Source organism: Micropterus salmoides, unplaced genomic scaffold (genome assembly GCF_014851395.1).
Source record: "Micropterus salmoides isolate LMB-PRFRI ecotype aquatic unplaced genomic scaffold, ASM1485139v1 Ms_hic_scaffold_13, whole genome shotgun sequence".
Taxonomy (NCBI): domain Eukaryota; kingdom Metazoa; phylum Chordata; class Actinopteri; order Centrarchiformes; family Centrarchidae; genus Micropterus; species Micropterus salmoides.
The window spans coordinates 33,200,931-33,273,019 of record NW_024040374.1 but is presented as its reverse complement, the minus strand read 5'-3'; the positions used below and the strand labels follow the sequence as shown (position 1 = coordinate 33,273,019).

Below are 72,089 nucleotides of genomic sequence, written 5' to 3'. Positions count from 1 at the left end.
CAATGCAGAAGAGCTGAAGGCCGCTAAGCATCCTAGTCTTCCACAACACCTCAGCAGTGCCACAGGCTGATGGCATCCATGCCACGCCGCATTGAGGCAGTAATTCATGCAAAAGGGGTCCAAACCAAGTACTGAGTACATATGCATGATTATAATTTTCAGAAGGCTGACATTTCTGTATTTAAAATCCCCTTTTTAATTTTTTTTTTATTTCATGTAATCTAACTTTCTGAGATTTTGAATTTGGGGTTTTCATAAGCTGTTTGCAATAATCATCAAAATTATATCAAATAAAGGCTTGAAATCTCACTTTGCATGTAATGAGTCTATATAATATATTAGTTTCACCTTTTAAGTTGAATTACTGACAAACTTTTGCACGATATGCTAACTTTTCGAGTTTCACCTGTATGTTTTCTCTTATTTCCTGTCATGTATAATGTTACAATGTTCATATTAAACATGACCAAAGTTTCAAATAAGTAAACACACATTAAAGTAATCCCTGAGAGCAAAAAGCTCAGGCTTCAAACTGCTCTAATGTTTATTTCTACTTACTTTAAGTAATAGTAATCCAATTCAGTGAATATTTCCTCACGGTTTGCTAGCTCTTGGTTTTGTGTGTGCTCTGAAAAGAAATTCCTAAACAGCCGTGGTTCTGTAAATGGAGAACAAAGAAAGTGGTGTGGACCTTTCCATCCAATCAGCAGTAGGTAGCGTTACTGCTCATGCACAGGAGTGATGGGGAGGGCAGTGGGAGAGTGTGTTTCCGGAACATGCTGGACTCCAGGCACGGTGAAGGAGAGATGGCTGATAAACAGCCAAAGAGGAAATCGCTGGAGAAACCTCAGAGTTGAAATTTTTTTTTTGGGGGGGCATCTGCGTTTACACTAGATTTACGCTGGATATTCTACAGATGTCTAATATAAAACTAACTTCACCACGGTGCCATCCCCTTGTAAAGTGTTGAATTTGCGACAATGAAATAAACGACGATATATATCGTCATATTGCACAGCTCTACTTGCAGAATTTATAAATTATGTCTTCTTCTCCTCCTCCTAAATAAGTGGTACCAAAGTATCTTCATGAAAACTTCATCAATATTAACTTAGAACCTGTCAAAAAATACTCAACTACTGCATCAGGATAGCTTGGCAACAGCCAAAGTGCATCAATAGTCACGATTGGCCAGCTGTGTTGAGGTGAGACAGAAAGCAGGGTTTGAACTTCTTTCATAAGCTCTTTTTTGATGCATAAAATTTGTGCAACATTATCAATCCCTTAAGGGGATGTCATATTTAAACGATTATTATGTCTCCCCCCTCCATATGAAGCTCTCACACACACAAATGGACTTTAATGTCTTGCTCACGGGCACTTTGACACTAGTCAGGTGGAGACAAAGATCGAAACACAAACCATGAAATCAATGGGCTGTTCTTCCTCCTAAAACACAGCTGCAACCCATCAATTATTTTAAAATTGTTTTGCTTTTCCATTTTTTCTGTTGAATGATCTGTGTTGGATGAGCTTGTGCAGAAGGGTTGAATAATGAAAAGGCCTACGATGCATTAACTTGTGATTTTAAAAATCATACACCAGCAATGATGATAGTTAGGTTGAAGAATCTCCATGTGCTTCTTTTTTTACATTGGCACCACCAGCCGCCTCTATGGGGTACTTGAAAGTACAGGGATTTGTGCACATGTGCTATTAAAATGCACAAGATGTAATCTACATAATCTATCCAGCTGCTTTCAGATGGCTGTAGGGAAACTAAACCAGCTGTCACTGGCATTTCAGCTGTTCTTGTAGACACTTCTGCCTCCACACAGTGATGTGGGCACATGTGCAACTGCACTGCATATCAACATCAAGTTGTCTTGTCACATTACTAGTGATAACACATTTCCCCAATTCTGTAAGTACAGTTACGTATGTAAGGAAGTAACTGCAATCATGATGGATAGGTTACTAATCATTCTTTATTTTTTCTATTGTAATAAAAAAAAAAAACAATTCTCAATAAATAAATATCAGTATTTACATTACATGTGGTAGTATCAGTTAAATCTATTGTGTTCCCCCTGCTATACGACACCCTTCTGGTCCTTATGAGAGCACTGGTGGAAGACGAAAGAGACAGCAGCATCCCAGGAGGCTTTTAACACTTGGTCCCTCAGGCCCTTCTTGTCAAAGCAGTGGTTCCACTGGGAAAGGTCACTGGTACAGTCAGAGTCATCTGCAGGAGGCCGAACCTCCCTACCATTCACACAGCGGCGACAGTGAAACCTAACACCACAAGAGGGAGAAAAAGAGACTGATTTAATACACTACATTATGATTTTATGACATTTAGGGTTGGGCAAGGTCTATAAAATTTCCATCAGACGATGTCTACAGTGAAACATCGGTATGGACAATGTCACTGGGTGCGCGGGCATGCGCGCAGGGGGCATTAAAAGCTGATTTCACAGGGTGGTATAATGTGAAAATTTAAATTCACGATGCCGGCTCAACGTCGTGATGTCTGTCAGCCAGTGCTAATCGGCCCAACGCTATTGACATTATGATACATACACAGTAGATATCTGTATCTACAGGTGCTGGTCATATAATTAGAATATCATAAAAAAGTTGATTAATTTCAGTAATTCCATTCAAAAAGTGAAACTTGGATATTATATTCAGGCATTCCACACAGACTGATATATTTCAAATGTTTATTTCATTTAATTGTGATGATTAAAACTGACAACTAATGAAAATCCCAAATTCAGTATCTAAAATTAGAATATTACTTAAGACCAATACAAAAAAAGGATTTTTAGAAATGTTGGCCAACTGAAAAGTATGAACATGAAAAGTATGAGCATGTACAGCACTCAATACTTAGTTGGGGCTCCTTTTGCCTGAATTACCGCAGCAATGCGGCGTGGCATGGAGTCGATCAGTCTGTGGCACTGCTCAGGTGTTATGAGAGCCCAGGTTGCTCTGATAGTGGCCTTCAGCTCTTCTGCATTGTTGGGTCTGGCGTATCGCATCTTCCTCTTCACAATACCCCATAGATTTTCTATAGGGTTAAGGTCAGGCGGGTTTGATGGCCAATTAAGAACAGGAATACCATGGTCATTAAACCAGGTACTGGTAGCTTTGGCACTGTGTGCAGGTGCCAAGTCCTGTTGGAAAATGAAATCTGCATCTCCGTTGGTAAGCAGCAGGAAGCATGAAGTGCTCCAAAACTTCCTGGGAGACGGCTGCTTTGACCTTGGACCTCAGAAAACACAGTGGACCAACACCAGCAGATGACATGGCACCCCAAACCATCACTGACTATGGAAACTTTACACTGGACTTCAAGCAACGTGGATTCTGTGCCTCTCCTCTCTTCCTCCAGACTCTGGGACCTTGATTTCCAAAGGAAAATTTACTTTCATCAGAGAACATAACTTTGGACCACTCAGCAGCAGTCCAGTCCTTTTTGTCTTTAGCCCAGGCGAGACGCTTCTGACGCTGTGTCTTGTTCAAGAGTGGCTTGACACAAGGAATGCGACAGCTGAAACCCATGTCTTGCATACGTCTGTGCGTGGTGGTTCTTGAAGCACTGACTCCAGCTGCAGTCCACTCTTTGTGAATCTCCCCCACATTTTTGAATGGGCTTTGTTTCACAATCCTCTCCAGGGTGCGGTTATCCCTATTGCTTGTACACTTTTCTACCACATCTTTTCCTTCCCTTCGCCTCTATTAATGTGCTTGGACACAGAGCTCTGTGAACAGCCAGCCTCTTTTGCAATGACCTTTTGTGTCTTGCCCTCCTTGTGTAAGGTGTCAATGGTCGTCTTTTGGACAGCTGTCAAGTCAGCAGTCTTCCCCATGATTGTGTAGCCTACAGAACTAGACTGAGAGACCATTTAAAGGCCTTTGCAGGTGTTTGGAGTTAATTAGCTGATTAGAGTGTGGCACCAGGTGTCTTTTCACAATATTCTAATTTTCTGAGATACTGATTTTGGGGTTTTCATTAGTTGTCAGATATAATCATCAAAATTAAAAGGAATGAACACTTGAAATCTATCAGTCTGTGTGGAATGAATGTATACATTATACAAGTTTCACTTTCTGAATGGAATTACTGAAATAAATCAACTTTTTGATGATATTCTAATTATATGACCAGCACCTGTATATACAGATATCTAAGCACTGGGGGCCATATGTATAAAATATGGTTAGGAATGTGTGCCCCTAATGCACGGTGCATGGACTTCACACCTGCATACAGGGGACAAATTTACACTGTTCTACAAGCTATATAACATATATACAACAGTGTAAATTTGCTGTCCCCTCAATATAACACATTACACAGCCATTAATGTCAAAACCGTGGAACAAAACCGCAACAAAAGTGAGGACTCCCCTCAGTGAAAATGTCCAAAACCCACCTGTCCAAACTTGACCTGACACCCAGCCATCCTCCAAACCCTACTTTTCTGCCTGTTTCAGACAGCCTTCCCAATGGGTTTTCACTAACCTTAAGGCAATGCTGAAAAATAATGATGGCCTCAAAATATTTACACTTTGGGCCCAATTTGGACATTTTCACCTTTTCACGTGGACTCACTTTGGTTGCCAGCAGTTTAGACATTAATGGCTGTGTGATGTGTTATTTTGAGGGGACAGCAGATTTACACTGTTATACAAGCTGCACACTCACTACTTTACATTGTAGCAAAGTATCATTTCTTCAGTGTCGTCACATGAAAAGAGAGAATCAAATATTTACAGAAATGTGAGGCGTGGATTCACTTTTGAGAGATATTGTATATTTATGGAAAAAATTTTTTTTTGATTTTTCATAGCCTTATCCTGTCATCGACCAGCAGCTGACTGTTGTTGCTGTGCACAAGGAATTTCTAGTTTTAATGTACATATATTTATTATAATAAAATGTACATGACTGATGATGATGATTGTACATGACTCTGGACAACTTGTGAATTTCATTTGTACCTAAGAAACTTTGTAAAGTCTGCATCCATATGAACGCTATATTGATCATCCTTCTGAAGTTTAACAATGATGAGAGACATCTCTGCTGCTGAGGTTTTACAGGTACGTGTGATGAATTAATGGTACAGGCTCTATAAATGGCTACAGCCATGCATAATGGTGCTTAATCATGACCACAGACCACTCATTGAAAGGTCTAATGAGTGGCAGAGCGGGAACACGTATCGATATGCAAACGGTTGATGAAGGGCATTCTACATCAATTTATGACCAACTGTGGGATTGAGTTAGTTCCACAGTGACCTGTGGTTCAGGCCGATCCTCTCCCCCTCAGTACCGCTCTCCCTCTCTCCTCAAAAACTGACAGATATAATAAAAGGGAGTTGAATTGTGACCCGAACAACAAAAAACAAACAAATCAATGAGTATATTGTGAAAAAGGTGTTTCAAACTAGGATTTCTCACCATAAATTCAGTTGATTTTAAACAAAGAACTGCCCACATGATGTAGATATTTGCACGAACAAGAAAAACAATCATCCTGCTATGCTTTTCAGGTCTCAGGTAAATTGTTTTTTACTTGTCATGTGTGTCACTGGTGGTCTTCTCGTTGAGAGTGAAGAGTTCTCGGAGTTCGCCCAGAGAAAAGTGACGCTCCACATCCTGCTCCTCATCCACCACACAGCTGCTCAGGGCTTTCTTATGAGCCTGCCTCTGCAGGATCTTCTCCTCGATCGTTCCCGTCTGACAGCACACAAACACACAAGTCAAATGTGGACATTCTGCAGACAGTGAACTTGTTGAGTAATTATATCAGTAGGAGAAAATAAAATCTCTCTATATTACAATATTACCTTGGAGTATCACTTAAAATAGACAATTATTAAAACTTGAAATACACATTAGAAGTGGTTATCTGTTTTATGTCTGAGGGGTGTTGAACTGACAGAGAGCAGCCTGTAGATGTAGCAAGTCTTCTTCTGGCCGTCTCTCCACACGCGTGCCATCGCCTGCTCGTCATTGGCTGGGTTCCAGTCAGGGTCAAACATAACCAAGCGATTAGCACCAATCAGATTCAGGCCACATCCACCAGCCTTGCTGCTCAGCATGAAGATGAACTCTGGGTTCTGAGAAACAGATGGATTCAGATGCTGTTCAACCACTTTTCAAAGCTCTCAGTGTCGTTTAACGGTTTCCAACTCACAGATGGACTGTTGAATCTTTCCACAATCTTGGCCCGTTTCTTGATGGACATTGTGCCATCTAGCCGAACATAGAGGTATCTGTAAAATACCAAATGGAGGGTTGTTGCTCACTTTAACTGACAAATCATAATACATACACAATTAAATGGTGATTTCCCAAAAAGCACCTTCTAGATCTGCACAGCTTTTCAAAGAGGTCCAGCGTTTGAGTGTAGTTGGAGACCAGCACCACCTTGTCACTAGTTGTAGTCCTTGTCATTGCCAGGATGTAGTCAAGTACCAGCATTTTCCCTGGAACAAAGGAAACAACGTCTTAGCCATAAATAGAAAGATGAAACGCTTTATTCAGCTCATGTTAGAGATGCACTACAATTATAAAACCTGCAACAACAAAAACTTTGTCCACTTTAGGGCAGCAGAGACGAGCTGTGAACACAACACTGACATTTTAATCACCTTATAAGTTATTTACACATGCAGCAGACACAGAGAAATATTTCTTGTTTTTGGGTCCACTGGATGATTTTAAGTCCAATATTCAAACACATCTGTTGCACTCTGGTGTGGTCTCCACCAACTCACTAGAAAAATATCTGGCTGCTGAATGAGCTTGGTCACTGAAAACAGCTGCCTGCTGCTGCTGCTGCTGCTGGAAACAAGACTGATATAGTGCTTAGACTGAACCAAAACTGGGTAGTTTGAGAGCTGGAAGACACTACAAAGACTTGGGGATAATCCTCTCTGGGTTTGTCACTATGAGCAACACCGCTGACTTACAAATAGTCATGTGATCATTGTCATTATAACAATATTGATTACAGACACTTGAACAATCTTAATTGTAAGCATATTCAGACACATTCTTCAGAAGTTTAATTTGTTAATGAACAAAATACTTAACCAAACAAACAGAGGGCACATTTATTCATTTTAAATTTCATCAAGAAATGACTGAAGGAGCCTTGAGTTTTCATCACTTTACACTCTAGTGTCATCTCAGAGACAATACTACTGCAAAGCTGGAACTAAAGGAATAGTTCATCACTTTGGGAAATACTTTTCTGAGAGTGAGATTATTGAGGTCTCATGCCTGCGTGTTAAAGTCTAACTGAAATCACATTTAATCATCTTCTTTTACAGTCAAAAATAATGTCAGTGTGTGTTTGTGTTTGACTGACAGCAGCTGGCTGACGAAGCCCTGGGACTGGCAGGAGAACAAGAGACAAAGTGAATTTGTGCTGTAGCCAAGTCATGGGCTTACAAGAAGGACCACAGCAGCATCTAGCATTACATGCTGTTTAATGTGCTGCAGCTGAGCAGCTAAATAGCTATCCAGCCTGCAAATGAATCCTCGCTCAATATACGTAGAACAAGATGTGCGTTCATGTTTGGAAGTTAGATATGGAGAAGAACTTTGCCGGAAAGCTACTGGGTTGGTTTTTAAACTCTGTAGCTGTTGTGTAGCAGCCTGCTGTCAGTGTGCATCAGCTCCCCCACAACAACTCACTACAAAATTATCGATGACCTCTATGTCATACTCGCAGTACTACTTTTCCAAGCCATTAATGAGGTGAACACACATCTAAAGATTTGTTCAGATTACTTCCCAGGTGCCACCTGTCTTAGACAGAGCCAACCGTTGTAGCAGAATAGTCAGCAGGAGCCATCATGATGTGGGTGACATTTTTTTAACACCATCGGGGCCTTACTGAGCCCTGTTGTACATGTTCTTACCAGAGAGCTGAGGCTCCACAGCTTTAGTGCAGTAGCCAGCTGGAAACAGATCCAGCGCCCCCTCAAAGCCATCCTCACCATCCACACACTTCTCATAGATGAGAGCTGGGTCTAGGACACAGACCAGTGATTAGCATTTCCACAAAGCACTAGATGAAGCTAAATAAGCTTAAGCTTATGGATGCTTCATGGCTAATGTCTAAGAGACAACTACTTGGACAACTCAAACCTTGGTCTGTCCCTTGTCCTTAACTTTATATTTGAGCCTGTATTTGATTAAACTGCAACTTAACAAATGAGACATTCTTTTTGTCGATCACTATAATGTTCAAAAATGCAACATTTTACAGTGTGTTATATTTGGTTTGAGCTCTTACGGTTGCACAGTTTCTTGAGTGATGTGATGGAAGACAGGGAGGAGACACTTATTTTGCCCTCTTGTAGTGTCTCAATGGGTTTGGCCTGCCTCAGGAAACGCTTATACAGCTCTGTCTGCAGAGGAGTCAGCCTGCAAGGAAACAGCCACATTCAAGTTTCTACATATTTAAATTAAATATTTTTCTTATTATATTTATTATACAATATTACATTGAGAGCAAATAAGTATACTTTTATATCCTTATTGAAACTCGGGCATATGTACTGTATGAAATACTTCTGTGATATCCAAACCAAAAATATATTTTCAACAAGAGACAAATCTCTCTTCTATATTCCAGTTGTGCATCAAACCCTCTTCCCAGAAACAAAGTGAACCGACCTACCTGCAACACACAACCTGCTCAAGTTTCACAGGAAGATATTTAGACAAGATATCCGATGTTCTCCTTATCAAACACCTGTTGAGGCAAAACATGGCCAGTATTACAGAGGGATGTTAAACTTAAGACAGTAAAATACAAGCAAAGATTTTAAGGAAGGCACAAACAAGAATAAATTCATAAATGAGAAGAGATAAATCACCTGACACATTTTGTAACACACCAATGTATCAACCAATAATCTGTCCCAGTCTAAAGTAGAAGTTGATTATACCGTATATATGGAATCACTGTGTATGGGATTTTATACAAAACTGATCTACATTATGGGAGAATTTTCTGGAAAAGAGATTTAGACAAATAGGTCCCTTTTTGGGAAATCCTGCCAATTAAATACCTGACAAATAAAAGGTACATCATCATACTGATCAATAACTTTTAGGACTGCAGCTAAGAATGATTTTAGTAATCGAGTATTCTACAGATTATTTCATCCATTCATTGTTGAAGAAGTACTTTTGCTTGGTGGTGGCGGTGCAAAGAGCATAAGCACAGCACTTGGGCTAATTTCTTCCTCAACATACAGCCTCAGTGACTGTCACAGGACAACCCTTTCTAAACAGGTAAGTAGTGTCACGTGCACAAATCTAACACTGTCACAGAAAAAATGCTCATGGAACGCATCTAAAGCACAGGCTGAGGCAGTGCATTGTCATCACATGTCAAATAAAAACAATATTAAAAATAAAAAAAAGGAAAAATCTAATCAATAGACATAGTAAGAAAGTGATAAAATATTAAAAGAGACAAAGAAAAAAGGAAATCAACATTTAAAAAACTAAAAAAAAAGAAAATAAAGGTCCTGTGCATTGAGGTCACCTGTTGACAATGCTGATCAGCTCCTTGAGTTTCTCCTCTCCAGTCTGCCTGTCTTTATCACTGGCATCTGCATCTCGACCCTTCAGGATGGGAAGCTCAAATCGCTTTTTAAACTCCTGGGCTGTACCTGCCATCATGGTGAAGAAACACAAATGAAGGGGATCAGGACAAACAGCAGAAAGAGCTCCCATGTGTTTTAGCTGTTTTGTGTGGGGAGCTTCTTACCAAGGATCCCAGCATTAACAAAGTGGACCAAGCTAAAGTACTCCAGCAGGTCGTTCTGGATAGGAGTGCCTGATATCAGCACTCTCCTCTGGCCACTCATGGCATTCAGGGCCTGGTAGGTCTGGTTGTCAGAGTTCTTCAGACGGTGGCCCTATAGCACACACAACTATTATCACATCATTGCGTCAACAGTCCCCGACACCTCTTAGGTGTAATGGATGAGATGAGATACCTCGTCACAGATGACAAGTCCAACTTTGCCCTTGTGCAGAACCTCAGCATGCAGTCGAAATGTCTCGTATGAAATGATCAGGATTGGGGTCGGTACTCTCAAACCATGCTGAGAGATGAAGTTCACTGGAAAAGACAGAAATCAAACCAATTACTAAGCAGAAAATTAAAAACTAATTTAAACATTTTTACTTTTGAGGGAAAGTTCATCTGAAAACATATCAACACTATTAAAACTAGATATTCCTGTCCAAGTACCACACACTGGGTAAATTGTTTAGTGAACATGTTAGCAAACAGATACCCGTTTCCACATCTAGCAGCAGACACAGAGCAACATCACCAGAAAGAAAAATCAGTGGGTCTTAAGTTCCCTCAAAAACTCATCCCCATTCAATACAGACCTTGAATGTAAAGGGCCATATTACTTCTGCCCCCAGTGCAGTTGTTAACAAGCTAAAATGCCCATACAGCTTAACATGTGTGTATGTATACGTGTCTCAGAAAGGAAGGGCAACTATACAGTTAACACATGTGATAGGCTGATTACTAAATCATGCATATATCCTATAGGATGCCTTGTGTGATGCTGCTTTCAACACATTATTCCTGTTTGGCCCCTGGTAAAAAATGCTCCATCAATAAAGCAAGTCTATGAGAAAGGCAGGGTGTGGTCCTCCCTAAGCTGACCCCTGACAGTTACTGTAGTGCAAGAATGAGGTTAAAGTTTCCTCTCGAAAAACTTTGGTCCTTGACAAGGTATCAAAGGATTTCCATGAATTTTACTGTGGATATTCATGAGACAGAAGGGAGAGATAAAGTACCGAGCTGCCTATCGATCCCCTCCTTTGAGCCTCCGTCGATGGCCACTGGTGTGACGCGTCCTCCCAGCCACTTTTCGACTTCATTGTACCAGTTGCGAACCAGACTGGAAGGTGAAACCACAATGGCTTTGTCTATTTCTGGCTTAGAGTCAGGGCTTTGGCGTAGCAGTGTCCACATGAGGGTGATACACTGCAAAGTCTTCCCCAGGCCCATCTCATCAGCCATGATGCAGCCGTACGATCCTGAGATGCGTCTGCCCGTCACACACTCCCACAGGAACTTCACCCCCTCAAAAATTTAGAGACATATTTTTTTTTACTTAAAAGACAACTTATGGTCCACTGGTGAACTTTTTCTGTAGTTTCAAGTGCAACTCATGGTCCTCCTCACAACTCACAGATGAAAGCTCTAGTTTGTCTTGTCAATTCCAAAGTCAAGAATGTTTCTGAAGAGAAATTATTTAAGAAAGCTTCCATAATGTAAGATAATAAATCTCTGTTTAACTCTATTGTTATGATAAATACAACATGAAAATTGTATACTTTTTTAACTTTTCCCCCAGTCGGTAAAGTTCAGGAAAAAAACCTTGGGTTTACCTCTCTCTGATGGGGTCTGAGCACTTTTCCTAAAACTGGATCCACAACAACATGGACTGGTAGTTTTTCTCTGAACAGGACAAAGAATGGTATCAGACATTTATTTATTACAAAAACTCCAGGCACTGATCTAGCATCCATTAAAGGCTACAAAGTGTTTTCTCCAGTCTGCACAGGGCACGGTTTATGTCTACACATCCAAACACTTCATCAGCACTAAGCTTTGAAAGAGGCTGCACTTACTAACATTACAAGTCATTAATACAAACTGCCTCCTGACATGCAGAGGATGAGTGCTGAGTCTAGAGATAACTTTCCACTAAAGCACTAGTTTTCAATCATACACCTGCTCCTAGTTGGAGTACCTAATGTACAAACTCTGCTGGTGCAGCTTTAACTAGCAATCAAGCCTCTTCACTGGAGATCAAGTAAAATATGATTTAATGGAAGAAGGGCCATGCGGTTTGAACCTACTTGTCAGCTTTGATCAGCTCATGAGTGTTCAGAGTTGGAGGCTCATAAAGGACCAAAGCATCTTCTGCGAAGGGATCGTGAAGCGCTTTCCTTACTCCTACACGCTTTAGGCCAAGTGCCCTGATTCCCAGAGAGCCTGTGGGTAATCAGCAGCACAGTGGGAGTAATTCTTTCCCTGTAGCACTAGACATGAAAGAGAAGCCATAGTGACGAGAGAAATGTTACCTGTGTAATTTGGAATAGGAATTTTAAATGGCTTGGAGAGGATACTTCGAATAAATGCCTCCTGTAAAACGAATTTTAAACAAATCAATGAAATTGCAACAATCACTGTATTCAGATACAAAATGTATGCAAAGATTAAATTTGGTAGGAGTCAGCAACTCTTACATGTTTGTCACCATCCATACATGCAGGGCGGTCGTTCACTTGTGTCAGAGGCTTTCTGAAGGGAGAAATGTGGCTCTCTCTAATCTCATTATCACCTTTTCCTTTTTTCTCCTGTGAAGAACAATTACACACTATTCAGTTCCAACACTACCAAACACCGATAGGCTGGTTTTCACTAACTTTTTTCCAAGCAATTGTCATGGAGAGAGAGATTAAGATTTGTGACTAATGAAGAAAAACATTTAGTACTTTTCCGTTTCTGTTATTATGTAAACGTTTTCACTAAGTTGTGGAATCGAACGGCAAATAAAATGGCTTCACTGTTCTAAGAGCCTGTGGGCATTATAAATGTATAAACTCTTTTTTAGAAAGAAAAACTGCTAAATTTGCAAACGGTTCAGAGGAGGTCCAAAGACAGCCAAGGCCCGGGCTTCTCTCCCGTCTCCACTCGATATACCGGTCAGCTCAATTTAACAGCGCTGCATGAAGCTTTGGGTGTAATGGCGATGCTACTTTACTTACACTTCTACAGGTCCAGTCCTCATCCTCACAGGAATCTCCTGCTTGCTTCCGTTTGGCAACCTGACTGGGAGCAAGGCTCCTTCTCTGGGATTATGATTTTATACAAAGAGGATTAGCATTGGACTGGAGTCTGTAGCACCATGGAAACAACAGTAATTCGGCCAGCTTACCATTGTCCTTCTTTCCGCTGCGGGGCTGTTTGCTGAAGCTGCTCACCGGGCCGGGCTGCTAGCTGAAGCTGTTAGCTCTGGCTGCTTCCTCTCCACAGCCAAGGCGCTCATGTTGCTGCCGCAGTTTAGCGGTTAACTTCAGAAAACACTGACTGCATGCCGCTGACGTAACCAGCACGTGTCAGTATAGTCAACTAAAGCGGTGTTCGTCCCACGGAGTGGTTAAAATAGCATTAGTTTGACATGTAACTGCAGTCCCCCTCTCGGTTTAGGTTTCTTCCGCTTAGTATTAAAGTTCGCGCTAAATGTTGCACAACACTACGGCAAGCTTGAAAGGTCAAACAGACTGCTTTAGAGTGGCCTCCCGCTGGAATAGATCAATTCTTCTTCTTCTTCTTCTTCTTTAATGGCGGATTGCAAACTTTTAAGTGCATACCGCCACCTACTGTACTGGAGTGTGTAACATCATATCACTCGGCTATCAACCTCAATAAGGTGCTCTCATATTCTGTTCACCAACCCAGTGTCTTTAAGAAATTTAAATAATGCCTTCCTGGTAATTCTTATACCCTTTTCTTCTCCTTCTGTTCCCAGTACCCCCATCAGATTCCATTCCCGCCCTGCTTCCTGAACCCTATCTTGAAATATCTGTCTTTCCAACTCAAACAATATGCAGTGCAAAATGATATGTTCAACATTTTCTTTAACCCCACAGTTTTCACATTTTTCACTATTCCTTTTCCCCAATAAAAACAAGGTGCCATTCAGTCCTGTGTGATCTACTCTTAGTCTTGTCATAATAATTTCCTCCCGCCTGCTCCTTTCGCTATAATTTTTATTACTGACAGACTTTTGTATTTTATAGTAACTCCTTCCTTTCCTGTCTTCCTCCCACCATTTCTGCCATATTTCAGTACCTTTCTTCTTAATGGCTGTTTTTCCTTCTCCTTTTCCTAGAGGTATTTGAACTGTTATTTCCTTTTGTAATGCCTCTTTTGCTAGTTTGTCTGCAATCTCATTTCCATTTACTCCCTCATGAGCTGGCACCCAGCAAAACTGAACATCTATCCCTCCCCGATGTAATCTTAATAAGCTGTAAAACACATTTCTATCAGTAGGTCTTCTCTGACAGATGTCATTGACTGAATGCTTTTAATAACTGCTAAGGAGTCTGTGCATAATATCACCCTATCAGGTCTGACCTCTTCAACCCACTGTAATGCTATAAAGACTACCACTACCACTGCCACTATTTCTGCCGTATATACGGATAGCCTATCTGATAATCGTTTTGAGATATTTATTTTGAATTCTGGTATATGTATTCCAATTCCCACACATTCCTGTTTGTTTTTAGATCCATCTGCATAGATTTTTAGATAATTATGGAAACTGTTTCTCAGATAGCTGCTAGTCCGTATTCCCACTTCCTCTATTCCCCATCCTCTTTTCTTTTCCAGTATACTAAAATCTGTTTTTACGTCTGGATAGAGCCAAGGTGGAATGTTACTGACTGGATCGGGTGTGGTGAAATCTAATGCTTCCATTCCGTATTCCCTGACTCTCTTTTCCCCCGTCCATCCAAACCCATGCCCCCGAAACTTGAAATATTCCCAAAAATCCTTTGTTATCTCCTTTGCAGGGTTTTCTTTCCCACTTCCTTTCAATCTGACCCAATATGCTAGTGCTAGTTTCTCTCTTTTTAACTCCAGTGGTGTCTCTCCAGCTTCTATGAGTATTGTGTTAATGGGAGTTGTCTTAATGGCTCCAATGCATATCCGTAAGGCTCTGTATTGTAATTTATTATTTTTTCCAATGTTGTTTTTGCTGCTGCATCAGATACTATGCAACCATAATCTATTGATGACCTCATGCATGCTCTATATATGTCAATTAGTGACTGTTTATCTGCACCCCAGTCGCATCCCACCACCGCTCTCAGTAAATTAATAACTTGTTTGCATTTAGTTTCCAATTGCTTTATGTGTGTTTTCCATGTGTATTTACTATCAAACCACAATCCCAAATACTTAAATTCATTTACTTTTTCCATTGGCTGCTGATATAGAAAAAGCTTTTCTACATGACACTTTCGCTCGTTTGTGAACACCATATAACAGGATTTGCTTGTTGATATTTTAAATCCCCACTTGGATGACCACTTCTCTACTTTCCCTATTGCTTTCCTAATGTTTTCTAATACATATGTCTCATTTCTTCCTCTCATCCATATGGCCCCATCATCTGCATATAACGCTGATTTGATGTGTCCATCTAAATCTGAAAATATATCATTAATCATAATGTTGAATAATATAGGGCTAATTGCGCTCCCCTGGGGAATGCCATTATTTACCTTAAACTCTGTAGAAATTTCTGATCCAACCTTTACTCTAATTTTCCTATCTGTTAAAAAGTCTAGTATCCAGTTATAAATCCTTCCTTCAAACCCCATTCTATTTAGTTTAATAAGTAGTCCTTCCCTCCACATAGTATCATATGCCTTCTCAATGTCAAAATACACTATTATCATCAGCTCTTTCATTTTCAGTGCCTTTTCTACCTCATTACTTACTCTAACGAGAGCATCTGTTGTGGAGCGCCCTTTCCGAAATCCATTTTGTATATTACTCAGTAGTCCTCTCTGTTCCATTACATGTGATAACCTACGAACTATTATCCTCTCCATCCATTTGCATAAGTGTGATGTCAGAGCTATGGGTCTATAATTACCAGGATTGGTTGGGTCTTTACCAGGTTTGCTAAACGGTAGTATCACTGCACTATTCCAACTTCTCGGTATTATTCCATCCTTCCATATTTTATTGAACAGTCTTAACACTAGCTTATTTGACCCTACTGGCAGCTGTCGGAACATGGCATAACATAACTGGTCTTGTCCTGGGGCTGTATATAATAGATCAATTCTTGGGAATAAAAGCATTGTATAGAGGTCTTTCAATTCCATTGTTATCCCACTGACTCTGCCTGTGTCCTAAAGGATGTCTTAGCTTCAGCTTTCATATATGGAGTCTGGAGGTCTGCATGTTTCATTCTGTGTTTGTTTAGCCAGAATATTCACCTGATGATTTCCCTCCACACCAACATGAGCAGGAACCATAGACTGTATAAAAAAGGAACCCAAGGGAAGTTTTCTGCCTTTGGATCACCCAAAACCCATTAAATGCATCTCCTGGTGTTCCCAGCAGACTGTTAACAGACTCTTGGCAGGATGAGGATCATATTGCCCCTGGAGATGAACCCAGTTTGCCAGCATTAACTTCACACTCCTGATCCTCAAAGGCATTCTCCCCTGTCCACCTGCATCGCTGATGTTCTGAAGGAACCACTACAGATTCTCAGGGCCTGAGCTTGTAATACATCAAACATTTTCAGGTTTGAATCTGCTGCTGACATGTACGCTGCACACCCAGAGTCAAAGACAGGCCTCAGTATACACTGTATAGAGCTCTCTACTTGCTCCACACTCCTGTCCTGGCAGACAACGAAGAATATTGATGACATTTGTACATTAGCTCTTAACTTTATCCAAATGAACACTGCATGAGTTTCCTGTCAAACCAAACCGCAAGAAATCTAATAGCTTTTACTTGTTCAAAAGATTGTTCATATCATTTCAGGGAAATAGGAGCGATTTTATGCGTGAGGAACAAATTACTTGTGTTTTTGAATCAGATCCCTTGAATCCCCATTTATTTGCCCATTTTTCCACGTCAACTATTGCAGCTTGCATTTTTTTAATGATGGGAGACACATTGTGGCCTTTACCCACAGAACCCCTCATCCACATACAAAGATTTGTTTGACCTGAGAGATGATGTCACTGCTCATAATGTTCAATAACAGGGGGCAGCATACACTACCTTCTCTTATTATTCTGCACCTACTCTTACTTGTATTATTCTGTCAAATAAAAAGTTCATAACCCAATTATATGCTCTACCACCAATACCCAATGACCTCAGCTTAATAAGTAGCAGTTCGTACACTTTATTAAATTTTTCAGGGATAGGTTATTTAACAATAACAATATTAAAGCTGCAAGCAGCGTTGGGCGGGCCCTCACACTTGTAAGCGCGTCCGCGTGTGAGCCGGCCGAGTTGCATATTCTGGAGCTCTGCCGGTGCGGCTGTGAATTTGCTACGCGGTTATGACGCCGCATGAAGGTGTTATATGTCACTTCCTGTGTCCCCTATGTGGAGCTACATAGCACTTGCCGCTATGAATATAAATCGGTGTTGGTGTGTAGATGTCTGCGGGGTGGGACAGTTATCAAGCACGTAAAGTTTGTTTCAGATGTGAGCATGTACACTGAAGTTACAACAACTTCCTGTGTCATGGCGAAGAGTTGATCTTTGACGCCACAGACACGCCCATTGACGAAAACTCGCAAATAGCACAACTTTTTCATCTTTAATGCCTTTAGAAGGCACAGCAGAAATTTGAAGTCGGTCGGACTAAATCCCTAGGAGGAGTTTGTTAATGTACGGAGTGTGTAAATGATGCAAAAATGGCCGAAAAATTCAAAATGGCCGACTTCCTGTTGGGTTTAGGGTATGGCTCCAAGAGACTTTTTTGTGCATCTGGACAAGATACACGTACCACAGAAAATTCGTGCATGTAGGTGAAACGTGCGGCAGGGGCTGCTTCGTTAAAAGTCACTTCCTGTTGCCAGTAGGTGGCGCTATGACTGTGGGTGAATGTCAGCATGTACATGTGTTCAGGGCGGGACTCTCATCCTACAATGTACAGTTTGGTCCAGATGTGAGCATGTACACTGAAGTTACAACAACTTCCTGTGTCATGGCGAAGAGTTGATCTTTGACGCCACGCCACGGACACGCCCATTGACGAAAATTCACAGATAGCACAACTTTTCATCTTCAATGCCTTTAGAAGGCACAGCAGAAATTTGAGGTCGGTCGGACTAAATCCCTATGAGGAGTTCGTTAAAGTACGAAGTGTGTAAATCATCCAAAAATGGCCGTAAAATTCAAAATGGCCGACTTCCTGTTGACTTTAGGGTATGGGATCTTGAGGCTATTTTGTGCGTCTTGATATGATACATGTCCCCAGAATATTTCGTACATGTAGGTTGAACGTGAACGAGGGGCTAATCTTTTCCAATTTTCTAGGTGGCGCTAGCGAGTCATTTTGCCACGCCCATGTGCGAAACTTGTAGAATACAAAATTTTTCACCGGTTCTGACATGCAAATTTTGGTGAGTTTTCGGGTATGTTTAGGCCATGTCAGTTGAGCCTACTTTGCAGCACTTGTAGCGCGTTGCACATTCTGGAGCTCTGCCGGTGCGGCTGTGAATTTGCTACGCGGTTCCGACGCCGCATGAAGGTGTTATATGTCACTTCCTCGTTCCCTTATGTGGAGTTACATAGCACTTGCCGCTATGAATATAAATCGGTATTGGCGTGTAGATGTCTGCGGGGTGGGAGAGTTATCAAGCACGTAAAGTTTGTTTCAGATGTGAGCATGTACACTGAACAATAATGTACCCAAACTATAAAATAAATTCCTTTTATATTTCCCTGCCTTGTTGTTTATGTGTACATACAGAGGAAGAATGTGAGAACAGCACACATTTCATCGTTACTGTGTGTTAGAGCATGGGAGAACAGTGGATACTTTTAATACAGCCCACACCCCTAATACTGTGTAACTATAACAAGTAGAGAACAGAAGAAAAAGATGTTCTTTCTTTACAACTGTCTGCATAGCTTATTCATATTGTGTAATGAATGAAATTAAATAGGCCTACTAGGCTCCTCTCTACTTTGACATTTAAGATTAGCTTGTTTGATCCACCTTCATACACATGTGACATTACTGTACAACTTGAGAAAGGTTAGTTGTTTTCTGCTCCAGCTTGCCTAAAAGAAAAGTGTTTTTGGGATGTGAGGGACCAGGCAGTTAGGCATGAGGAGTCAAGAGGGAAATTTAAAGCAAAAGGGTTTTATTTACCAAAAAAATCATTACAATAAAAGATAAAGTTTTGGGCCCATAAAAGAGGTCAAATAAACAAACAAACTAAAGCTCTGAACATAAAAGACTGTACATTTACTTAACCTTAACTCAAAAATACTCAAATATAATATAAATCTAAACCCCAAAATATTTAAGGAGAGAATAAAGCCACCCCCCAGACATAGCAAGCAGTGGTAGTGTCCAATCAGGCCACCTCTCCTATAAAGCTGCTCCTGCTCCGAGCACCAACCCTTTAAGCCAGCAGACTTCCTGGATCTCTCCTGGGTGTGGCATCCAACACTGGTAAGCTCAGAAACAAGAATTATAACAAAATGAAAATCCAAAAGTAACTAATGGTGTGTGTTCCAAAAGATGCTTCTGTATAGTCAACTAAAATAAAGTATGTGAAATAAACTAAGTGTCCTGTAAGTTTATTTGTAACCAAATAAATATTTAATGTGTATGAATGTATATAAACCAATCTTAAAGAACACAACAAACTCAGTGCATGAGGTTACCGCTCTTCATCTGGTTGTGAGGCCCTGGCTGTGGCCATCACATGGGATTAAATGGACTTTATTAGCTGCTGCAGTGCAGGATGAACTCAGAACAGACCCATTTCTCACCTTATTATTCTAAATCATGCAACGAAGAAGAAGAAATGCATAATAAAATCCTGGGACAAAATCTGTCCACAAATACTGTACAGCATGTAGTCTGATGAACAAGACTTGTGTTATAGCTGACTTGGGCAGTGAAATGTTTTTTTAATTCATGTGGTCATAGTTGTCCACAACTCAAATCAGAATATAAGAAGAAATGTTTTATACCACCTCAAGAAGGCTTCCTATCAGAAAGGTAGGAAGGTATTTCAAATGTACAACTGCAGTACTTAAATCTAAGTAAAGTAATTTCCCTGACATTTTTGTGTTACTTTACTTTTAATAGACCTATGTAAGAGGTTTTATACTTCCTGTGAGTATAATCCAATCAATCTTATCTTCATACTGTATATCCGTTGTGTAATTTGATAAATTGTGTTGTATGTCGTGCTCGCATCTCAGAGAAGACTCTGACTGCAACATGCGTCTTTGTAAAGAGAGAAACAGACAGAAAGTCTCTAACTCTGCCTGTCAGCTCGCTCTGCTCCGTTAAAACTGAATTTACCATACAGAATTGAATACGAGTGCACTCCAGATTTAGCTGCAGCCAGCTGACCGTGTGCTCCTCCCTATACCGCAGTTCTGTGTCCATACATGCAGCAAACTGAAAGCACTGTCTGTCGGAGCGTCTACGTGAAAAGAGAAGGAAGACATTGCTGGTAGTATTGTCTTCAGAGTTGTTAAACACCTCAGTGCACTGAAGGAAGCCATCTGACTGTGTGAGGGGCAAGATCGTTGATGTCTGCAGGCAGAGTAGGAGCTCTCCTGTCTGACTGGTCCACCAATAGCAGAGAAGATGACCCCTTGAGACACAGCCCCTCCTCATTTGCATAATGAGGAAGAAATGCATACAGAAATTTAAAAAGGACAGGAAGAAATAAAGAGAGAGAAAATAAATAAGGTAAATAAATACAAAGGAAGAATAAAACAGACAAATATTAAAACACACATAAATAAATACATTAAAAAAATTAGTAATAAATAAAGTTGAAGATTATAACGGAGAATAAATAAATAAGGTAATTATAACAAAGGTGAATAAGTAAAGGCACTAATTAAAATATACATTTATGTCTCCTTGTATAATTTAATTACTACCAACATTTATTTATTTACTTTATTTTTTTGTCTATTTAATTGGATGCTTATTTATTTATTGAGCATTTATTTATTTCTGTATTTATTTCTGACTGTGTCACGATCGGTCCTCCATAGCGGGGTGGGACAGTTATCAAGCACGTAAAGTTTGGTTAAGATGTGAGCATGTACACTGAAGTTACAACAACTTCCTGTGTCATGGCGAAGAGTTGATCTTTGACGCCACAGACACGCCCATTGACGAAAACTCGCAAATAGCACAACTTTTCATCTTTAATGCCTTTAGAAGGCACAGCAGAAATTTGAAGTCGGTTGGACTAAATCCCTAGGAGGAGTTTGTTAATGTACGGAGTGTGTAAATGATGCAAAAATGGCCGAAAAATTCAAAATGGCCGACTTCCTGTTGGGTTTAGGCTATGGCTCCAAGAGACTTTTTTGTGCATCTGGACAAGATACACGTACCACAGAAAATTCGTGCATGTAGGTGAAACGTGCGGCGGGGGCTGCTTCGTTAAAAGTCACTTCCTGTTGCCAGCAGGTGGCGCTATGACTGTGGGTGAATGTCAGCATGTACATGTGTTCAGGGCGGGACTCTCATCCTACATGTACAGTTTGGTCCAGATGTGAGCATGTACACTGAAGTTACAACAACTTCCTGTGTCATGGCGAAGAGTTGATCTTTGACGCCACGCCACGGACACGCCCATTGACGAAAATTCACAGATAGCACAACTTTTCATCTTCAATGCCTTTAGAAGGCACAGCAGAAATTTGAGGTCGGTCGGACTAAATCCCTATGAGGAGTTCGTTAAAGTACGAAGTGTGTAAATCATCCTGAAATTTTTCACAGTTCAGATCAGTTAGTTAATAATCGCTCAATTATCTTAAATCAGTCAGTCACTCTCATATCTAAAGGGTCAATTCTCTTGGCAGGAACTAGAAATAGGCAACACACACAGCTCTTGATTATATTACAGTGAATTTATTCTCTAACTAAGGTGATAAAAAGAGGGAACATCAACATTTGCTGAACAATGAGCCTGGAGGTTCGATTGTGGGAAGCATTTGACTCATACGGCATAGAAGAGCTAATGAAAGTAAACTAATGCTATAATTTAGGAGTTAAAATGGACATCTGATCACAGAACGTGTGTTAAGTCTTACTGCTTGTCGACAGCCTGCTTTTGGCCTGTTACACGGGTCCCACGCTAGCTGCCCGATCCTGGCTTTTTGCTAGGGATTCTCCAGGGTTCTCCGTGTCTGATTGAAAACGCCTCCTCCGTCTGGCAATTCGGCTGTTTGCAGGTTTCCTTCGTTGTAGCTGGCGAGACCACGTGGCTTGGTCTGACCTCGGTACAGTTGGCTCGACGAAAAAGGCTTAAAATGGAACTTGGTCGTTCCTGAATTAGTCCAGTGTAACTTAACGGACTGATAACTTTAACAAACAAAAGAAATAATGAACATAAAACAAACTGAAGGCAGATCGATGTCGCGACACTTCAGGTGTGTAGCTTCAGGCGAAACAAAAGGGCCTGTTTGTTTCGCTGGCCGAGTCTGGGCGTTGCCTGGCGAGGCACGCCAAACGCGTGCCGAAGCGTCCAGAGGGCCGAGCAGGGTGAAAGAGCCAACAGCGAAGAGAAGAGAGCGCGAGAGGTCGCGTGTCGCTCTTTTGTTGCCTGGGGCGTGGTTCCCCAGGGGGCGTCTCAGGTTTCCCAAGGGACTGCCTTTCTAAACTTAATGTCTAAAGAAAAGAAATCTATTTGCACGTATTATAATCAAATATTTTCCACAATCGAACCTCAATGGTTGAACGGTTGTACTGTTCTAAGCATTTGGTAACAGGAAACAAAGATATTTATACATTTAACGGCATTGCCGATGAGGGCATGTAATACTTATTTCGTCCACTTGGGGGAGCTCAGGTTACATGAGGAAAGCTTGGATTAAATCAAAGATCGTCTCTCCTTAGGAACCGGGGAATTTGTTGATTCATCCTTAAATTCAAGCTGGCGATTAAGAGTATAGTAAAACATTTCTTTGTCATCATTTCTAAAGGGATTTTGTAGGAAAGTATTATGAACAAGCATTGATTACATTAGATGAAGGAGTGTCTTGCTGAAAATAAAAACATTGCACAAGTAACTTCTTTTCAGCACTAATATCAACAACAGATAGCAACAACAGTTAACATAACTACTCAAATAGAGGCAAACGTAATCAGGTAACTAAAGATTTAATTAAATGCTTTGAATCTTTGGAGACTGCAGTCTGCAGTCCAAGTTCAGTGTCTGGACTATGTCACACTTGGGTGAGACAGGGGTATCCCTTTTTGATGTGGTAATAAACAAAGAATAAGGTCAGTTGCCACGGAAACGTGTGTGGGGGGGCCAGTTTTGATAGGCTGTTCAGGGAGATGCCAAGGGCTGGTTCATATCCCTTTGTCAGTTTAACAGTCAGGCCCCGCGTTATCAGCTTCGGAATCAAAAAGGTGCCAGTTTTATGGTCGGGATAGCACTTAGAGAAAGCAACTTTGACCCCTCCCCTTCTTCTCTGGGGAGGAGAAAGGAATTTAGAGTAGCTCCAAATTTATTCAATATAAAATGCACAAATCCACACCGTTGTTCACTACACTAGCTACCCTCCAGGCAGTCAATGGACACAAAGTTGTTACTGTGATGTAGAGACAGAGCTCAGTTAAAACTTTATGGATGAAAGATATTTTGTTACAGATTAATAACTCACCACTCTGAAACTCTTGCTCCAGTCCATGGTCCTTGCCAAACTGGTCGGCAACATGAATGGAAGCTGTTTACAGGCTTCACACTGACCTGCCCTTCTCTGCTTCTGATTGGCTAGTAGTCCTTAACTAGGAACCGCGCATGTGCAACTCCCAACAAAGATCATTTAGAGACAAGAAAAGAGGAGTTACAGCAATGTGCAGTATGAAAAAAAAGTAGGTGTTTTTTAAAAATTAAACCATGTAAACCTGTTCTGGTACAACCCCTAAACAGGATTTTTGTCCTAAAAATGCCTATATGCATAATACCATCTCTTTAAAATTCAGTTTACAGTTATTATTCAGTCTTATGCAAGATGTTTGCTCCTTTTTCCGGTCCAGACTATGACTTAGGACCTTTTTAATTGTAAGATATATATTTCGTCTGTATTGTGCGTTTACCATGTTCATTGTGTAATCTCTATCATTTTGGCCAGGTCTGGAAAATATATTTTCAATCAGCAACCAACATTAATAGCTAATTTATCACTTACCTGTCTGCATCCTTTGGAAAAAGACAAGATAACTTGTTCTTGTTATTTCAGCCTATTGCTGCACAAAGCTTGGCCATTTTAACACGTCAAAACAATAAAACACTAAAAATGTAGGCTAATGTTTAGGCCTTATTTTACTGCTCATTTTTATTTGCTAGCTTAAAATCTGATATCCACCCAGTAATTTTATAAGATCATATCAGTCAATAATAATTTCTTTTTCCCCACTTCAAAAACAGTTAAATAATAACAATAACAGTATACTTAAGCAAAAAAACAAAACAAGTTTGATGAAAGACTTATTGTCAAACACTTGACTATAGTGACCCACTAGCGAGAGATGTCATAGTATGGCAACCCAAAAATTGCTAACTTGTAAACCATTCATAAAGGGTATCTTGTGAGAAAAGAAATACAGAAGTTAATGAGGAATGAAGATGGATAAATAGACCTCAAGCAAATGTGTTTACTGAAACAAATTTTACAAAATGCTTGAGTGATATCTGGAAGTTCAGTAATTTCAGGAGACAACAAGAACACACAGCTCATCTCCTGCATCAACAGGTAACATCTTAAAATAGACTACATGACATTTACATTTCACAGATTTCTGTGAAAATACACATAGAACATGTTTAACAAAACAAACGCAATAAAATAGAATAGAAAATCCCCCCCTCCCCATGTACAACTCTGTTGATACTTCATGAATAAAATGAATTCATTCTCCACTGGACTGATGAAAGCAGGGCATTTCAATTGGCAACAACTAACTAGAACACTAGCGTAGCGTTCCTCTGTCTGCACTCTCACACCACAACAAGAAGTTCACAGGCAAATGATGACATCTGAAGGCCACCATGTCCCAGTAGCAAGTGCAATGTGATCAATGAGCTTGGCCAAGAGGGAAGGGCGCACAATCCATAAAACATTTTATAAATGTACAATTAACATTATAAAACAGATTTAAACAAATTAGCAATGGCAGCACACACTATTCAAATGTCCTTGCAAACAGGACTTAAATAAAAGTGCAATGCACATCTTTCAGTAGAAGAGTGAGGAAAAAAACTGGGTAGACAAAGCGCAATAAAAAATCTGAATGGGTTCTTTAAAATGCATCTATATCCTGTAGAAAAAATAGAACATACCATCATCAACCTCAGCCTCTGCAGTATTACTGTAGACTCACGTGTAATGCAATGTTACTTTCTCAAAGCACCTTAAAAAATAGGTTTGTAAAAACAAGTCAACATGTAAAAGGTGTATTCACTTGCTCTACATTAAATGTAAAGGAATGCAATTCATAGTTACACTTAAAGAGAAAGCGTAATCAATGGTTTAAACGGCATTGCTCCCACTTAAAGAAATACTTCATCCTTATTATTTTTGTCTCCATATTTTACAACCATGTAGTCTGGAATGCTTAGAGGGCAAGCAGTTTCTTGACATACTAAAGTTGTCCGGAGATCCAAACATCACAACAATATGAAAAACTGCTCAGTAAAAACATCCAAAAATGAAAGAAATTGCACATTGTATCAAACCTAAATTTATTTTTACACTGTAAAATGTCAATGTCAGCTCAGTACATGCCTTGGTCACACTTTTTTAAAATATCAAATTTATGTCCAGCAGAATAATCTCAACTCAAAGACCACTTGCACGTCTTTATAGAGCTTCAAATTGCAGTTGAAAGCCCCAACAAAAGCTAGTAAGTGGACCTTTGAGACAAGACTATTCCATCAAACTACTTTTATAAGGTCACAAATGAATGCCCTGGCCTTATCAGAAATGTTTGTTTAAAAAAACCCTGAATTTTCTAAACTCTCAAATATTCGGACTGTAACCAAAATGTGTCTGTAGCATTGAGCTGTGAAAGATGCAAGGTACCAAAAAGCTGGTCAGATTTGTAATCTTGTTTACTTAACTCTATGATTAGATAGTTCCTGATTACAACTGAATATTTTGCCAATATTAGGTGATGTGAAGTTCATGTGCAGCTACTTGTGTTTAGACAAAATTTAAAAACTTCTATTGTTTCACCCAAAAAGTGCACAAATCTGCAAGTCTTCAAAATTATTACGGTATCAAAAAAGTACAGAAACTCAGGAACTGTACTTGCACTAGTATAGCAAAACGTCAAGCTATAGCCAGTACTTGAGGTGTTTTGTCTGTGTGTGTGTTTGCTGTAATCTATCTGTAACTTCATCGCTGCAAGAAATGGCTGCCACGTCTGTTTTTCATGAAGGACCCTAAGTTCAAACATTCTGTCATCATTCCAGGCTATTAGAGGCAAGTAGCTAACTGATACAAACTGTCTGGGTGAAGTATTCCTTTAATGAAAGGATATTACCAGTTCAATTTTAATTTCTGATTTAAGCCTGTAAATAGTCTAGCCAGGCCAATGGTTTTCTAACTCATGTTAGGAAAAACACTTTTTTCAGTGATGTGTGTTATTAAACGGTTCATAAAGCCAATTACATTACATACAGCAAGTAAATGGAGCTGATGAAGCCTAAAACTCTGCTACCTGACCCATTCCGCACCTTTCTGGTTGGATACAGGACGTTTTTCACTCTGTTGAGACAGGCCTCATGTTGATTTGATTATTTTCAAATGTAATTTAATAGGAAACGTCTTTCTTTGACTGCATAAATCATCTATGTCCATGTGTCGCAAGTAGATGCGCAAAGCCCAGGAGGAAGAGCAAAAGAAACCATGTAGCCAATTCAGCATGGCGAGCTAACATTAGATTGTGCTTCTTTTAATATTATTCTAAACTGAATAAAAACTAAATATGAGTATGTCAGTTTGAGCTCAGGGAAATTGTGATGAGCATTTTTCGCAAATTTCTGACACTGTATAGACAAACTGTTATATATTAGTGGCAGATTAATTATTAAAAAATTGCTTGTTGCAGCCCAAAACATTTAGGATAATTCCGGCACACAATATCCCACAAATGCATCATTTGGGAACACAACAGAATTATAAAATTAAATTTTGTTGAGAAGACAAGAACTAAATGAATAATTGCAAGAAGGCTGTTCGTTTGAAAGAATGAACTCAGCCATTTGAGGGCACAATGTTGTCGTTCACAAAGTTAAATATGAGGATGAACTTTTGAGCTAACTGATAGGTTCCGTATCATAGGCACTAATGGCAGCAAGAAAGAAATGAAATGACGCTAATGTTATCGTTTAAACTTAGGTAAACACTCAAAATTCATTTTACATTACTGTAGCTTAAAGTTGAACTCCGGTCTTCTTTATATACTGTCAAAATGCTACTTTATTGAACAAATGCCATTTTTATATTGCTACCTACAGGTATGTACTGCGAGGGCTGGACGTCAGCCTACTGTACGGTGTGGAGTCCTGTGGTAAAACTCTAATACAAAATACTGCTGTTTCCTTGATCAAAGTCAAACAAAGCAAATAGAACGATCTCTGACTTGACAAAGATGAATGAATGAGAAGTAAAAAATAGATAACAGTCCAAAGTGGTCCTGAAGAAGTCATCTGGAGCTCCACTCTCTCAGTGGCTAGCTGCTAATTTAAGGTACAGTGAGCACAGTTCAGTCTGTCAGTGCTGGTGGTGTGTGGGCGAGCAGACAGCAGTGAGGGTTACTCCATGATGGCTCTGTAAATCACAGGCTCTATGTAGTCCCCCCTGTAACGGGAGTTGATCACTCTCTGTCTCTTTGACTCCTTGATGATCTCCTTCTCTTCAAAGATCCCGTCAAATCTCATGTCTGATGCTTTAGACTGCAGAGACAAACACAAGTCTGCATGACAACACAGCCACATCTTCTCAATGCTTTTCATTGGTTTTACAAATTTCAACTCATGCTTTGTTAGATGAACTTGCAGGATTGACAAACATATAGGGTGGAATAAAAATTGTGTGGTTTAGGATGTACTTACCAGTCTGGATTTGACTCTCTTTGGAAGTTCCTCATCCAAAGCATAGACATCGTCTCTTTTGGCAGTTAGCTGCGACCCATCCTCAAATTCCACCTACATTCCAGGAATATAGTGAATAATCCGGTCAGGACACAAATGGAGCTAAACTACACTTGTGGTCATAATCATACAAATTTATATGTTTCAAACACAAAGCTTATCAAGTGCTTCATAATAAGAGCCAAAAATAGGGATAGGCAAAAAAAGAAGACAGTTGCCAGCATCACATAACAACTTAAGAACAGTAGCGGAAACAAACATGAAGTAGGGCGGAGCAATTTCTAAAAACAACTAAATATGCTATTTGACTGACTGTGATTTTTGGAAAAAACGAATCTGTACCAACATTCTCTTAAGTCTGTAGAATATGATGTGTAGGCCAGGACATCTCTGCAGCACAAGAGTATTTAATTTAAAACCAACTTTGCCTTCAGCAAATACTTCACCTCCTGCGATTTGAAAATTCAGTAGGCCATATTGCGATTTCAATAAGATTTGAATAATTATTAAGCCCTAATTATGAAGCACCGGGCAGACAGAGCACGCTATGCAGGTTGCGAAACACAAGGCGCACTGCACTACATTTTTTGTTTAAGTCCATACTAAAAAAAAAAAAAAAAAAAAGGCAGCTTGTTCCGAGCAGCTGAAACGCAGCAAACACGCTTACTGCCTATAGAAAACAAGTGGTAAAGACCCCTCTTACAGCATAAACTGCTGTCTGTCTGATCGAGCATCTTCTATGTCCTTTTAAAGATGCCAGTGATATAAAAAAGCTCCCAACTGACTGAGTTAGGAGGTGCTCCTATAGATGAGGGGTCACTAACTTTGTAGCAACATAATACCCATCCCATGATCAAAAGCAGCAGAGAGAAGAAAGATTTCATTTACCTGCCTCTACACATTTTGTTTAACATTTTCTGTGCTGGCAATTGTATTCTTTAAGATAGCCTATTGTGACATTAATAACAGCAGTAACTTTTTTAGGGGACACAAAACAAACACACAAACAAGATAAATCTTACCAGGTACATGTGGATGGCATGAGCTGCCACAAATTTGGCCCCATACACCAGGCCGTCTGTCCATCGCACCTGAACCACTTCACCCTGCGGCGGGGGTCCAAGCTGAGCACAGTCTCTGCTCTAACAGACAAGACACGTTGCAGAGTTCTGAACAAACAGACATAGTTTCACATGGATATAAAAACATTTCCTCCACTTGTGCTTGCAAAAATAAATGTCTTTTATGCTTGAGGCAAATTTGTTTCAAACATACAACAACAACTATCAAGATCCTCAGAGTTTATCATCCGTTTATGTCAAATTTAAAACTGTACTGTTTCATCTGTTGTACATCAGTGAAATAAATGGACAAATCAAATATATAACATCCAGTCATGGCAACTGTTTTGATATGAGAATTTACAGTCTCGCATGTAAAAAAAAAGTACAGGCCAGGTAAAAAACACATTGACTAAGGTGGATTACCTGAAGCCCACTGCAGTTCACATGGTAATTTCAGTTTAATGTACATGTCTACAGCACTGTTTTCAGTTTCTCTTTTTTAGGAATAATGTTTTCAACTCAACAATTTCATCACTCAACACTTCCATGTGGTTTATCACATTAAAATACCTATGAAGGGAAGGCTGCAATGATTTCCATGTGAAAATTATGGAGGAATGGAAATTAATTATTTAAAAATCATACAATGTGATTTTCTGGATTTTTGTTTTAGATTCTGTCTCTCACAGTTGAAGTGTACCTATGATAAAAATTACAGACCTCTACATGCTTTGGAAGTAGGAAAACCTGCAAAATCAGCAGTGTATCAAATACTTGTTCTCCCCACTGTAGTTTCCCTGTGCCTTTCTCTCCTCCTTACTAACTCCACATGAACACACCACGTGATCTTTGAAGCTAACCAGACCTGTGATCCACAGCAGGTTAGCATTAGAGTGAGTCTCCAATTTTTTTGTAGTTCAGGGGAGAGTGATTTTCCGCCATCTTGATCCTGAAATGAGATGGTCTGAACTGCCATCTTGAACCGGATCTGGGTGGTCGAATCCACCCCCTCTCTTAGTCTCTCCCCCTCCTTTGTCTCACACACACACACACACACACACACACGTTTGTTGTATGATTTGTTTATTGACTTTATTTCATTTTTGCTTAGAATAGTTAATAGTGATTTACTTGCTGAAGTTGTTTATCATTGATCTCTGCTTGAGTTAAATAAATCCTATTATAATTTTAAGAAGTTGTTGCCTGTGATTATTTGTGTATGATGTTGTAGTAAGAGTTGGTTACCACGGCCAGTGTACGGATTCACCCTTCTCTGTTTGCCATCTATAGGTGGACAAACCTTTAAGACTGATCATACTTGGCTCATATTTGGTTATTGGTCCCTGATTCCAGGGTGGTGCTTATTATAATTATTATAATTATAATTAATAATTTGGAATATTAATAATTTTTATTAATATTTCTAGAATATCTTTGATATTCAGCTAATAACCAAACTTGACTATATGTTAAAAACCACAATACGGCAGTGTTTCTTTCTTTCTTTTAATATTATGTGCATTTTTTCATCGTAAAGCTTTTTACTGGCTGTTACTCACTGTGTGCAAAGTATGCTGCACATGTCTTTTCCATTTTAGCATCAATAAATCTGTGATCGACCGTGTGGTCTCTTGAAGAAAGCAGTTGACGCGCATTTATCTGAATTACTTACACCTGGCTTGACATAGTCGCTCCTACTGAGCCTGGTCTGGCCTGGGATGGAGTCAAATTCCTAGCTAGAATTATTGTGTCAGTCCACCCCTGACTTTATATGACTTAGGTTTAGCACCAACACAATGAGCTGTATCTGCTACACTAGATGTGGTCCACAACATGCAGGGAAAACCAAGTTTGCTGAGGCAACTGGCACCGCACAGTTTAAACACGACACCTTAATGAAGCACAACAGCAGCAAAAACATAAAATATGCTGAGGCAGATACACAAATGAATCGGCATCACCACAACTTGAATTTCCCCTACAAAATAAAGGTATATGTTATGTGTGAAGTAAAATAAAACAGCACATTTTAGTTTCTCTAAATTACCAAAGCATTTAAAAGTAATTTAGTTAAAATGGGGCAGTTCGATTTAAGGGCTGCAACTAACTAATCGACTATTCGCATTATGAATTGCAAAATTACACAATGCGTCTTATTTAGCTATCCGCTTTTAAATTAAACTTGAGGTTGTTTTAGGCATGTGCTAATTAACAGTCACAACAATAAAATAAATACTGCTTTCAAAAATGCATCTTTTAATGAACGTTTCTGCTGCAGCAACAGAAAGTTTACACGCCAGTACTGCAACACACCGGGACAAACTGACACCATATACGAAGAAAGGAATAACGTCATGCATTAAATTTGCCAAATTTACAGGGGGGTCAATAATTATTATAATAATTACTAATTAATGATTTTATAGTAGACAGTGTTTCATGTTTATATATTTTTCCCTAACTCAACAACTCACAAAACTCTGATTTTTTAAGGGAGTTTGGGGCGGATTAGCAGCCACCTCATGCATTGACAGGAGAACTGTTTTCTCTTCTTTAGAAAGTATGAAATTCTTGTCTTGTGAAAGTCTTGTCTAATCTTGCGCACTCTGCAGCAACACGTTCTCCAGCTGGGAACACTGCCACGAGCGATGCATCGTTTGTGGTTGTAAAGTTGGGGCACATCTGGACTGTGAACGCGGCCGTTGTGTATCATAAATGTGCGACTCTCAGCGCCATTAACAATCAATCAAATTGTCCAAGGCAAACTGTATAGAAACCGTTACAGCTCACGGCTTTAACGGGAAGCTAGCTCACTATCTATCTTACCGAGACAAGTCTTCATCATCCACAGAGCAACAACTTTACGCGCCTCCTCTTCAGATGCTCCGGTGTTTCCAGGAAAGCTCAGCTTTGCAGACGCTGCAGTTAAACCTTTGAGTGAAGAGTGAAGTGCCACACTCTGGAGGTTTTAGGTGGTGAAGGTGTTACTGCAGCGCTGATGTTGTTTTAGTAACTTTACTGTTCACATCACTTTAGTCCGTTAAGCTGACGTCAAGAACGAATCCATTATTAAATTCACTGGCAATGAATTTAATAATCGATTTTTGACGACTACGTCGATTAGTTGTTGCACCCCTACTCAATAAGAGTATCAATATCAATAAAAATTAACGATGCCCAGTTTCTCAGTTGTTAAGCTGTGATCAATGGAAAAGTCTGCTAGACTTATGCAATGTAAAAGGACATAGGCCAAATCTAATGAACCATGACAGTTAACACCACAGCCTGGCTGACAGTGAGTTTGGGCTTTGAGGGAGGGGCAAAAGTTCACTTCTCTAATGGAGAGGGGTGCACTGGATTTATAACGCAAGAAAAACAAGAGCTTCACTACGAAACTGAATGATGCACAACAATCGCTTTATTGTGATTATCATTTTCAAAATCCTTGGAAGTCAAAATCGTAATTGAAAATATATTTTTTTATATGGCAGGCAACAAAACCCCGCTGTGGTGAACTGAAGAAAGCGTGTAGATTCAAGTCCAGCCGTACAATGCAGTGGAAACACTGCATTTGTTTACTGCCACTGGCAGTCATCAGGAATCCACAGGACCATAGTTAACCTCTGTCACTTCTGTACTTTAAAGGAAAATTCTGTGTGTAGGGGTGTGTGATACGTTTCGTCGATAATATCATAATTGTCGTTTTAACAATGTGTGAGTAGACATTATTGAGTAGGTCAAATTAATTCAGTCATTCACGCAGTACTCGTGTGCTGGAGTTAAACAAACAACAGCTGCCGAAATTATGACTTAAGTTAAAAATGAGTGAACAAACAGCGCCAAGAGATAAAACACAGAGACTAAGCCACACAGTCTAACTAGACGTGGATCAACCTCACTCGCATTGAACTTGTTGTTGCCGTTAAAGACCATGAACTAACTGCACAGAATATCAAGAATATTAAAAGCTTTGGGAGTCCACTGACTATAACAGACCTAAACCAGCCAAGGTACCAGCACAAACACACACTCCACTACCTTGATGATGACAGAATAAAAGCCAATAAGACAACAGCTATGACAGAAGTCGATGCTAACTCCAGGGCTAACCCCTTTTACTCTTTCTTCAATAGCAACATTCACAAGCTCTGCTTTTGATTGAGAAAAACTAGTGAAACCTACCACGATGTCTTCGGGGAAGAGATTGTCACTGAAGGAACCATCATCAAAGTTGACTTCGTAGAACGTTTCTTTAGACAGCTGCACCACGTCACACTGGTAGTAGCGACCATTCTTGTGCTTGCATATCACCTTCTGTCCCACAGTCAGCTCATGCATGGCTGCTTTATTGCGCTGCCAGAGAACACACAGAACACATTTTTGGAGTTACAAATGTTGACTGGAAACTGCTTCAGTATTCTCTGACATATATATATATATATATATATATAAAATATACATATATACACACATACGCACATACACACATACATACACACACAGAGAGTATCAACAGCTACTGAGTTACCAACAATGATAAATAAATAAATAGTAAATAGGTAGAAGCAGATGTTACAGTCACAAGGTTATTGCACAGGGATAGTACCTGACATTAACTGTTCATCAGAGTGATGGCCTGTGGGTAAAAACTGTGCAGTCCAGTACTAGACAATGCTTTCTGTGCTGTATAGGGCTGCACGATTAATCTAATCGCAATGTCATCATGTGCCATGACATAACCGCAAAAAAGTGTGCAATTTAAGCAGAAAAAGTGTGCTGTGTGTTAGACTCTCCTCTCAGTTTGCACTGCAGTCTGCTCATTATCTCCGCCCACACCGGGCTCACGCATATGCCCCTAAAACAGATAAGTACGAACCACAAAAAGTTATTTATGGCCGTGAGCAAGTAATATTAAAGACAACAACCGCAACAATAATCGCAATATGACCTTTTCTTCAAATCGTGCAGCCCTTTAAATAATGCATCTCTAGTTCAAAGTAAGTCCTTAAAGCAGAGGTTACCAGATCCTCAGCGGCTACTTACCTCAATCTGAGTGGGGCCTTTGTGACGACAGCACGTAACATGGACCACAAAGGGCCATTCATCCGGCTGCATGAGTACTCCAGCAGCTTGGGCACAGGTGGGGTGGTAGGCAGTGGGACAGCGACCATGAGAGCACTGCACACAGCAACCAGATGCCTTCTTCATTCGCTTCTTACAGTAGTAACATTTCTGTCAGATTTAAACACAGGAGCCAGGGCTCAGGAAACTGCAGTGGATGTGAAATGACTCAATGAAGCGGAAGCTAACATTCAAGGACTAGTATTAGCTTGAGGGCAGCTAGAACCTTTAACATTTAATAACTTCACATCCTGTTTTAGATTCAAGGGGGTACACCTTTGTTGAAAGGGTACACCTTGGATAGGTCGCCAGTCCATCGCAGGGTCAACACATATACAAACAAACACTCACATGCACAACTAAAGACATATTTGAGTCTCCAATTAGCCTAGCCCAACCTAGCTTGTCTTTGGAGGAAGCCGTAGCAACCAGAGAGAAGCCACGCTTCTCATTTTCAGCAGGCACTGACCATCACTTCCACTGGTTAAAATGGCAAACCTCAACGTGGCAGGTCATAATAGCTGTAATGACCGTCAATTTGTGTGGGTATCTTAATGACAAAAAAAGTTTGCCAACCAGCATCTCAGCCACTGCTTGTCCCTCCATTTCTAAGCTCACGGTGGCTGACACTCTGTTGTGTCGTCTAAATAATACGTGTGGTCCTCCATTTGTCCAAATTTCACGTCTGTTCTTACTTCTAATAAACCAGACTACTACTACGACGACTACTAGTACTACTACAACAACTTCTTGTTCTTGTACAACGTAGTGACAAAACGCGCCCTGAGCAGTTTGGGCTACTGTAGAAACATGTAAAAGGGGTGGTGATAGCACAGTGGATATAGGCATGCAGCCTTTGGTGTATGAGACCTGGGTTCAACTCCCCACTGTGACACATCCACCAATGTGTCCCTGAGCAAGACACTTAACCCCTAGTTGCTCCAGAGGTGTGCGACCTCTGACATAAATAGCAATTGTTGCTTTGGATAAAAGCTAAATGAAAAAATGTAAATGTAAGAGGTGTATGTAGTTCAAAATGGTTCATTATGAAAGGTATTTATACACTACTGAAAACACAATTATGTATATTTTATTGTATTTCTTTCAATAGACTTTAAGCATATACAGTGAGGAAAATAAGTATTTGAACACCCTGCTATTTTGCAAGTTCTCCCACTTAGAAATCATGGAGGGGTCTGAAATTGTCATCGTAGGTGCATGTCCACTGTGAGAGACATAATCTAAAAAAAATTATCCAGAAATCACAATGTATGATTTTTTAACTATTTATTTGTATGATACAGCTGCAAATAAGTATTTGAACACCTGTCTATCAGCTAGAATTCTGACTCTCAAAGACCTGTTAGTCTGCCTTCAAAATGTCCACCTCCACTCCATTTATTATCCTAAATTAGATGCACCTGTTTGAGGTCGTCAGCTGCATAAAGACACCTGTCCACCCCATACAATCAGTAAGAATCCAACTACTAACATGGCCAAGACCAAAGAGCTGTCCAAAGACACTAGAGACAAAATTGTACACCTCCACAAGGCTGGAAAGGGCTACGGGGAAATTGCCAAGCAGCTTGGTGAAAAAAGGTCCACTGTTGGAGCAATCATTAGAAAATGGAAGAAGCTAAACATGACTGTCAATCTCCCTCGGACCGGGGCTCCATGCAAGATCTCACCTCGTGGGGTCTCAATGATCCTAAGAAAGGTGAGAAATCAGCCCAGAACTACACGGGAGGAGCTGGTCAATGACCTGAAAAGAGCTGGGACCACCGTTTCCAAGGTTACTGTTGGTAATACACTAAGACGTCATGGTTTGAAATCATGCATGGCACGGAAGGTTCCCCTGCTTAAACCAGCACATGTCAAGGCCCGTCTTCAGTTTGCCAGTGACCATTTGGATGATCCAGAGGAGTCATGGGAGAAAGTCATGTGGTCAGATGAGACCAACATAGAACTTTTTGGTCATAATTCCACTAACCGTGTTTGGAGGAAGAAGAATGATGAGTACCATCCCAAGAACAGCATCCCTACTGTGAAGCATGGGGGTGGTAGCATCATGCTTTGGGGGTGTTTTTCTGCACATGGGACAGGGCGACTGCACTGTATTAAGGAGAGGATGACCGGGGCCATGTATTGCAAGATTTTGGGGAACAACCTCCTTCCCTCAGTTAGAGCATTGAAGATGGGTCGAGGCCGGGTCTTCCAACATGACAATGACCCGAAGCACACAGCCAGGATAACCAAGGAGTGGCTCTGTAAGAAGCATATCAAGGTTCTGGCGTGGCCTAGCCAGTCTCCAGACCTAAACCCAATAGAGAATCTTTGGAGGGAGCTCAAACTCCGTGTTTCTCAGCGACAGCCCAGAAACCTGACTGATCTAGAGAAGATCTGTGTGGAGGAGTGGGCCAAAATCCCTCCTGCAGTGCAAACCTGCTGAAAAACTATAGGAAACGTTTGACCTCTGTAATTGCAAACAAAGGCTACTGTACCAAATATTAACATTGATTTTCTCAGGTGTTCAAATACTTATTTGCAGCTGTATCATACAAATAGTTAAAAAATCATACATTGTGATTTCTGGATTATTTTTTTTAGATTATGTCTCTCACAGTGGACATGCACCTACGATGACAATTTCAGACCCCTCCATGATTTCTAAGTGGGAGAACTTGCAAAATAGCAGGGTGTTCAAATACTTATTTTCCTCACTGTAAACTAACAAGGACCCTCACAGTATTTGGGCCAAGAAAGAAGCTGGTGAAACACTTGCATCTTGTCTGAAATCTATTTAATCAAGATTTAGGTAACAATGAGTATTTGATCAGACTAGGTATCAGCAGACACCAATATCAAACAAGTTGGATCAGGATCTTTTTAACTCACCAGTTTAAATCTCTGCAAAGGGATTCCACTTAAATCCACAGGACTCCTTTCAGTGATGTTGACAAAGCGTGCTTCCAGCACAGCCACTGCACACAGCACATGTACCCACCTGTGACACACAGACACATGGACACGTAACAAATGATAAACTGGCATCATCAAGCAGAATGCTGCCTCAATTTTCGAAATCATTATAAAGCTAAATAGAATACTGTCACACAAATGTGATATGTGCTCAAGTGTCCTGAACTAGCGCAAGTATTATAACAGTGTCATTTGACAAGTTACATCCAAGACTCTTTGCTAGTCTGGTTGTAATTTTCACCTTTAGCGCATCAACATCAATGAGCAACTTAGCATTTTAAACCATTTTGATTTGAACGACAAATATTATCCTGTTCAAAGATAAAGTACCATCAATGTGCAGATGTTAACAGAGAGCAGAATAAATAGCTAGATGTACTTTCCAGGTCCTGGTCACTCTGGAACAACTTACTTGTTGTTGTTGGCTCTCTGCAAGGCTCCGCCCCTCAGCGAACACAAACAGCAATTCTGCAAAAAGAACTTGACATCAACTGTCCAGCAAAACAATAAAGAGTGAAATCATTATTATAGCTAGTGGTCAACTAAAAGTACAGCAGATAGTCCACTCAGGATTACAGGACTAACCCTAAACCTGGAGTTAACGTTCATTCCATGTATTGTTTTCAGCCTACCAAATGTTGTGTTTAAGACTGGATGTCTGGTACCAGCAACATCATGAGCAGCAGCTGTCTCACTGAGAACCTGTTGCAGATGTTGGTAATACAGTCAGTACTCCTGTTACAATGGCAGGCTCTGTCACAAAGTTGGGCTTGAGAAGGGGTTGAGGACTGAAATGATCTCTTACACTTCCAAGTCACTCTATCATGACCTCATGGATCCTCCAGTTTTAACTCATAAAAGATGCCAAATGTGGTGGTAAAGTCACAGTTTGATCAGTCAACTCCACAAATCTTTTGTCATAATAACTACATGTCAGCCTCTGCATTTAAGCAGAGATATCCCGCTTTCAAAGATATTCACATGTGCTCACTGCAGCATCACTGCGCTGATCATGTGACTCCCATTCAGGGCAAACCTTCAACACAGAAAGGCTCACAACGAGTAGGCCTACATCCCAAGTGGTGTTATCACAGTATAATCACATTAAAACTTCACTTTTAATCAGCTTTAGAATGGAAAAAACTGAGGACAAAATGCATGAGCATACAATGTGAACTAGTTATTATATAATTGCTTTTATACTGAATTTGTTAACGTCTTTTCTTTAATATATATTTGGGGATATCTGATTTGTCATTTTTTGTGGACCATTAGATTTGACCATCAAAAATAAATTGGATACTCCACTACAGAGAAGGCTCCAATTAAACAACAACGAGCCATGTGAGTCAATCTACCCTGGAAAGTTTACTGACCTCAGTCATGGCGTTGGCCTTGCAGCGCGCACATTTCCAGTCCTTGCTCACACTGGCTGGATCCACACCGTAACAGCCTGGAATAAACCGACACAGAGACACTGTCTGACACTGAAGTAGTGGCTGAAAGACCCGCTGTCATGAAGGTCTGTTTGTAAGTTTGTGCCGCCATCCACAGACAGCGTTTAGTCAGTGCAGGTTTAAGTGGTTGTTGCTGTGTTGCTGTCTAATTCTAAAATAACACATTTCTGTGCCGATGACTTATGAGAAAATTAGAGGAATGAAAATGAGACATTTTCACATAGGCTGTGTGACATATTTGCAATATTGTCAGTTCAAGTGTGTGTGTGTGTGTGTGTGTGCGTGTGTACTGACTGGTGTGAAAGCGGACGCTGCACTGAGAGCAGCTGATGAGGAGGCTGGTTCCATCTTCCTCTAGATGAGGTGTGACAGGCTGCTCCTCACACTCAGAGTCCTCCTCTGTGGTGGTGGTGAAACACATCTCTGGGATCAGAGGTTTGGTCCGCATCCGCCCACCAGCCACCATGACAGGACTGTCGACGCTGTTTGCACATTCAGTCTGACAGCAGGCACAGCACATAGAGACATGGAGCATGGAACACTCTGCAACAAGTAATTTCCTATTCTGAATATGGACTTTTCCTACAACTGCAACTGTTCTCCATTAACAACTACTGGTTCAAAGGACAGTTCTGTATAATGTGTCAACATGTTGCCTTACAGAGTTTATTTTGCTTGTACTGCACCCATCCAGAATATTATCATCCACAATCTCTGTTGGTACCTATGTACATAGTGCCTGAGGCAAAATCTGATACACTTAAATAATTATTAGCAGACTGGAAACCTGATATTACAACTCTACAATCATTATTCTAGATAAGATCCAATATCTGCAGCACCATACTCTAATGTATCTACTTTAATATGTACACACAATTAGGCTTTGTTATGGGAAATACCACAGAAATGTCAGCCTGAGTAATGCAAATACTCAAAGTTTTTAAACAAACAAGGAGACTGCAGCAAGTGTCATGGACAAAGACAATCATTTAGGTGCACAAATTGATAAATCATGCTTCTGTGTGCGAAATTCACACAATATAATGTAAAACAACATTAAAACTTGACAATTTTATCTTGATCTTGGAAACAGCAGATGGCAATCTCAGCTCAAGAACACCTTGCCCTTCTGCATTAGACCAAGTTTGCATAGAAATCATGGAAATGGAGACATATGAAGATGATGTTTAACATAATACTTTAAGGACATCACAGATAACACAACATTGTTTAACAGGCAAAATCTGTGGTAAATATGTGCATCTCTATCCACAATCAAAACAAAACTGCATTAAAGCCAAGTCCATTATTTAGATTAGAATGTCCAACTATCACTGTTTACTTTGCACTGTATTAACTCAAGCCTACAAATATGTGCAGCTAACTGGTACCTGCCAATTCTGGTTAGTATTACTGGAACAACATCAAATGTAGCATTGCAACTGTAGAAAGCGGGGACAAGGCCAAATGGAGTAAATGTCAACACAATCTAATATTAATATGATATGATGATGGAATTAATTCAACTAACAGTACTAACACTAACGCGTTTTCTCCTGAGGCCTTTTTCAATTCACTGCAATAGGAGCACCGCATTTTTACAACATGCTAAAAATGCCAACAGCGTGATGAGGAACTGAGCATCTACTCCACGCTGGGCGTTTTTTTCCGGTCACCGAGAGTCGAAAAATGTTCAACTTCAGGTGAAATGCAGTGCTCGTCACTGTCACTTTTTACCCAGCCGTCCAATAACAGTGCAGGAGGGGCGGGACAAACACTACACTGAGCCATCTCTGCTCTTCAACGAAATGATGTGCCTACTCGCCGAGGTGTTTCCTCGCCCGCAAAATCTCCTTAACCCACGTAGTCTGTCCCCTCGCTCTCCATGTTTCAGCCTTCTCTTCATGCAGAGCAAGGGCCAGATCAAGTAGACATAGGCCTACCTTACTTTGTGGTGACATTTTTACATTCAGTAAATTTAAAAAACACTTTGGTGGACACATAACCCAAGTAGAACCAACAACCTGCAGCTTCAGTTCCTTCTGTGGTGACTGAAATGTATAGATTAAATCACAAATGGAGTTACTATAAAATAATAGTGATAAATTCAGCACTACCTTTGTGAAATTTGTGCGTACACATAACTTTTTTTTTCCTCCATGACACCAGCCGGTCTGTGCTACACCAACATAAGACCATATGCTACATATGGTCTTATGTTGGTGTAGCACAACAGGTGACTGGTACTGCCTGATGAGCCTGCTCTGGTGCAGATTACCTGCTGGTATGTGCGGAACAGCATGCAGATGGAGCAATATGGAGGTTTGGAACCCATGCGCTGGTTGTACTCCCTCTCTTTCTTCAGGTTGGGAGGTCTGCTCTGCCACAGGTGAGCCAGAGGTTTAGCCCAGCTCTCCCCTTCCAGACCACCTTCTTCTACTGGGGGGGCCTCCTGTGGAGCCTCTGAGGCACAAACAAGCACAACAGCAACATTAACATACACATTCAGATATAATAACAACTAGAGGGAGAATATTTGCGACCTAAACACATTTCTATATATTGGGTGTTCATATTCTGCAAATAAGAAGAACGATGGTGAAGAATTACACTCAAGTTATTGCAGTTAATGTGACAGACCTTCATCACTCATACCGTCCTTTATGAGTGGATGGTGGCCTGGCAGCTGCCCTAGATCACTCTCTGGCTCCCCATCTCTAGCCTCCTCTTCTGTCACCTGCTGGAGAGACACACGTAAGGTTAGCATCAGCATCCAGCCTTGGCTACACTGGTAGTTTTTCATTTTTGCAAGCTTACCAACCTAATACTTGCACCACCATAGCCAATCCATTACAGTGAATATTCATCATCTGTATTTAGTCTTTAGGTGATGTTTCTGTAGTGTCTTAATGCAGCAACAACTCTTGTTGTGTTCAAGGATGTTTTGCCATTTGAGTAAAGAGTTGGCTGGTGAGGGGCATCCTTTAAATGCAACAAACAACAAATCCACTTTCATTCTTTTAACATCCTACTGCGTTTGCTTAACTTTTTTTGATGACACCTGAGCATCCTTGAAAGCATTAATGAGCCAAAAAAGAAGATGAATGCAGTGAGTTGATCACTATAATGGATTTAAGTCTCCAGTGTTTACACAACTGAACCAATGGTTGGGAAATGTTAACAATAGTGTAAAGTGTACACAACTTATTGTTGATGGAGTCAAACATACAAAAACCACTTTTGTTTATGGTCCATTAACAAGTGAAGTATTAAATGTGTGTAACAGCTGTGTCCACTCACTGCTTTGCTAACATGGCTGTTGTCTTTCTCTGTCTCATTGTCACTGCCTTCACTCTTCTTGTCCTCCTTGGACGGGGCTTCTCCATCTCCGTAGTCTCCTTTGGCATAGCTGTGAACGTGCAGGACGTCTGCGGGGCTCAGCGTCCTCTGAAACAGCTTGTGTGGTGCACTGCAGCTGCTGCCCAGCTGAGGCTCCTCACTGCTGCCTGCCTCCTCAGAGCACAGAGCCACCACCTGGCTCTCAACAGGCTCAGGAGGACAGACGTCTGCATCCAACATGCCGTTCTTCTCTTTTTTTGATGGACTTCGTCTGTTTGAAGTTTTCTTAGTGCTGGCTTTGGACTGAGGTTTAGTCTGCGGCTTGGAGTCTTTCCCCTTCTTAGGCTCGGGCTTGACTTAAAGAATAATACAGCAGTGATATACATTATTGTAAATATTGATACTCCTAGAATGTCACTAACAATTACATTTGTTACATACCATGAAACAAATAGTTACTGTGGAATAAGCCTAATACACTCTTAATTATGTCAACAGGTTAGTATGGGTGAAGTTCCACCTGAACAACTTTGGCTTTCTTTTGTTAGTGTAGTACTTTTATTGTAAAATAATCATCTGCACAATGTTAAACTAGCTGACAGTAATACAAAAATGCCACATTTCAGGTAGATAGACCTTATTAGACATTAATTTTCCTTCATCAAGGCTGTCAAATGTATTTCATATCTTTAGTAATTAGTTCATCCTTAGACAAAATGGTACAGGTGTCAAAATTCCATTCCAAGTGTCCTCAGTTGCTTGCTTTGTTGGGCCACTGGGGGGCCTTGTGTGTGTGTGCGCCCAGCAGAGCAAAAGAGAGACAGGCAAAGTAAACATTAATCAAGATAACAACAACTCGTTTCGTTATGGTGAAATTGAACTGCGCTGTTCTGTCGGGAGACGCAGTGACTAACCAACAGTTAATCAGAAAAGTATAATGTGGCATTTCTTAAGCATAGAGTGGAGGAAAAGTCCACTAGCTGCTAGTTTAACTTATGCAAATGCCATAGCCTAACAAAAAACTATTGTTTTGTCTATTAACAGTGTACACATGTAGGACCAATTCTAACTCCAAATTATACATAATCAAAGCACCAAAAACACGTTTTATTTTAGGTCAGCACAGGTCTGAGCTATGTTTACATAGGAAAGCATGCTCTCATCTTAAAATCACTTTTCTCAGGGTTTGAAGATCAGCTTCCACTCACGGACTGAATGAACACAAAACCCAAAAGCTGAAAAAAGATCACTGTGAACTATGCAGTACCTTTATCTGGCCTGGCAGGGACTTTAGTTGGAGACTCCTTGCGTGACAGCTTGGCCCTCTGTGGCTCCACCTCCTCCTTCAGTGTCAGCTCAGGTTTGATGTCCTCTGAGGCTTCAATAGCTTCAAGCTGACGCTTTGTCCCAGCTTGAGGCTTTGGACTGATGTACGGGAGACATTAGTGAAGACATGTCCGACATAGACTAGCATCAATGTGAGTAGGAAAGTAGATGTTTGTGAAGTACATGCACGTACGAAACTTTAACACAAAATCCTTAAGGTGAACTGATACTGAATCAACATTGTCCCTGACCTAATCAGAAGCTTTTAGTAGTGCAGCTCTTCACTGGTGACTGAGTGCACAGTTGCCAGCACAGCAGTGATACACAATTTGTTCCTTCCTTGGTAAAAGCTTATTAAAAGACTACAAAAGCCACATAAACAACTAAATTTTGAGCACATTAACCTCATAAACAGGTATAGTGTAGTACTGAACTGAACGCAACAGCTTGAACTGACAGCAGACTACATGTACTACTGAACTGAAGACAGTCAGAAGAAGCACTAACACTGCAGCAGTATAAACAGTGTTGCGTTCACTTACTGTTTTACACACTGAATTGCATTTGAATGGAGATCTCTTAGCTTAGAAAAAAGTGAAGAAACTACATAGTGACCACTAAACTAAGCCAAGTCATTTAATCAGCAGATTAAGTGATTGGTGATGTACATGTCTGGAGTGAAGGCATTTTATTTCACTTAAAGCTAGGGGAGGCAATTTATTTGCTTTGTTATATTTGTTCAAATTTACAGCAATCAATAAATAAAATGCTCTGACACAAAAATGAAAAATATCTGGTACCTCTGGCAGGACTGTACTATCATTTGGGGGTGTAACTGCAGAATGATGCACGTAGACCCTACGCAGGAGTATAAATGGGCCTTTAGAAGCGAGTGTTAATCCAGACCTTTTGTCCTCCTGGACAGGAGTAGTGGGGTCCTCAGATCCAGCTTCAGTGGCACTCTCTTTTGAAGTTTCTGTCTTGTCTTCTTTTAAAAACTCAGCAGCCTCTGGTGTGGGTTTGGAGTGGTCGATAGGAGTGTTGTCTTTCCCTGCTTTCCACAGCTTGTAACGGTCAGGCTGAAACCTGCGTACAAACACATCCATGGAGATCTTCACCATGTCCTGACGGCAAGAACACTGGGATGGAAACACAGATTAACACTTTAGTCTAGGTTTAAACCATGGTAGTCAAAGATGAATATCCCCCATGGGGTATTAATGCAGTCGATACTGTTTTTCAGAGCAGTACAAAACAATGCTGTGAGAACAGTAGCAGTCATTGTTGTGGTGTATACAGGAACTACAGGTGTGAAAGTGTCTGGAGTGTATGTATGCAATTAATCATTATATTAACATTCACAGCTGTTTAAATTCTGTTTTTGTACCAGCGTTGCCTGTTTGCCGTAATCAATCCATCGCTGGGTGGCAAAGTTGGTCGACTCAGCACAGTTGAAACCATGGTTGAAACCAGCATGATAGCCAAATGGGAACGTCACAATGAACTGGCCAGCCTCCTGAGTGACCTGAAAATTTAATCAACACACAATTACAAGAGCTGATAGACCATTTTGTTTGAAATTTTCATTTCATCATTATTTAATCCAGTTTATTTACTGCCCGTTTGTTAAGCACTTTTGTTCTACAGCATATATTGTAAAAGACAGCTTCAGGAGGTCCACACAAAGTCAATGAAAGGTCACCTTCTCAAAAGGTATGCCATATTTTTTCAGGATTGACGGGGAAATTAAAGTCATCTTATGGCGCAGGAAGGCTTCACAGCTCTGAGCATTGCCTGGAAAAAAACCTGGAAATACAACAGCATTAGTGAAGCTAACCCAATCAGTCAAACTGTTAAATGGAACATGTAAATATCATGTTGTTTTGGCTTCTGAAGAATTTTCCATACAGTATAGAGGTTCACTGAACGTTTTAACTTCCTCTTTTAAACCATTGAGCATGACCAGTAGAAGTGACTTGTGGCACCCAGGGGTGAACATTTGCATAAGAAAAGTGTGACTGATCTATTTTCATAGGAGATTCAAGACAAACAAAACGAGTGCCTGTTGAAACACTTATACAAATACATCTTTGGAGTTCTGCAAGAACCAATCACATACCCTTGGCAAGTCGTTCCAGTCTTTTCCCATGCTCTGGTGGGACAACATACCTGAATAGCAACAGAAGCAGAAATATATAACATCAAATTTTGTCTCTCTGCTTGTTTACTGTTGTTCTTGAGAACAACAACGAAATAATAACCACAGAACACTCTTACCTACAAAAAGATAATTACATTGAAAAAGAAAATCATTTATTGCAGGGTTATTGTAGTACTTTCAGGCTGAGACCACCAATACAGCCAAAAATATGGACTACAAGTGTAGGCAGATAGGCCTAATGCGGCATTCAGACCAACCGCAAATTTTCTCCTCGCATGAGTACATTCGCTGCAAGTGTTCACACACACAACGAGAGAAGGCGATTTTAACGCGATAACGTGAACACAACTCATTACTACAGCTGTATGAACCCAAAGTAAACATTTTGCTGTGATTAAATTGAAATAAATGGATTAAACTGATGCCAAAATAACTACAACATGATGCAGATTTGTTAAACATATGAATTCATGCTTTGTCAGGTCTGTCAGCAAGACAGCAGGACAACAACTTCTAAAATGTTTGTTTTCTGAATGGAGTTCGAGTCAATCAGGGCTATTCTATGCTAACTTCGTCACAGTAAAGTACAATGATAGCAGGAATAAAGTTACAGACGCATGTTTTCTGAACTCACCAGGTAGTTCAACCTCCTCGCTTTCTTTTCTCCAAGTAATGTCCAGTTTTGATATAAATATGAAGTTGTAGTCTGACAGAGCTAACGACGCTAACAACACTGGAACTGGATGTGTACGGAAGCTAGCTGCTGAGAAGCTCCAGTGAAGATAAATCAACCTTGTAATCCCAAAAACTAAAGCTAATTTAATAAAAGCAGTTAACTCTGAGCTCCTCCCGTGAGTAAACGGTGTCAGAGCAGAATCCGACTGACTACGGGTGTTTGTTTGTCCAAAGGTCGCAGCGCTGCTCCCTGCTCCTCTCCCCCAAGTTTAGCAGCTCTCAGCCGACCAGCAGATTTTCAATCCTCCGCTCTGCTAGGCCCTCTCCACACATCGCTCTGAAGCAGACAGGAAATCACGGCTCTACGCGTCTTCGCATTGACTTTGTATGTAAACTCACCGCCCCAAACGCTCGCTTCGCTTTTGGTCTGAAAGCACCATAAGTGTTATTTGCACGGTACAGAATATTTTAATGTCAGTAGCATCGTGTTTCTGCTTTGTATGACTTATGAGACCCAATCAGAGAGCCGAGCGTGAGTGGCTGCGTCATCGTTTCTAAAGTCCGTCTTCACTAAAACGCCCTCCAGAGTTTGGAAACGCAAAATGGGGTCGGCAGCGTTTCCAAACTTCTCTGTTTTATGTCTTCATTTTCGCGGTTTTAGTCTGGATGGGAGATGCAAACGTAGCAAAAGGTCTCCGTTTTAATTTGAAAACACAGAAGTGTGGATGGGGCCTGAGGATTTAAGAACCAAAATTTTGGAAAGGCATGGACAATCTCAAGGCTACATGTCCATCTCCAGAGATCTTAATGTTCCTGTGTCCAGTGTGAGCAACACTGTGAAGAAGTTTACAGCCCATGGGACTGTAGCTACTCTCCCTGGTCGTGGACAAGAGAAAAACTGAAGGTTGTTTGAATAGTGGATAAAGAACCACAATCAACTTCCAAACAAATTGACCAGCAGACACAGGGTACAACAATGTCAGCTCGCAGTATCTGTTGCCATCTGAATGAAAAGGATGACCCCATTGCCAAAACTTCCCTGTGGAAGCCAAAATCTTTCTGGGAGAATGTCCTGTGGACAGATGAGACTTAAATAGAGCTTTTTGGTAAAGCACATCATTCTTCTGTTCTCATAAAAAAAATTAGGCCTCCAAAGAAAAGAACATGGTCCCTACAGTCAAACATGGTGCTTGTTCGCTCTGATACAAGCTCCCTCTTGCCATCCACTTTACAAAGCTTGACAGGAAACAGATGTAGCTTTTTCATTTTTCTAACAGAATATCTGACTCCTCCCACACGCACAGACTTCGACATGACGGGGTGTGTGTGTGTGTGTGTGTGTGTGTGTGAGAAAGCACTGAAGCCCTGCTAGAGCTTGAATTATACTCCTGGGTAGGGTCTACGCTCATATCGGCCGACTTATATTATCGGCCGATATGAGCTAATAGCATTTAATCAGCATCGGTTGTTTATAACAGCAGATATATGATTATTAAAAAAGAAACAGAGAGTCAGATCCTTCACTCATGTCATGAGTGTTGCATAGTTTGCCCACTACAGGGCACTCTGCAGCTCACCTATTAACAACACCGCTTAACCACAAAAACCACAGTAGAAAACAATCAGCTGGCCATTTGTCACGTTAATTACATGACATAAATTATAATAAAAACAGCCCCAATCACTTCTCCTCTCCTGAAAACATTCATGACTTGCAAACCCTCCCGTTTGTCACTGCCCTCTCCCGGCTTCCTCCCACAGTATGTATGCGAGGCTATGCTGCTGACAACTGTGATTTTAGATTTATTTCTGAAACAATGTGGCAGTTCTAGCGAATGGTCCTCTAATTTGTCCCAAGTTCATCCCTTCTAAATATTCTCTAAAATCATGTAACGTTACAGCAGCTAACACTGCCCTTTGCTAAGTTAGCCACAAAGCTAATGCCATGTTTATCAGTGGAGGAGCGCTAACTAGGGCTGAACGATTTTGGAAAATAATCAAAACTTTTTTAAACCAATATTGTGAATGCAATTTAATATGCAATTAATTTTTAAGCTCTTTACCTTCTCTATTATTCAAAACGGACAAGCAGTAAATGAATGTATAGTATGACCAACACAATATTAGATAGATTAAACATACACCGTTTTTTCTTGTGGGTCAGGTGTTATGATGAAATTATGATGAAAAGTGATGCATGAATTGCATGAATTATTATTATGAGTAATGTTAGAGAAGAAGTATCAAATTTCAAGATCAAGATTTCACCCACAAACACCACCACCTTACCCGCGGGTGGTGGGTGCTCTGTTTCTGTGTCAGCTTTTGTCAAGCTTAACGCCATTGTACAACAAAAAGTTAAGGTACAGTGTAACATGCAAAGTTGACGCTTCCTCTGCAGACTGGTTGACTCTTGGTTGTCATGTGACCAGTGTGTCGTTTTAATACCTTGCATTAATATCGCAAATGCAATTTATTGTTCAGTCCTAGCGCTAACATTAATGAGCAGTTAAACTATAGTTTTCTATTCTAAATATATCTGCGAGCCATTTGTTTGTAGTTTTAGTTGTTGTGTCGGAAATGATTAAACCAGAGCGGACATGTAAATAAACGTGAGCTGAACAAGAATCCAGACAAAGTTGCACGTCCTCGTAGACAGTCATGTAGTATTAGATGCAGTCAACAGCAGGTCACTAACGTTATCATAGACAGCATGATTTTGACTGATGGTGGTTGAGAAATGGTTACTCCTTGCTTTGGTTAGAATTAAAGAGTGCTGGTAAAGGGATAAACTAGATGGATAAACTTTCTTTAAAACTGACTACATGCTACATTGAAACGATGACAGATTATGTGTAAAGTGAAATACACATGCTTATTCTCTCTCACTCTCTCTGTTCCCAGATGGCTGAAAAACTTGCACCTTCCAGCAGCAAATATTTATTGATGTGCAATTGTTTACATGTTAAGTTGTTAAGACTGTAATCTATTTTATTAACATAAACCATTAGCACCATAGCGGAGCGGCACGGTGGTGCAGCAAGAAGGTCGTGGGTTCAAACCCCGGTTGCCCCGGCCCTTCTGTGTGGAGTTTGCATGTTCTCCCCGTGTCTGCGTGGGTTCTCTCCGGGTGCTTCGGCTTCCTCCCACCGTCCAAAGACATGCAGGCTAGGTTGATTGGTGACCCTAAATTGTCCTTAGGTGTGAGTATGAGCGTGAGTGGTTGTTTGTCTATGTCTGGCCCTGCAATGGCGACCTCCAGGGTGTACCCCATCTTGCGCCCAATGTTAGCTGGAATATCAGCCTGTTCTCAGTGTAGTTAAGACAAAAAAGGGGTCTACTATCCGAATCATTCTCAAAATCAATAAATATTGTCTCTTTTTCACTATAATACCAACATCGCCATCAGTCGGGCTTTAATCTACAGTATTTTCCCATTTTAGGGCATGTGAGATGTTTTTGGTTCAAATTGTATCTGCACGTTACTTCATATCTCTAGTGCCAAGTTGTTGACCGTTTTATTTTATTGTTATTTTTGGTTATTAAAGCAGATTCTGTAAATAAATGTGCAGCAATGAGAAGCTGAAAAGAAGCAGACACAATATGTGACAGGTCCAGCAGTGTAAGGGTGTGTCAGTGACTGTACCAGGACTTCGGCTCTCCAAAGTGCAGGTAGTTGATGCTGTACAGATCCATGTCTTCTGTGTGCCACGCAAAGGCACTCTTCCACATCCCAAAATAGAGGTATGGTGTGTTCACTCCCTTGATCTTGATCCCACTCTCATTCTCCACAGTGTCCAGAATGGTGTTGAGACGGCCAATGTTCCATTCGGTTACATCCTGCAAAGGATGGATTTATCAGAGGATGTAAGTCACAATGACACCAACAAGACAAGAAATTACTAGAGATGGTTGAGTGTAGGAGCAGAACATTGAAAGAAGAACATGTGTTTTAACACAATGAAGACATGTAAGTTCCAGTTGGTAGCACTATTCAACCAATCACCACTCACTGGATCATACAGCGATCCACTGACATCGGCACCATAAAGTGGTGGGTTAAAGGTCAGGTTCTTCCAAAACTTCCTCTCCAGCTCCTCAAAATCCACATATCGGGGATTGCAGAACCTACAGGGAGAAATGTTTTGAGATATTCAATGGAAATCACTTTCGTTTATCAGCCAATATATGAAAAAAGAGAAACACAAAGTCGGATCCTTCACTCATGTCATGAGTGTTGCATAGTTTGCCCTCCAGAGGGCGCGCTGCAGCTCATCTGTTAACAAAACTGCAGCACCACAGAACAAAACATCAGCTGACTGCAGTCTAGCGGAGCTCATAGCCGGCTCGACAGGATCTAGTAGCTCCTTTTAGCTCTCACACTCAGTGTTCCCGGTGAGTTGGTCTTTTTTTTTTTTTTCTCTTCAGAGACCAGACTTGATAGCTCTCCCGTTTTTCACTGCCCTCTCCAGGCTCATAGAAGTGTGTTAAATGTTACGGAGAAGGCTACGCTGCTGGCAGACATGATTGTTGATTTATTTCTGAAACAGTTTGTCAGTTCTAGCAACCGGTCCTCTCATTTCTCTCTAATTTATTACTTCTAAATATTTTCTAACATCGCCAACAGCCACAAATCTAATGCCGTGTTTATTAGTGGAGGAGGCAAGTGGAGGAGGCAACATTAATGAGCGATTAAACTGTAGTGTCTCTAGTTACAGTCAGCATGTCAGAAATGATTAAAGCAGAGGGGACTTGTGACTGAACAAGTATCTAACACACAGTAGCAGGTTCATGTTGTAGACAGTCATGCAGTATTAGATTAATTCAAGGGCAGCGTTTCCTCTGCGTCACGGCATCATAGAGCCAGAAGGTGGTTAGTAAATCGTTTCTGTAGCATTGGATAGAATTAACAGGTGATAAACTAGATGTAGAAAGTAGTAGGGCTGGGCGGTATATCGGTATAATGATATAATTTAAAAAGGAGATGAAAAAAATTAGACAATACCGTTTATACCGATATAGTTTGATGTTGAATTAATTCTTATGTTTCCATAAAGTCCTGCCAGTGTTTGCTCATCTCTCTCCATCACCCGCAGCCCCTCCCCTCCCTCTGCAGCCTTCTACTCACAAACTCTCAACAACATGGAGGGACACACAAGACCTGACTTATAAAAAGAAAAAAACAACGGTCCAGTCAGTGTTTCCCACACATTCTCTTTACTTCGGCACATTGTAGAGTTATTACGTTACAAGTAGCGACACAGTGCATATTTTACAAGCACAGACCAGGTAAAGCGACAGTGAACACACCAGTCAGATGTCATTCGTTACCTACCAAGTTGGTTTTGTTTTGACAGGCTACGCGTCAACATGCCTCCTCAACATGCAGCTCAGCTGCTGCTGTGAACGGAGTCACAGTTGGAAGTTTTTTTCGGCGACTTTATACAATGTAGCCTACTACTGATAGAGAAAGCTACTGGATCGGACATACAGGGAAAGAGAGACGGAAAGAAGTGGGGCACACTGACCTGTTTGCAGCAGACAACTTTAGGTCTGTGAATGTGAAGAGAACTGAAGTAGGCAGATTCAATAAGTGAATGACACTTGGATGGAAAATCAAGTATAATTAAAATGGTAAAATGCGAAACAAGCTAAGTTACTACAAATAGTAAAAACATGGCTGCTGAAACAGAAGACCCCCCCCCCCCGGGATATGACTTTTTGGTCTATATCGCCCAGCCCTAGAAAGTAGTCATCGTAGAGGATTGTAGGTAAGGAGAGCCCTGTTTATCATTATTATGATAGCAATGACATGAGAGATGATATGGTATTATTATTATTTTTAGTAGTAGTACTATATTGCTATTTTTTATAGTTTCTGTTTTGCTGGCCCCCACAATACATACACTATTCATTAGTAGTAGTACTCTATAATTTATAACAAATCAGATATTTTAAAAATGTGTTTGATTCTTATTTATCAAAACTTTAATATATTGTTTGTACTTTTGTTCAAAGTACTACTTATAACAATAAGAGTTTATTTGAAAACTGTATTATGTCATGGTATGTTGGTGAGGTCTCAACATAACAAATGTGGAAAAGCCGGAAAAAAGAATATCAGCCGATATATTGGCTATCGGACTTTAAAATCCTCAAATATTGAAATCAGTATCAGACTTAACAATCCCATATCGGTCGGGCTCTTGAAAACACATACTGAACCTGCTTGTTACACTATAATCTTAAGCCATTTTTCCACCACTGGTACCAGCTCAATTCGACTCAACTTTTGACCCACCCCATCCGTTTTCTCCGTTCAGAGTGACCCAACACACAGCTGTCTCTTGATTTAAGTTAAAACGTTTCATTACTCAGAATGTAAAGACAGAATAGAAGTATGGAAATCTTACTACTGTGTTTTCCTCTGCTGTTGTTGCTGGAGTCTCTGCTGCGTTGGCTGCACTGGTCTGTGTGACTGTGGGACCAAAGCGGTCTGTGAGCTAACTGGCTGGCCAGCTTGTTAGCTGCCTGCACTTGTGGTGCTCCTCAACTCCAAAAACTTTAAGCACATTTTTGATCTGCCATCAATATTGTGTAAAACTGCTAATATTCTAAATCTACAGTTGTTTTTGCGCCTCAAAACTAATCAGAAGGGAATGAAATTCCATTGCCATCAACTCAGCTCGCTTGGAACCTTGACAAAGATGGTACAAAAAAAACCTACCAGATAACAGGTAAATCTTTCTTCCCAGTAGAAAACAAAAAAGGCCAATAGAGTCAAGGCGAGTAGAGATGGTACCATGCGGTGGAAAAGGGGCATTATAGTCATTGTGTGAAAACCAACTGTGATTCATAATCTGATAATGTAAACTGACTTGTCCATGTTGGAGGTCTTGCGGAACTCGTTGACGGTCATGGGCTTCTTCTGGATGTTGTACTGTGTGAACAGTCCTGACTGGCCGGTCACCACCTGCTGAATGGGAGCGGGAATCACTAGGTCATCGATATCATCGTATGTTCGTCTAGGTTTCCAGCCTTTAGGTGGAATAACCTAAAAGAGTAGAACAGAACAGAAACAGAAAGGTAACAACATTTCTGTTAGAAAAAAGAAAAAAGCAGCAGAGTGGTGAGTATGACAAGATTCTTGTTGTACTAAGTTAAGTTAAGTTGTTGTACTGGTGGAATTACTGCTGTGCAAATGTATATTACAGTAGGGCAAGGGTGATTCATCTACGTAATCGACGTCATTGATTACTTAAATACACTGATGCATTGGAGCGTCACAATTGAGTTCTGCACCCAGTTAAAACAGGGATTCCTTTTGAAAACAAGCTGCAGCAGAAAAGCTCGCTTACAATCATCTAAAGCAGTGGTTGGCAATAGGCGGACCACGGGCCAGAATTGGCCCACCAGCAATAATATCTGGCCTGATTGCTTTGATAGCAGAAAAATAAAAAAATAAAACAACTGATAGCGGCTGGTGCTGAAATAGATCTCAGTCATGACAGCTATAGTTACTAACATAATCACTTCCTCTTAAGTTATTGTACCAACAAAATAAAAGCATGAGAATGTTTTTTGCAGCAATGCTTTATGTCGAGTTTACTGAGAGCTTTTCGTGCGTGTAACTGCCACTCATGAGTGAGAAAATGGCTTACACTAATGTTACAGATTGTTGTTCTTGCCAGTTTCAGTTATTTTCCTTGTTTCACTCTGATGTAAAAATACATTAGCCAGTGATTATCTTAACGCATATTACTCCAGTAATTAAATACATCTATGTAAGATCCATTTTAAGTTTTATGTCAGTTCTTTTGCTACCACTAGTGAAACTGTTTAATATGAAAAGCCTTCCATCAGCTCAACGGACATAATTCCTCTTTTGCCTGGTAGGCTTTCAATGTGAAACATTTGCAATAAGTGCTGAGTTTCACTTACATTAGCTTATCTGCGAAGAATGGCAAAGTAGATGCGATTGGAATTAACTACTGAATGAAATTGTAGACAGTTAAAATAGTTTAAAACAGAAATAGTTATCTAAAAGCGTTGGATAAACAAAATAGTTATCTAAAAGCGTTGGATAAATGGTTAAAAAAATTGCTAAAATTGTTGGGTAAACAGTTAAAATAGTTAGCTAAAATGTTGGATATGAACAAATTATTGTAACAATATCCACTTTTATATAATAATAATAATAATAATAATAATAATAGTAATGAATTTGGCACATGATGTGGGATTAGATGATGGGGTGCACCATGACCATGACCCTGCTCACAACATCACTGTAACCTCTCTAATCTAATCTATCCCACCCGCTCCACACAAACCCAAAACCTTGCCAAAGGGGGACTGTGGAACTGCCCGTCAGCTTCTCGCAAGACTGACTTCATTTCTGAAATCCTGCTTCATTTCCTCACAATCACATCCAAGACATGGTCAGTCCATACACCACAGCCAATTCACTTCACTCTGCTGCTGCCAACCAGCTTGCTACCTCTACGAGGGGGTGCAGCAATTGCTCAACTATTTGCAGTCCTGGCTCCACAACAGTGGAACAAGCTCCCAACTGCTCTCTTGACAACAGAAACTCTATACAACTGTCACAGACTGAAAACTCATCTGTTCAGACTGCAACTTGGCCCATAAAACTAAAAAATTTATTAATTAAAAAAAATGTTTCTAAATGCAGCACTTGAGGCAGATCAGCATATCTGATGAAGTTGATTCATCAGATATGAACTTTTAATGATTCTTGCAATTTTTGTGTTGTAGCCACATGACTGAATGCACTTATCATAAGTCACTTTGGATAAAAGCATCAGCTAAATTAATATAATGCAATAACATGACCAAGCACAACAGATCCTACTTACCTTCACCATTCCAGCTTTGTGTGCTCCTTGCGACTCCATATATGCAATGTACCGGCTGAAGTCCTTGAACTCCTCTTTGGAGGGGGTGAAAGTCATTATCCTCGAGCCCAAGCTTTGGGCTGGCATGTCTGTGGTCATCCTGGGATTTTGACCTAAACTCCTGTGGAGAACATGGACATGATCATGGAAACATCCAGCGCACACATCTGACAAACACATGTTTCTGGCTCACTTTTAAAGCAGTGTCCCAGTCTACACCAGTTCTGTGCCATTGCTTGACAGTAACAGACCATGTCAAGCACATTGTTGTAGGTGCTCACTGATTCAAAAGTAAAAGGATAGGCCAATATTTTTTGGGCAATTATCCATGTTAGTGGTGCATAGTAGTACTATATATCAGTTCCTGCTGTTAATCTGTTAAAGTGTGAGGTTTTTTTTTATTCTGTTTGTGAAAACAGAAAAAGGGGGTAATTTCACAGCTTTTTTCCCCAACCAGAACACTACATCTAGACATGTCAAACCTCGACTTCAGAGACTGTTTAAAACCATATTCCAGAGTTGTGGAAGCTTTATTTGGTTTGATAAATCTGTAAAAAGGACAGCCATTCTCCACCCAGACCAGGACTACTGTATATCAAAAACCACTTTACACCAACTTGCCAAACCTGGACTTGATTAACACACAGACTCCATAGACCAGGTTCCTGATATGTGAAACCTTTATTCTATTTCTCCATCCCAGACCACAGAAACCACTATACCTGCTCCTAGTCAAACATGGCCTTAATTAATATGAAATATATGGAATATGTGAAACCTTAATTGTATTTGTGAAAAAAAATTGCAAGTATATAAGTTATTGATGCAATATTGCAAAAAAATGTATAACTTATCATTTTTGCATTCCAAAAATCTCCCCCTAAGCTACTAACAGTTATGCTAATAAAGACTTATGTCACAAACTTCCAGTTTGACTACATTAGCGTTGTAACGTACATTACAAGAATATTTTCATGTAAGTTACGGTTAACCAACTGAGATAATGTTCAACTTTTAGCTAGCAGGCAGCATACTCTGAACTCTGACATTACAGAATTTACCATCAGGACTCGGTGGTCCGCCGTGTAACCGTGATTGGATGCGATCCTGACCGATTCGGACCACAGTCAGTGATTGGGTGAACACCACGTCTGTTACACCGTAGCCCACTGACAGCGCTGTTCCTCGGAAAATATTTAGCAAGTCCGCTAGCTAACATGCTAACTGCAAGATAGCTTACTCTGCGTCCCGGGAATGAAAGGTGTAGTCAACAAACACCAAACCACCGTCATATTCAGGCGTAAACAGCAAGTAACCAGCACTTACAGACAACGCCAGTCACCCTGTCAAACCGGAGAATACTGTAATGAAAGCAGAAGCAACTGCTCAGTGTGCAGCGGACTGACAGCTGCCTCCGCTCTCAGCTAACGTTAACCAGCTAGCAAACATGGCTTGTTGCTGAGCGTCAGTTTGTCATGCACAAACTCAGAGTTACTGCTACTTTCCCACAAACAAACTAATTCTAAAGTGTCAAACATTAACTTACACACTGAAATGTTAACGAGTTGTTATTTTCTCAGATCACAGGTAGTAGAGTAGAAATACAGACATCATCAGTCCGGGTAGCAAAGACAGTCCTCCATTTTTCCAGTGACGCATGCCCAGTGTGTGTTTGTTTACATGGAGCTCAGCGGGAGGTGCTTCCGTAGTGCGCCAACCAATCACAACGCCCTCTTCTCCAGCCTCATCCAGTATCCAGAGAGCTCATCAGATAAATAATGCTGCAATAACATCTCATAGTCTGTAAGAGATGAAGATTACAATTCTTTTAATTTTATTTTACTGTATCAAAAACTAATTTTTAACATCTTACATTTTAACTTTTCACATTGATGATGCTTGGTGCTCAAATAAGTCAAGAAGCACTCTGTTTCCCAAATTTCAGACTGATGTTAAATGTGAATGACAAAGATAAAACTTTCATATTATCATCCGGTTGCTTCTGTTTACATTCACACCAGATGCAAATTCAAAAAATGCATTGTGGAATGTTTGTGGTGTATACGTATGTATGTATATATGTATATAAATAACTGTATATATTGGTTTATTTTATTTTATGTGTTACATATTTTAATATAGTTAATAAGTGTTAATATGGTATAACACTTAATTATAGGAAATGTTGTGTGTTTAGCATGAAGGAACTACAAATTTTGTTTCGTTATGCAGCCTTGTGCTGTTTAATGACTAATGAACAACCTTGTACCTTGTACTAATATGCTATAATATATCATTTGACTAAGGGGCATACATACATATTATGTACGTATGAAGCTATATAATATGAATATATACACAGTAATTTAGATCAAATTCAGACCTCCATAGTCCGTACAGGTCACGAGGGCTCACTGAGTGGTGTGATGCATATGAAAATGATGTAATTCATATGCTATAGCCTTCATAGTTACCAGATATCAACCCACCCAAACACCTTTGCGAGATTTTGGATCGACAGTATGAATGATAGACAGCACTCTGTACCACCATCATCAAGACACCAAATAAGGGCATATATTTTGGAAGTATGCTATTTGTCCCTCCAGTAGAGTTTCACACTCTTGGAGAATCTATGACCAGACCAGGTGCATCAGAGTCAGAGCTAGGAAATACCAAGGTACACTTTTGTTTTTTAGCTGTTTTTCCCAGCTTTGTTGCCAAAACATGCGTTACCTCTGACACAAATACAGTCCTTGGAAGATGAAGACGGTGTTTTTGGAACTCATATTGACCAGACAAGGGAATTCAGAGACTGCTGTGCCCACATCGTTACAGAAACCTGCCCCATCAACATCACGGATCAAGCACTCGGCGGTCAGCAAGACTCCGGCAAGATGAGAGGAAATGGACTCTGTGTTTTACATCGATGATGCTTGGTGCACAAACGCAGTCAAGATGGACTCTGTTTCCCAAGTGTCAGACGATGAAACTTTCAAATTATTATCTGTTTGCTGCTGTTTACATTCACCCCAGATGCAAATTCAAAAAATGCACTGTGGAATGTTCGGGGTTTATACAGTACGTGTAGGATATGTATATAAATAACTATATATTTGTTACCATATTTTAATATAGGCCTACACTTAATATGTTGTGTGTGTAGCATGAAGCTACGAATTTAATTTCATCATGCAGCCTTGTGCTGTACCTTGTAGGTATGAGACTCTCTGAAAGGCCACCAAAGAAACACATATTTAAAAAGCACTGTTAAAACATATGTTCTGTAAATGTTATCTCCCTACAGTATGTGATAGTTTAAATGTCAAGTACGTTTTTTCACATAGTGTATTTGGATGTATTAAAATGTATGTTTATGACTTGTGGAAGAAGAATTCACTGCTTTGGGACAGACAATAAAGTTATCTATCTATCAATTTATACCACGTTTTCAGAGCTAAGAAGTGAAAAAAATCCACCATGTTTATATTAAAAACCCAATTATTCAACTTTATTAACATCAAGGCAGTCAAGACATTTTCTCTGCTTTTTATTAACAAATAGAAAACAGATTGTGTATACAACAGATGGGACCCCTACAGCACAACTCTGTGAAATGAATCCATTATACAGTCCAGTTCATCCAAAACCACCTCACTTTGTCATCTCTTCCAATGAAGAGCCACCACTGAACACTGATGCTGCTCTCTCAGTTACTTGTCTGTCTGTCTACAACACAGTGATAAAATAGTTGAGCTGTAATATATTATGTGATCCAGCGTATCTGCTTGTGTGTCCTGTCTATGTAAAGCCATGTTTGCAAACAGAAAAGTGCAGGGCATAAGATGAGCAAGAAAGTCAGAAAAGTGTGGGGGATCATTAAATCACATCCCTCTGTGATGTCAGAGTCAGGTTGGGTGCAGTCCTGTGGTGCATGATGTGATGGTGAACTGTCCATACTCAATTTGCTTAATCACAAATGGGCTATTTTTGTATCAACACAATGCCTGGAAATTTTGTGAAATGAGTAAGAGCACCAAAACCCAGATTACATGTTAGAAGAAGTGAAACATATGTTCAGCGAACCACAATTCTGTCCTTAAAAAAATCTGGCTGGCTGAGAGCAACCTAAGGGTAAGTGAAAAAAATGTTATGTGATTTTGTTAATTGTAGCCTACTGATTTTTTTTCCCAGATGATCTAATAGGCCTAGTGTCCACACACTGTTAATGCTCTAAAATTCAGCTGTGAACTGTGTTGGGATTAAAAACAGCAACAGGTCAAACATTTTACGGTGTTGATTGCTGTAATAACAAAATCAAGAAGCATACATTTAAAGTTTGTTAAATGTAAATGATATTGATAATATTCACATTTTTTCCTGTGTCAAGAAATCCCATGTGCAGACCCAAACCCAAAGTATTGTGTCACAACCTGATGGATCTACCTCTGTGCCATAGACCTCCATTGTTGTCCAAAAAATGAAACTGTCAGCTGAAAATTGTCCCCAACAAACTATTGCCTACTGTTTGAGTAAAGTTTGCTAAAAGCTAGTGCCATTTCTGATCTTTAAAAAAAAAAGTAAACCAATGGGCTTGAGGCCGAGAGCCACAGACAGGGTAGGGAAGTCATAAAGTACTGAGAGGCGGACTACCACATTGTTGGTTTTGGTGTGTTCATGGGACTTGTTAAGCCTGCCTTATCCTTTAAGGTTGAGCATGAATGTAACGTGCTCAGTAGAAAACATCTTGTCATAAATTGGGGTGATAGGAGTTCTGCCTCTGGAGTCTTAATAGATTTCCTTTCTTTTTCATGCATGGAGCATGTGATCAGCATTTGTCATCACACTTATTTCACAAAAAATCTCACAATCTGTCTGTGTGTAGCCTACCTGAGTTCACCTTAAAAGGGGATGTGAAACCTATGGTGCACACAACCTTTCCAACAGCATTATATTTCTTTTGTTGGGTTGATGTCTGAAAGCTTTGAGAAAATTTGTCAATGATTATTGACAAGAAACTCTGTACATGCTACCAGTTGTTCAAATCTGAATAATCCTCGCATGTTTGTTTCATTCTGTAGTTCACAAATGTTATCTGTTTATTTGATCTATTTGGCAGATCATCATTCTGTTATGTGAAGACAGGAAGTCAAACCCACATTTCCTCCCATATCAAATAAACTGAGTAATGATAACATTATAATATCGTATCTATGGTACAAAATAAAATTATTAGCAGCTGTGAGTATATACTCTCCAGTATTAATAACACGTGTGCTGAAAATACATGTCCTTTGTGCTAATAATAAGATAAGCAAATAAGACATACAATAAGTGGTGTAAGTGATTACAAAATGAATTTTAAATATTCATAACAAATATAGTAAAGATGAATATAAATGAAAATAGCAGAAAATTAGTTTTTGCTATTAGGAGGAGGCAGACATTGGGGAATGACTGGGATATTAGGTCAAGAATCAGAATGAGGCATGACTACAAGTCTTTCAGGGTTGGTTTTGAGGAGGTTCTGTGGTAAAATCATGGCACCAGTCAAGGAGAAGGTTGTCTAGTCCCATCTCCTTTCTTTCCGTAATCTCCCGTTTCCTGCTGTGGTCACCTTCTCCTCAGTCCTCCTCGTAGCCTCCTCATCAGGCCGCACGGACTGATGGAGCTGAGTGGATATGGCTCGAAGGAGACACCAAACTCTTCTGAGGGTGTCTTTTTGTATGGGGTTATGTTGCATAGTGATCAAAGCTTCCCAGGTACTCCAAAGCAGCCCGGTAGCACAGTTGGTACTGGTCCTAGTGACAAAAAACAATATTTTGTTCAATTTGTAAGTGGGAAGCCAGAATTAAAGCAGGGAGAATAGGTATTTCAGGTAGGACATTAGTTTGTTTTTGCATGGCTGCCACAGATCATGTAAAAATGTTGCAAACTAACAAAGCACAACCTCAAAGTGCAGTGGTGGAATGCAACATCAGTACATCTATGTAAAACTGATTTTTAGATGGTTCTTTAGCTGCTAACTGCCACCTAGACCATCAACCTTCTGATAAGTGGACAGGTGCTCTACCCCCTGAGTCGGTATTTTTACATCTTGGTATTGCTGCTTTCACTTGAGCAAAGTATCTGAATACTTCTTTCCGCCACTGTCAAAGTGTATTTGAATGTCTATCTGAGTTTGAAATGCAATCAACTCTGGATTTAACTGTATCAAATACAGCACCGGGCGGGAAATGTCTTAGTATGTATAGTATGTAGGTGCTTCCTAAATTAGGAAACTAATTCTAGTGTTTTACCCAGTGCTTAACAAGGTTCTGATCTATTGGGCACCATTCAAATATATTTGATATTTGATTTATATTTTGAGCATCTAAGCGTGAATTGGCAAAAAGGTATTCTCTACTGGTGCATTTGAGTGGAAAAATAACTTTTCTAATAAGATGTTGCAGGAACCCAAAATATTTGTGTGTGTGTGTTTGTGTCTGTGTGTTGGCATGAAACAATTGTATATTATTTAACTGAACACAGCGGTAACATCTCCTGTGGCAATACAAGCCCATTCTCTTTGTTTTCTGAAGTTTTTACATCTGGGTTTCATATTTATTTATTTTATTTTCATATTTATCACACATTCAGCTGGACATGCTGACATGCTAGAATTTAGAGTTGTGTTATGTTTACCCAACTCTGCTCTGTTCTTATTGATATGACATTTGTATGTGCTGTTCCTCATGCCGCAGTGTGTCATACCTCTGTCTGCACCATGGCTGGCCTCTGAGTTCGGAGCGTCTTGACGGTCTGGAAGAGGTCGACCACTCCCTCATACCTCATCCTCTCCAGGACTATGCTCAGGGTGATGAACACACCAGCCCTCCCAACACCAGCACTGGTGGAAAAACACACATTATTAGACACTTAGACAGGGGAGGGGGTGCTCGCAGTAATACACAGAAGAAGAAGAAGAGCTTTTAACTGCTCTCCAGTCCTGTTCTTTCTCCACTTTTGAGTGTCTTAGTTTTAATTTAAAAAACAAACAGTCCATGTTACGTGTTTTAATTTACAGGCCCCCTAAATATATTTCTGTTTTTATACAGGAATTTTCTGACCTTTTAGCACACATCATGTCTCAGTATGACAAAGTTCTTCTTCTCAGAGATTTTAATATTCATGTCTTCTTCCTCATTTATCTCTGATTTGAGAGATAAAAACTCTATTTTAACTTGGTCCAATATGTAAAACAGCCCACTCATAACAAAGGTCACAAAGTTGACCTTGTACTCACCTATGGTTTCTGTGTGGATAATGTGTCTTTAGTAGATTTTGCGGTCTCTGACCATGATTCAGTGCTCTTACAGGTAACGCGCTCCACCCTCCAACACAAATTCGCTCTCGCCCCCTAAACTTGCTCTCTGCTCCACTTTTTTTGCCAAGCTTTTATAAAAATGCATGCTGCTTTCAATAGCTGTGGACAACATGACCACACCATAGATGAGCAGGTCAGTGTTTTTAATAACTCTTGCACTACAATTTTAGACATTTATTCAGTAACTGGTCCTGCACGCATACAGCCAGGTGAATCTTCTCCAGACAAATGTGAAGAATGTCTTACTCACTTTTTTAACAGAATCGTGGAGATTCGGGAGTATTTTACAATAACCTCAGCGAGGTTGGAGCAGACACACACCCACACACTTCATTTACTAATTTTACTGAAATCTCTTTGTCAACCCTGGAACACACTGATAGCTTGGGGAAAAAAGCTGCTCTGCAGTCTGGTGGTGTGGTAGCAGAAACTTCTATATCTCTTCCCAGAAGGCAGCAGGGTGAGCAGGCTGTGGCTGGGTGGGTACTGTCCTTTAGTATCCTTTGGGCTCCTTTAGGCACCTCACCTCACTGATATCACTGATGCTCAGGAGATGGGTACCAATAATCTTCTGGGCAGTTTTAATAACCCGCTGCTGAGCCCTCCGGTCCTGGGCCGTGCACATCCCATGCCAGTTAGTGATGTTTCCAGTCAGGATGCTTTCTATTGCTCCTCTATAAAAGCTGACAAGAACTTGGCACAGGAATTTGGCCTTCTTAAGCTTCCTCAAGAAATACAGTCGTTTCTGAGCTTTCTTCACCAGCGTGGAGATGTGAGACAACCATGTCAGCTTCTCTGTGTTGCTGATTCCCAGGAACCTGAAACTGTTCACCTGCTCCACCTCAGCTCCACTGATGTAGACAGGAGTGTGTGTCTTTATCTCCTGAAATCAAAGATCAGCTCCTTAGTTTTGCTGACGTTGATCAGTAGGTTATTCTCTGTACACCACTCTATAAGATCATGAATATGAAGTCTCATTGTCGTTTGAAATCTGGCCAATGATGGTGGTATCATCCGCAAACTTCACAACAGAGTTCTCTCCATGTCAATGGATTTAGAGGAGGGGACTGAGCACACAGCCCTGTTGAGCACTAGAGTGGAGGAGGTGAGTCCACCAATCCGAACTGACTGGGGTCTGTTTGTGAGGAAGTCCAGTATCCAGTTGCAGAGTGTTGTGTTTAAACCCAAAATGTGCTGAGTTTGCTGATCAGTTTCATGGGGAGATTGTGTTGAATGCTGAGCTGAAATCAAACAGCATTTTGATGTAGGTGTTGTTTTTCTCAAGGTGTGTGAGGGCTGAGTGGAGGGCAGTGGAGATGGCATCCTCTGTGCAACTGTTGGTTCTGAAAGCAAACTGGTGAGGGTCCAGGTTGGCTGGGATGTTGTTCTTCATGTGCTGAAGAATCCAGTTTCTCAAAGCACTTCATCAGAATGGGGGTGAGTGCCTGAGGGCGGTAGACGTTCAGACTAGACACTGCTGACTTTTTAGGTACAGGAACAACGGTGGATGTCTCGAAGCAGGTGGGAACCCTCTCCTGAGACAGTGAGATGTTGAAAATGTCAGTAATAACATCAACTACCTGATTGGCTCAGGTTTTTAGTACACGGCCAGGAATGTTATCAGGCCCAGTTGATTTACTCATATTCACTCTCAGCAGGACTCTCCTCACATCTGCTGTGGATACTGACAGTGGCCAGGTCCTCTGGAGGTGGAGTAGACTTTACAACGGAGTCCTTGTTGAGGAGATCAAAGCGAGCATAAACGTTAATCTGGTAACGTGGCCTCACACATGATGGGGAAGCTCCTGCTTTTGTAGCCTGTGATGTTTTTGATGGACTGCCATCGCTCCAGCCTCTGCTAATTCTTCTTGACCTCAGCTCAGCTTTTGACACTTTGGACCATGATGTTTTAATTAGCCGTCTGAAAAACTATGTTGGCATCAGTGATGTAGCCCTGGATTGTTTGTCTTCTCTGTCAAATAGGTCATTTTCCGTGATCCTTGGAGAAGCCTCCTCCTCTCATGCGCCTCTATTTTGTAGGGGCCCCCAGTGGTCGATCTTGGGGCCACTGTTATATATATATGCTACCCCTGTAAATCATTCAGACAGATAATATTGATACAGATGACAACCTGCTGTATGTCCCGTTAAGGCCTGGTTCTTCCGATGCCTCTGGTATTCTCTCTTGCCTCGCTGAGATAAAAGCCTGGATCTCTAATAACTTCCTTCAGTTAAACGACACAAAATCAGAAATCATTGTATTTACCCCCATTGAACCCAACACTAGCTACCTCAAAAACCTCACCACTAGCCTGGGTGTCCTCTCAGATAGCAACAACCTTGGTGTCTTCTTTGACTCAGAGCTGTCTAAGGTGACAAAAGTAGTGCAGTCCTGTTTTGTCCAGCTGAGACAGCTAACAAAGATTAGAACATTCCTCTCCTCTGCTGACTTAGAGAAGGTCATCTATGCCTTTATTTCCTCAAGACTTGACTACTGCAATGCTCTTTATTCTGGTATTAGTAAGGGAAATATTAATAGATTACAGCTCATTCAAAATGCTGCAGCCAGGCTTTTATCTGGCACTAGAGGAGTGACCACATCACACCAATCCTCGCCACCCTTCACTGGCTACCTGTGAGTTTTAGAATTGAGTTTAAGTTTCAGTAAAGCCCTGAATGGCCAGGCTCCTGCCTACATCTGTGATTTGATAACTCCTTACAAGCCGGACTGATGCTTGAGATCCTCTGGCAAGGCTCTGCTAATGGTTCCAAAGTCTCGTCTTGTCACTGAAGGTGACCAAGCCTTTGCTGTTCAGGCCCCTCAGCTGTGGAACTCCCTGCCTGGAGATCTCAGGCAGGCAAACTCAGTGGCTCTTCTCAAGTCTCACTTTTATCGTTTGCCCATTTTTATAAAGATTTTATTATTGCTGTTATTGTATTATTTAATGCTGATTTTAGTTTTAATTTATTTATATTTTTAAGTATGGATCATGTTTGTTTTACTGTACAGCACTTTGTAACTTGGTTTTAAAAAGTGCAAAACAAATAAAGTTATTATTACAAATCACCAGGTTTATCTCATACACATATACATCTGAAGTACAGTGGTAGTAACCCTGTGTTCTATAAAGTCATGTCAGGATCATATCAGAACTTCAGAAAATCTCCAAAGGATCTTGACAACTCAACAGGTGTGTATTCTGTCAATCTATCTTCTGACTATTCTGTAAGATTGAAATTAACTCTGATAGGACTGCAGTGGTGCTTGAAAGGAGTATGCTCAAAAGGGATTATGGGAATGAGGAGATGGATGTTGAAACCCAATAGCCTTCAGTTCCTCATGCCTGGTGAGCCTGGCAAATAGATCCAATACAACAGTCAAATAATAAATTCTACTTTTGTGTGAGACGTCATGCAAAAGAGAGGCTGCTGTTTGTAGTGTTGTTGTATTGGATTGCATTATTTAGTAAGGTGATTCTTTTTCTTTTAAAATATTTATATATTTACATGAAATATTTAAATATAGGCATACAACATTTATTTAAACATCATATTTTGAACACCCATTGACACCAAAACCACCTCACACACCCATACAGCATACTAGGTTAACAGTAATACTGAATGAAAAGATAAAGGTCTGATTTCAATTGTGTCTTAATAAATCTATACACCCAACACCTGACACACAGAGTGTGTCAGGGACACATCAAGCAACTGATCTACACTAACAATCTATATTGCTTTGTAAGTCTTTTTTCTCCATAACCTTTTCACAGTCAGGGAGCATTTGTATAACATTCTGATAGCTTTATAACAACATACAAATAGCAAACATGTACAGGTATTATCTTATTATTATTAATTTAAGACTAGCCATTTGGCTTGGAATCCAGCATTATCCCTTAAAGTTATTATCATTTCTAATATTTTAGCACCTTAATACATGTATGTAAATTAAGTGAACAAAATCCATTATAATGCTGTACACCATCGCCACAGCAGAGTAGCCAAAGAGAAGCCATTAAAAGTTAGGCATTTCTGTATTTCTGGTCACACATTTATACCATGTGAAGAAGACATTTCTTCATGTCTTCTTCACATGGTATTTAATTGTACTTTATTAAGTGGGACTGGAATTATGAGTTGTGTGACAGTGACTCCTCCTTGATGAAAATCTCAAACTTGACAGGATGAAAGGTTACCAAATATTTGTCCAATACACAAGCTAGTGCTTTTTAAATGCACCAAAGTCAATCTTTGCATTAGGAAAAGAGCATAGGTGTGATGTCCCATCACTCACTTACTCACTCACTCACTCACTCACTCACTCACCTGCAGTGCACAGTGATTGGTCCATCTTGTCCAAATTGCTCCTTAGTTTTATGCACTTGGCCGATGAAATCGATGAATCCCTCTCCAGTTTTTGGCACTCCTTGCTCTGGCCAGTCAGTGAACTGAAACTGCCTGATGGTCCTTGACTGACCATCCTGATGAATGCACAGTAAAATGGACACAGATAGTGTAAGTCACAAGTCACAAGTCACACATCTATAGCCCACTCCTGTTACATGCAGCAGAAAACAGTTAGCGGTGTTACACCTTACAAAATCTATACTATAATTACTTATATATTTTCTGTAAATTAAGGCATTAATGGTCTAATTTCAGAACATAACACAATCAAGCTTTATTCAACTCTAAGCCATTTTGTTTAAAATGTCATTTTTGATTTGGAAAACGTTCACTCATGAAAATAGCAGGTGCAATTTCCCTTAATTTTCTCTTTTCAAGTAAAGTTGAGAGAAAATAATAAAGAAAAAAACTCAAATACACAAACTCAAATGGCCAGAAAAGAAAAGAATCTGTATATGTATTCATATTTACCAATCCAATGTTCCTCACTACATTTAAACTATACAAGAAATAACCAAATCACCCCTAAACAGTGCGCAGCAGCTTTCAGATGTAACCAAACGCTAATGTCCACCACTGTCAACCACCAGAGTTTTCTCTTTTCATGCAGCTCCATGTAAATGTGTTTTACTTGTAATTAATATAATTTTACATGGATTTGTTGTCAAAACAATCAAGAGCAACTCTGTCTTACCAAGGTCAGTGTCTCAATGCAAAATGGTATTAGTGCTTTCAGTGGTATTCACATAATATCCTCAAATTGTTCTCAAATGTTTCCAATATCTTGTGTTCCACAAGAGTACCAACATAGAGTAGTATCCTCTTGTTGGTACTTTTGTGCTGCAGCAGTAATACATTCATAAGAATTAATACATTTCTCACACTAATGCCTTCCATACTGCAAAAAGCATACTGTGTGTAGTCTTCCATAGTTGTGTAAATATTTTCCATTCCTCCGATTATAATGTAAACCCCCCTCCCTTTCCACTCTTCCTTGTATAATTGTATAATAATGTATAATTTATTAAGCCTAGTTAGCATTGTACAGCTTTGAGATATTTGCAAGAGCAGGATCTGATCTGACCTATTGGCAAGTACAAGGCTCTTGAAAATAACAGAATCTCTCTTATCTACCTTCAAGTTTTCAGCTTTAACTGTGGTGGGGCTAGAGGCAGGTCACTATCTAAATGACATCATGTTAAAGCCCCTGTATGAACAGCTTTAATGGGATCATGACAGGCTTTAATGTTTACTGATGAAATATGTTTTAGTAAAACATAAAACAAAAAAAAGAGTCAATTCTTTTGAAAAGCGGTGTGGTTGCTTTGAACCCATTCTTCTTGGTAGCTGCCCCGTTCAGCAGCAGCAAATCTCCGCTGAGGAGGACCTACCCTGGCATCTGTGACTTTGAATTCTCTCAGGATGTACTGAGGCATGTTGTACTCAGCCATAGGGTCCACAACAAAGTACTGGTAGCGTGCTGAGCGCTCAGCAGGCCAGTACTGATGGCACTTTTCCTAAAGATTGGAAAAAGGAGATGTATCACAACATGTAATGCAGGATATCAGCATATTCAACTTTTTGAGTTTTGCCTGGAATAGTCATTGACAACAATATAAATCCACTAGAATTACTGTAGAAAACAGATTCATGTTGTTAAATGGGTAGTCATAGCTATTTTTTTTACTTTGTAACATAGTGACCCAGTAAGATAGAGTCTATGTGATATAATATGATATAAGCTAAAAAAATGTTTAATAAGAAGTTGTAATGGTTTATTATTTTTTAAAACTTGTATGTTATGGAATATAACGGTATAATGGTTTGGTTTGCTTGAGTTGACAGATGTATATAACGTAAATGTGTGTTTCATTACATGTGGAGTAACTGTATATGTAAGGGCACAAACAAATGTGTACAGTACATATTGTATTGTATGTATTGCATATGTATCTGGATATTATTCATGTGAGACAAGCATTTGCAGGCTGTGAACATTTTTTCCCCTAGAAACAAAAAAATTTATGTATCTATTTATATGTAGCTTTGGCAATATTGTTGCTATACATTCATGCAAAGCTAATTTTAATTAAATTGATGTGTGTATTTATCTACTGAGCCAGATAGATATAGTGATAATGGTTGTAAAACCATTTAAATGTATGGGATAGCTAAATTAAAACATTAGACAAAATTCAAAAAAAAAAGTGTTATTATATGTTACAAATACTACTAAACTAAACTAAATATGTTTATTGTTCTGAATAGTGTGCAATGATTCCTATGCTTAAACTATGTGATTTTCGACATGCTGATTTTGAAGTTACAGTATCATCATGGCATGAAAGTAACATAAATTAAAATATACTTTTCAACAAAAGCTATTTTGAGTTATAATTAGCTATATTTAAATACACTATTTTGTAGTGGACAGCGGAAGAATTCAATTTCAATAAAGTTTCACTTTCAGGTATTATAATCACATTTATTAAACTCATTTTAATAATTGTCAAAAATATATTAGGCAATATAATTTAAGTTTACACAAAGCACATGCTAAAAACGTGCTAAGTATACTAAATTAAAATTTAATGCACTCAGTCAATGAAAGAATCTAAGCAGTCTAAATGTCTTAATGTATCTAAAATGTACAATTATATATATTTATATATCTCATAACTATACAGCAAGTATCAAAAATACACTTTAAGCACATTTATTGTGAGTTCACATGGAAGTATAAAAGTAATCTTTTTTATTAGGAACAACTGTACAAAAGGGGATCTGCAGGTGATGGAAAGTGCCTTGAGCTTTTTAAGACCCTTTTAAAAGCCAGATTTAGCACACTTTGGATACATTTCATATTCCCCTGAAAATCAAAGTCAATTTTATTTACATCTGTTTTATAATTAATGATATGACATGAGATATAGCGTGATTGTGATGTGTTACCCGTCCCATCTCGCGGAGTTTGGTGAGCATGACCACAATGGTGGAGTTGTGTTCCCACAGCATTCTCCAGAAGTCCTCTGTGGTCTCGGCTAACGGGCCCTGGGTGGCCATGTATGCTTTCTGCTGCCTGCAAATTGGAGAAAGACGCGTCTGTGTTTACTCCTCACGGTTTTGGCAGCACTGGTCTTATTTGGATACCATTTCAATTTTCTTCCTCCTCAGCCCTAGCTGTGACTCTGGTGCAAAATTTATTTTAACTGTAATGAAGATGGCAGCTCAATAATGATGTCTTCAAAAAGCTTTAACATACAATTGTTTAGTTTGTTTTGTTGATGTTGTTGTTTGTTTGTTAGATTGAGTTTTCAACCATCTGACACATATCGAGATCAACCCAGATTATCATAAGCTGTCTAAAACATTTTCTATCTGCCCAATCAAATTAACTGACAACTGACACACGTCTGGGTTGATGGGGAGTTGCCCACTTTGCCTGGCTGGTTTTTGTATATGTACTGAAAATTTAAAATTACATTTTACATGCAATGTCTCGATACATCTATATTGTATATTAAGAATTACTGTCATACGTATTTACAGGATGTGCAATAAAATACTGCTAAAACAAGTTCATTATTTTATTCAGTTTAGCTGGATTCACCAATCACCACATCCCTTTAATAGCTTCTGGACCCATGCAATGAAGTTCCAACTGTGGAATGAACCTCTCAGGTGTTAAATATTTCATTTTACACACCCCTTTAAAGTAGATTTGATTCTGTCAGCTGTTGCTAATGTGTGCATTGATATTTAAATGGTTTAGCTCGAACACAGACTCTTTTTAACAGCACTGTTAAAATGACAGATGCCATCACAGCTGCTCAGCGAAGCTCAGGGCGATCCACTGGAGTAGTTACAGGACATGCCCACTGGTGGGCAGTGTTAAAGCATACAGCAGATGGCCTGGGTAATTCTCTCAAGCTTGTGTGCCTGAGTACCAGAGCAGCACAAATCATTGGCTGGTGACACTGTTGTTTTTGTCCACCCCTTCCTAACCTTAGGTTTACCTCTGTGCAACAAGCACTGGAACTATTATTTGAATACTTCTAAAATGTTGTCACTTTACCTGCTGCCTGTTCTGCCTCACCACTGCAGAATGATTAGAGGATCTTTGACCAGTAGCTGTTAATCATGGATCTTTGGTTGAGTTTGTTTATGGTCATGTGGGAGATTGAATATAAGAATTACATCACTGCTGACCTATGCGCATTCAAGCAACACAAAACACATTGTTTGGCTGCATTGAGCAATCAGAACTTTAAACAGTTATAAACAACTATTGTTACTCTCTACTTATCATTAATACAATTAAAAAAAAAAGATACTGAAAATCAAACTCAGAAGTGTGTTTTAAAGGCAAAATTGGCTTTATTCTGTATTTTTGTTATTATCAACCAATACTGTGAAAAGACCCAAACCAGTGTGTTAGTCCAGTTTATTACAACTTGGGTCTTATTTACCTAGTTTTCCTAGGCCATAATTCCTATTAGTCATAATAACATTGTATTCACTGAGATCTAAGAATATGGCCAAGTCTGGTGGGTTTGGACTGATTCTGAGGTAATGGGGCCCTTGGCACATACAGGTCAATGGCCCTACCTTCACAGCAGCAGGAGTTGGTTTGAGTTGGGTTAAGGAGCTTCCTGCTATATCTTTGACCTACTGTTCTTACTGTAGTTGTGTGTACACAGGTCTCCTGTGCAAAGAGGGATTATTAACAACATTTCAGGTGTGCTTACTTTCAACTTGACCTCCAAATAATGGTTTAGATAATATGGATCAACAAATAATCAATTGAAATCCAAAAAAAAAGAAAAAAAAGATACAAGTTGTAATAGATAATAGGGTAATAGAACTTTCCTTTATGAGCTACACTCATACTGGGGCGGCTGTGGCTCAGGGGGTAGAGCGGGTTGGCCGTTAATCTGAAGGTTGGTGGTTCAATCCCGGCTCCCCCAGGCTGCATGTCGAAGTGTCACTGGGCAAGATACTGAACCCCAATTTGCCCCTGGTGGCTGTTCCGCCACTGTGTTTCAGTCTGTTTGAGCACTTAGAATGGTGAATGTCGAAAAGACTAGAAAGGCACTATACAAGTATGGAGCATTTACATTCACTATAACTGAAAATTACACAGTTAATAGGTTCTTCTAAAGAGAACAATAACAGAGCGCTATAAAAAGGGAAGGATCCTTTCTATTTACGTCTTTTCAAATGTAGAGGTAAAGATATACT

General features: G+C 40.0%; 3 protein-coding genes across 14 annotated transcripts in view; all 3 read right to left on the bottom strand.

The window, feature by feature from the left end:
• Positions 1-1,970: 1,970 nt before the first annotated feature.
• On the bottom strand, positions 1,971-13,335 carry rad54l (RAD54 like). Of its 2 annotated transcripts, XM_038716882.1 has the most exons (18): positions 13,026-13,335; positions 12,856-12,939; positions 12,334-12,444; positions 12,169-12,229; positions 11,944-12,079; positions 11,470-11,539; positions 10,873-11,161; positions 10,050-10,174; positions 9,818-9,968; positions 9,593-9,719; positions 8,717-8,791; positions 8,330-8,460; positions 7,953-8,063; positions 6,386-6,509; positions 6,218-6,296; positions 5,961-6,140; positions 5,594-5,757; positions 1,971-2,295 (listed from the first exon to the last, which is right to left on the bottom strand). In XM_038716882.1, the coding sequence occupies exons 1-18, from the start codon at positions 13,026-13,028 to the stop codon at positions 2,094-2,096; spliced, it is 2,223 nt and encodes a 740-aa protein (XP_038572810.1). In that variant the 5' UTR covers positions 13,029-13,335; the 3' UTR covers positions 1,971-2,093. The 2 variants fall into 2 exon arrangements, with proteins under 2 accessions (XP_038572810.1, XP_038572811.1); XM_038716883.1 differs by lacking the exon at positions 12,856-12,939 and having other exon boundaries at positions 13,026-13,334.
• Positions 13,336-24,501: 11,166 nt separating this feature from the next.
• Positions 24,502-56,745, bottom strand: kdm4aa (lysine (K)-specific demethylase 4A, genome duplicate a). 3 transcript variants are annotated; one of them, XM_038716879.1, is made up of 22 exons: positions 56,613-56,745; positions 55,028-55,187; positions 53,027-53,202; positions 50,162-50,276; positions 49,795-49,988; positions 45,432-45,481; positions 45,015-45,118; positions 44,700-44,837; positions 44,219-44,451; positions 43,254-43,411; positions 41,948-42,342; positions 41,288-41,387; positions 40,926-41,110; positions 38,939-39,143; positions 38,564-38,640; positions 37,600-37,655; positions 37,104-37,212; positions 34,131-34,319; positions 33,270-33,440; positions 29,046-29,165; positions 27,985-28,077; positions 24,502-27,825 (listed from the first exon to the last, which is right to left on the bottom strand). In XM_038716879.1, exons 2-22 carry the CDS (start codon positions 55,163-55,165, stop codon positions 27,685-27,687), a joined length of 3,147 nt encoding a protein of 1,048 aa, XP_038572807.1. In that variant the 5' UTR covers positions 55,166-55,187; positions 56,613-56,745; the 3' UTR covers positions 24,502-27,684. The 3 variants fall into 3 exon arrangements, with proteins under 3 accessions (XP_038572807.1, XP_038572808.1, XP_038572809.1); XM_038716880.1 differs by lacking the exon at positions 56,613-56,745 and having other exon boundaries at positions 41,288-41,384; positions 55,028-55,165; XM_038716881.1 differs by lacking the exons at positions 24,502-27,825; positions 27,985-28,077; positions 56,613-56,745 and having other exon boundaries at positions 29,071-29,192; positions 55,028-55,165.
• A 1,817-nt stretch (positions 56,746-58,562) lies between these two features.
• ptprfa (protein tyrosine phosphatase receptor type Fa) overlaps positions 58,563-72,089 on the bottom strand; it is a 292,974-nt gene continuing 279,447 nt past the window's right edge. For all 9 annotated transcript variants that reach the window (XM_038716868.1, XM_038716869.1, XM_038716871.1 and 6 more), the window contains 5 exons: positions 69,801-69,927; positions 68,240-68,365; positions 66,768-66,922; positions 61,820-61,955; positions 58,563-60,867 (listed from right to left, as the gene is read on the bottom strand). In XM_038716868.1, the coding sequence (XP_038572796.1) occupies positions 60,799-60,867; positions 61,820-61,955; positions 66,768-66,922; positions 68,240-68,365; positions 69,801-69,927 (613 nt within the window). In that variant the 3' untranslated portion in view covers positions 58,563-60,798. The remainder of the gene's footprint in view (positions 60,868-61,819; positions 61,956-66,767; positions 66,923-68,239; positions 68,366-69,800; positions 69,928-72,089) is intronic.

Excerpts from the sequence above, each read along its gene's own strand:
- rad54l (XM_038716882.1), bottom strand. Across the intron at positions 10,175-10,872 it reads GGGGATCGATAGGCAGCTCG|TGAACTTCATCTCTCAGCAT; the intron begins GTACTTTATCTC and ends TGTCTTTTCCAG. Across the intron at positions 5,758-5,960 it reads ACATCTACAGGCTGCTCTCT|ACGGGAACGATCGAGGAGAA; the intron begins GTCAGTTCAACA and ends GTGTGCTGTCAG.
- kdm4aa (XM_038716879.1), bottom strand. The coding sequence starts at position 55,165 with ATGACCACAGACATGCCAGCCCAAAGCTTGGGCTCGAGGATAATGACT. Across the intron at positions 43,412-44,218 it reads CCTGTCCAGGAGGACAAAAG|TCCAAAGCCTCAAGCTGGGA; the intron begins GTCTGGATTAAC and ends CCCGTACATCAG. Across the intron at positions 41,111-41,287 it reads GGACGGTATGAGTGATGAAG|AGGCTCCACAGGAGGCCCCC; the intron begins GTCTGTCACATT and ends TTTGTGCCTCAG.